Below are 70,400 nucleotides of genomic sequence, written 5' to 3'. Positions count from 1 at the left end.
GCGAGCGTATCTGTCTCTCTCTCCCTCATCGTTTTGTCGCAGACAGCAGTTACGCATAGGAGATAATTTCACTTGGAAACTTCGGCAGTCAACAATTTCGCCTCAAAATTATAAGTCATATGTTTTCAATAAATTGTCCGGTGTTCAGACTATTGTTTTATCCAAGGGGCTTTCCTTGTTTTGATGATTTTCTTGATATTATCGAAAGGGGCTGCAAATTGTGGTTTGGCTGAATATGCTTGCCTTGTAATAGAACTGTATATTACTGTATACAAGAGACTGTAATGCAAGTGTAAAATAGTAATTAAGAATGACCCTAAGCCTAGACATAACTGCTCCCAATACTCAGCCAAGCAGCACTTTTAAAGGGCATTCCAGCCACTTTTCAACCTCACATTCATCATCTCCAGCACCAAACCTGTGAAAATGAGCTTGAAAAGGGGTGGAGTTGCCCTGTAATCTTGCACCTTTTTACTAATGTCTACATGAGGAAAATGCATGGGTCTGCTTGTCTTGGCCAAGACAGGCTGGCTGAAAAGCCAGAAAACAAGCAAATGGCCTGGATCTGTTCCCGTGTTACAGCCTTCATTCGCACCACACTACAAGCAGTATACGGTAGGTTGCTCATAGAAATCAATGATGTATTTGAATGAATCATATGAATATGATATCAGAATATGATATTTACTCACTTGATCAGACATGAAAAGAGAATATTAAATAGAAAACAAAGCAATTTCTCAGAAAACATATATTTTATTGTAAAATAGTGTATCATCACAACAATAAGCACTAAATTAAATCCCTGTCACTTGATATATGTACGTTAGAATAGGATACACAGTGATTCACATATTTTAACACGTTTCATAGGCAAAATGTGTATAATTTCGGGGCATTGTAATATTTCATTTGTAACCCCCTACCTGCCATAACCCCACCCTCTATACCAAAAGTGTAGATAAAGTGCTTTTAGACCAGGTGAAAGTCACTCAGTATACACACTGACTGTACAAAACCTTAGGAACACCTTCCTAATATTGAGTTGCACTCAATTCGTGGGGGTATCGACTCTACAAGGTGTCAAAAGCATTCCACAGGGATGCTGGCCCATGTTGACTCCAATGTTTCCCACAGTTGTGTCAAGATGGCTGGATGTCCTTTGGGTGGTGGACCATTCTTGATACACAAGGAAAACTGTTGAGCGTGAAAAACCCAGCAGCGTTGCAGTTCTTGACAAACTCAAACTGGTGCGCCTGGTACGAACTACCATACCCCTTTCAAAGGCACTTAAATGTTTTGTCTTGCCCATTCACCCTCTGAATGGCATACACAATCCATGTCTCAATTGTCTCAAGGCTTAAAAATCCTTCTTTAACCTGCCTCCTCCCCTTCATCTACACTGATTGAAGTGGATTTAACAAGTAATATCAATAGGGGATCACAGCTTTCACATGGATCAACCTGTCAATCTATGTCATGGAAAGAGAAGGTGTTCCTAAGGTTTTGTATACTCAGTGCACAAAAATATGAATGCAACATGCAACAATTTCAAACATTTTACTGAGTTACAGTTCATAGAAGGAAATCAGTCAATTTAAATAAATTACTTAGGCCCTAATCTATGGATTTCACAGGACTGGGAATAGAGATATGCATCTGTTGGTCACAGATACCTTAAAAGAAAAGTAGGGGCGTGGATCGGACCACAATTTGCCTCATGCAGCGAGACACATCTCCTTCTCATAGAGTTGATCAGCCTGTTGATTGTTGCCTGTTGAATTCTGTCCCACTCCTCTTCAATGGCTGTGCGAAGTTGCTGGATATTGGTGGGAACTGGAACACGCTATTTTACACGTCGTTCCAGAGCATCCCAAACATGCTCAATGGGTGACATGTCTGGTGAGTATGCAGGCCCAGGAAGAACTGGGAAATGTTTAGCTTCCAGAAATTGTGTACAGATCCTTGCGACATGGGGCCGTGCATTATCATGCTGAAACATGAGGTGATGAATGGCACGACAATGGGCCTCAGGATGTAATCACGGTATCTCTGTGCATTCAAATTGCCATCAATAAAATGCAATTGTGTTTGTTGTCATCCGTAGCTTATGCCTGCCCATACCATAACCCTACCGCCACCATATCGCACTCTGTTCACACCGTTGACATCAGCAAACCACTCACCCACACCATGCCATACACGCTGTTTGCCATCTGCCCGGTACAGTTTAAACCGGGATTCATCAGTAAAGATCACACTTCTCCAGCGTGCCAGTTTCCATCGAAGGTGAGCATTTGCCCACTGAAGTCGGTTACGACGCTGAACTGCAGTCAGGTCAAGACCCTGGTGAGGACGACGAGCACGCAGATGAGCTTCCCTGAGACTGTTTCTGACAGTTTGTGCAGAAATTCTTCGGTTGTGCAAACCCATAGTTTCATCCATAGTTTCATCAGCTGTCCAGGTGGCTGGTATCAGAAACCGGATGTGGAGATCCTGGGCTGTCGAGGTTACACGTGGTCTGTGGTTGTGAGGCCGGTTGGACGTACTGCCAAATTCTCTAGAACTATGTTGGAGGTGGCTTATGGTAGAGAAATGAACATTCAATTATCTGGCAACAGCTCTGGTGGACATTCCTGCAGTCAGCATGCTAATTGCACGCTCCCTCAACACTTGAAACATCTGTGGCATTATGTTGTGTGAGCTCAACTGTGAATGGTCCTGGCTCACCAAAATAAAGTGTCAAGTGAAGCCAGTTTGGATTTGGCTTCACTCCAATAACATCACATCGAGAGCAATACGTCATTGACCCTTTCTTAAATTAGCCATGGATGGAGATAGGGATTTGGACTTGTGGTTTTACTTAATTCTTGTACTGGCCAATGATTATAACGGCGATTCTGATCTAACCATAAATTCATACATTGTTGTGCCCGAGGCCTGAGAGGATGGAAGTTCATTTTGTAGCTAGATGTAGAAGGCTAATGTTAACTAGCTAATTTTGCCCATGAAAGGAAGTTAGGCTAGCGAGCAAGCATTATACAGTGTGTACTGTATAACAGTCATAGACCGTTTCGTCAATATGAAAGAGAGGAGGATGGCATTGACATTTCTCTACAAGTAGGTTGAGTCAACATGTTTTTTCTACTTGCATGAACATGCACACACACACACACACACATAAACACATACACACACACACAAAATCGGAATCATGGACAGCCACATCATATTTAGCTTACGTTGATTGGACTAAATCGTTTTTGGTATCTTTTAGTTGAATTAGACGAAGCATAGGTGAATTGATGATGTTGAAATGTTTAAGTTGAAATGGTGCTGGAATAGTGGAGGCAGCAACTGTTTTCTTTGCAAATTGCAATAATTATTGGTGGCTCTAAATCAATAGTTGTTTAGTAGTCTGAAAATTTCGGAAACATTAACTTGCTTGACCATGCTGTAGGTCATGTAACTAACTGTTTGTTACATGCAATATGCTTTGAGGACTTCACTGGACAGAGGTTACTCTCCGGTTTTGTGATGAAAAAAGGGTGTGGTTGAATTTATTCTGAAACTGTCTTCTTATTGTCTCGGCCTTAGGCCTATATATCTCGGTGGCAAGGCATATGAACTAACAGGTTATAGACAAACAATGCAATTATCACGACAGATAGGTTGTAATATGGCTTTTTCTTCTGGCTTGTCTTCCCCGGTGATTTTACCCATGCACCGCTACTGTTTATACAGTCTATGGCTCGAGGTGATCTGAACTATTTGATTGGCCAGTGGTAGGCCTATAGGTGCACTTGATTTGCTCTCTGGGCCTGCGGGGTAGGTGGAGTTCTGTACAAATTACCTCGACTAACCTGTACCCCTACACATTGACTCGGTATTGGTAACCCCTGTATATCGCCTCTTTATTGTTCTTTTATTGTGTTACTTGTTTTTTTTGTTTATTTAGTAAATATTTTCTTAACTCTATTTTCTTAAAACTGCCTTGTTGGTTAAGGGCTTTTTAGTAAGCATTTCACGGTAAGGTCTACACCTTTTGTATTCGGCGCATGTGACAAATAAAATTTGATTGGATTTATAGATCTGTCATTCTCATTGAAAGCAATTCGGTTTCTGCAAATTGCACTTTGAAAGGTGCTACTCATAGAATTATTCTGAATTTTTGCATTGTAATTTCATAATATTTTCATAATATACTGAATAAATATATACACGGAACATGCAACAATTTCAACGATTTTACTGAGTTACAGTTCATATAAGGAAAGCAGTCAATTGAAATAATGCCCTAATCTATGGATTTCACATGACTGGGAAGGGGCGCAGCCATGGGAGGGCATAGGCACACCCACTTAGGAGCCAGAGCCAGTCAATCAGAATGAGTTTTTCCCCACAAAAGGACTTTATTACAGACAGAAATACTCCTCAGTTTCATCCGCTGTCGGGGTGGCTGGTCTCAGACGATCCTGCAGGTGAAGAAGCAGGAGGTGGAAGTCCTGGGCTGGCATTGTTACACGTGGTCTGCAGTTGTGAGGCCGGTTGGACATACTGCCAAGTTCTCTAAAATGACTTCTGGCAACAGCTCTGGTGGACATTCCTGTAGTCAGCATGCCAGTTGCAAGATCCCTCTAAACTTGAGACATCTGTGTCATTGTGTTGTCTGGTGTCTGACAAAACGAAAAAATATATAAATGCAGCAAGTAAAGTGTTGGTCTCATGTTTTATGAGCTGAAATTTTCACAGACATTTTCCATAGGCACAAAAAGCTTATTTATCTCAAATTCTGTGCAAACATTTGTTTACATCCCTGTTAGTGAGCATTTCTTCTTTGCCAAGATAATGCACCCACCTGACAGGTTAGGCATATCAAGAAGCTGATTAAACAGCATGGTCATTACACAGGTGCACCTTGTGCTGGGGACAACAAAAGGCCACTCTAAAATGTGCAGTTTTGTCACGCAACACAATGCCACAGATGTCTCAAGTTTTGAGGGAGCGTGCAGTTGGCATGATGACTGCAGGAATGCCCACCAGAGCTGTTGCCAGAGAATGTTATATTAATTTCTCTATCATAAGCCGTTTTAGAGAATTTGGCCAACTGGCCTCACAACCGCAGACCACGTGTGTGGCGTCCTGTGGGCGAGCGGTTTGCTTATGTCCATTTTGTGAACAGAGTGCCCCATGGTGGCGGTGGGGTTATAGTATGGGAAGGCATAAGCTACGGAGAATGAACACAAATGCATTTTATCGATGGCAATTTGAATGCACAGAGATAACGTGACGAGATCCTGAAGCCCATTGTCATGCCATTCATCCGCAGCCATCACCTCATGTTTCAGCATGATAAATCAAATCAAATCTAATTTTATTTGCTACATGAACCGAACACAACAGGTGTAGACCTTACAGTTAAATTCTTACTTACAACTCAAATCAAATCAAATCAAAATGTTTATGTCACATACACGTGTTTAGCAGATGTTATTGCGGGTGTAGCGAAATGGTTGTGCTTCTAGCTCCGACAGTGCAGTAATATCTAACAAGTAATATCTAACAATTTCACAACATATACCCAATACACACAAATCTAAGTAAGGAATGGAATTTATATACATATATGGACAAGCAATGACAGAGCGGCATGGACTAAGATACAGTAGAATATTATAGAATACAGTACATACATATGAGATGAGTAATGCAAGGTATGTAAACATTATTAAAGTGACTAGTGTTCCATTTCTTAAAGTGGCCAGTGATTTCAATAGGCAGCAGCAGCCTCTAGTGTGCTAGTGATGGCTATTTTACAGTCTGATGGCCTTGAGATAGAAGCTGTTTTTCATTCTCTCTGTCCCAGCTTTGATGCACCTGTACTGACCTCGCCTTCTGGATGATAGCGGGGTGAACAGGCAGTGGCTCGGGTGGTTGATGTCCTTGATGATTTTTTTGGGCCTTCCTGTGACATCAGGTGCTGTAGGTGTCCTGGAGGGTGGGTAGTTTGCCCCGGTAACCGCCCTCTGGAGAGCCCTGCGGTTGCGGGCGGTGCAGTTGCCGTACCAGGCGGTGATACAGCCCGACAGGATACTCTCAATTGTGCACAGGATGCTCTCAATTGTGCAAGCCCTTAACCAACAACGCAGTTTTTAAGAAACGAAAAAAAAGGGTTAAGTAAAAAATAGATAAGTAAAAAATAAAAAATAGCAATTAATTGAAGAGCAGCAGTAAAATAAAATAACAGTAGGGAGGCTATATACAGGAAGTTCCGGTACAGAGTCAATGTGCTTGGGCACCGGTTAGTCGAGGTAATTGAGGTAATATGTACATGTGGGTAGAGTTAAAGTGACTATGCATAAATAATAAACAGAGTAGCAGCAGCGTAAAAGAGGGGGTTGGGGGTGGGGTTGGGGGGCAATGCAAATAGTCTGGGTAGCCATGATTAGCTGTTCAGGAGTCTTATGGCTTGGGGGAATAAGCTGTTAAGAAGCCTTACGGTACCGCTTGCTGTGCGGTAGCAGAGAGAACAGTCTATGACTAGGGTGTTTAGAGTCTTTGACAATTTTATGGCCTTCCTCTGACACCGCCTGGTATAGAGGTCCTGGATGGCAGGAAGCTTGACCCCAGTGATATACTGGGCCGTACGCACTACCCTGTGTAGAGCCTTGCGGTTGGAGGCCGAGCAGTTGCCATACCAGGCGGTGATGCAACCAGTCAGGATGCTCTCGATGGTGCAGCTGTATAGCTTTTTGAGGATCTGATGACCCATGACAAAAGTTTCCTGATGGAGAATATGCTTTGTCGTGCCCTCTTCACGACTGTCTTGGTGTGTTTGGACCATGATAGTTTGTTGGTGATGTGGACACCAAGGAACTTGAAGCTCTCAACCTGTTCCACTACAGCCCCATCGATGAAAATGGGGGCGTGCTCAGTCCTCTTTTTTCCCCTGTAGTCCACAATCATCTCCTTTGTGTTGATCACGTTGCGGGAGAGGTTGTTATCCTGGCACCACACGGCCAGATCTCTGACATCCTCCTCCCTATAGACTGTCTCATCGTTGTCGGTGATCAGGCCTACCACTGTTGTGTCGTAGGCAAACTTAATGATGGTTTTGGAGTCGTGCCTGGCCATGCAGTCATGGGTGAACAGGGAATACAGGAGGGGACTGAGCACTCACCCCTGAGGGGCCCCTGTGTTGAGGATCAGCATGGCAGATGTGTTGTTACCTACCATTACCACCAGTCAGGAAGTCCAGGATCCAGTTGCAGAGGGAGGTGTTTAGTGCCAGCGTCCTTAGCTTAGTGATGAGCTTTGAGGGCACTATGGTTTTGAACGCTGAGCTGCAGTCAATGAATAGTATTCTGATGTAGGTGTTCCTCTTGTCCAGGTGGGAAAGGGCAGTGTGGATCTGTACACAATTCCTGGAAGCTGAAAATTGCCCAGTTCTTCCATGGCCTGCATACTCACTAGACATGTCACCCATTGAGCGTGTTTGGGATGCTCTGGATCGACGTGTACGACCGCGTGTTCCAGTTCCCGCCAATATCCAGCAACTTCACACAGCCATTGAAGAAGAGTGGGACAACATTCAGCAGGCCACAATCAACAGCCTGATCAACTCTGCGAAGGAGATGTGTCACGCTGCATGAGGCAAATGGTGGTCACACCAGATACTGACAGGTTTTCTGATCCATGCCACTAACTTATTTGTTAAGGTATCCATGACCAACCGATGCATATCTATATTCCCAGTCATGTGAAATCCATAGATTAGGGCCTAATACATTTATTCATATCCTTATATGAACTGTAACTCAGTATGTTGCATTTATATTGTTGTTCAGTATAAAAGGCTCAACCGTGAGTCTCTGCCATGTTATGGGGAAATAGGATGCGGGGGAAGGGGAGATTTATTTTGAACTCAGCCTAGTGTTGTTGGAATTCACCTAGCTTCTACATAGGGGAGAAATGCTATATGTGATGCATTTTATCAGGCGAAATACAGCACAGCATGTCAGAATAGCTGGAAACAGAAGTGCTCTTCAAATAGCATTTATTGCTCAGCACATTCAAGCATGATCAAATCACATTATCAACCATTCACATTTTCATTCCTATGCACATTATCATCCATTGGGCAGAAGTAAATAGATACAGCAAAATACAGCTTTTGATTTGTTACATTCAATATTACAGTACATCTCTCTCACAGGAGTTCATTAACTGTCCCTCATAATTGACAGTCACGAACCATGATACTGTACATATTAAGTGTCAGTTAATTTTTTAAGGCGGAGCAGTGCTCATATTGCTTTAAAGGCTTGCACTAACCATGCAGTTTTACAGAAAACCTCTACTGACCTCTAAATCTAGTCATTCTAAAAAGAGGTTAAGTCCCAAGTTTTAGGTTTAGCTTGCATCTCTGCGATTGGCTCAGCATCTTGTCCTGTTGTCTTCTTCAAAGTTGTGTCATCTTTGCTCTCTCCATCACCTCCTGTAAAGCCGTTCTCGTCTATTTTAAATTGCGCCTGTTCTGTTATCTTACCATCAACAGTTTTCTCTTTTAAAACTATGTCTGATACGTCCTGTTCTTTCACTGGAGATGTCTTTGTAATAGATATCTCCACATGTTCAGGTTTTAACTCAGAGGACTTGGTCTTCACGCTCTCTGTCTTTGGGGTTTCATCTTTGGGATCTGTAACCTTCGCAGGCTCTTTGGCCATACTTTCCTCTGGTTTCTCCTGAGTTATCTTGCTCTCTGGCACCTCCCTGTGTGAATCCATGCTCTCTGCAACTGCAGACACTTGTTTCTCTGGTGGTGTGATTGTCTTAGCTTTGTCACCACTGCTGATCGTTTCACTCTCTTCTGTAGGGGTGGTCGTTGATTCTGGGGTGAGGATTGAGTCTGGTTTAGGGGTGGTCGTTGATTCTAGGGTGAGGGTTGAGTCTGGTTTAGGGGTGGTCGTTGATTCTGGGGTGAGAGTTGAGCCTGGTTTATGGGTGGTTGTTGATTCTGGGGTGACAGTAGGGTCTGGTTTAGGGGATGTTTCTTCTTTAGGAGTGACAGTGGGGTCTGGTTTAGGGGATGTTTCTTCTTTAGGGGTGACAGTGGAGTCTCGTTTAGGGGATGTTTCCTCTTTAGTGGTGACAGTGCGGTCTGGTTTAGGGGATGTTTCTTCTTTAGGGGTGACAGTGGGTTCTGGTTTAGGGGATGTCTCCTCTTTAGGGGTGACAGATAGTTCTGGTTTAGGGGATGTTTCTTCCTTAGGGTAGAGAGAGGGGTCTGGTTTAGGGGATGTCTCCTCTTTAGGGGTGACAGATAGTTCTGGTTTAGGGGATGTTTCTTCTTTAGGGGTGACAGTTGGGTCTGGTTTAGGGGATGTCTCCTCTTTACGGGTGACAGTGGGGTCTGGTTTAGGGGATGTCTCCTCTTTAGGGGTGAAAGTGGGGTCTGGTTTATGGGATGTTTCTTCTTTAGGGGTGACAGTGGGGTCTGGTTTAGGGGATGTCTCCACTTTAGGGGTGACAGTGGGGTTTGGTTTAGGGGATGTTTCTTCCTTAGGGTAGACATAGGGGTCTGGTTTAGGGGATGTCTCCTCTTTAGGGGTGACAGTGGGGTCTGGTTTATGGGATGTTTCTTCTTTAGGGGTGACACTGGGGTCTGGTTTTGGGGATGTTTCCTCTTTAGGGGTGACAGTGGGGTCTGGTTTAGGGGATGTTCCTTCTTTAGGGGTGACAGTGGGGTCTGGTTTTGGGGATGTCTCCTTTTTAGGGGGTGACAGTGGGGTCTGGTTTAGGGGATGTCTCCACTTTAGGGGTGACAGTGGGGTCTGGTTTAGGGGATGTTTCTTCTTTAGGGGTGACAGTGGGTTCTGGTTTAGGGGATGTCTCCTCTTTAGGGGTGACAGTGGGGTCTGGTTTAGGGGATGTTCCTTCTTTAGGGGTGAATGTGGGGTCTGGTTTAGCGGATGTTTGTTCTTTAGGTGTGACAGTGGGGTCTTGTTTCGGGGAACTTTCTTCTTCAGGGGTGACAGTGGGGTCTGGTATAGAAGATATTTCATCTTTAGGGGCAACATTGGGGTCTGGTTTAGAGGATATTTCATCTTTAGGGGTGACAGTTGGGTCTGGTTTAGAGGATATTTGTTCTTTAGGGGTGACAGTGGGGTCTGGTTTAGGGGATGTTTGTCCTTTAGGGGTGATAGTGGGGTCTGGTATATGGGATATCTCCTCTTTAGGGGTGACAGTGGGGTCAGGTTTGGGGGATGTTTCTTCTTTAGTGGTGACAGTGGGGTCTGGTTTAGGGGATGTCTCCTCTTTAGGGGTAACAGTGGGGTCTGGTTTAGAGGATATTTCTTCTTTAGGGGTGACAGTGGGGTCTGGTTTTGGGGATGTCTCCTTTTTAGGGGTGAAAGTGGGGTCTGGTTTAGGGGATGTTTCTTCTTTAGGGGTTACAGTGGGGTCTGGTTTAGGGGATGTCTCCTCTTTAGGGGTGACAGTGGGGTCTGGTTTAGAGGATATTTCTTCTTTAGGGGTGACATTGGGGTCTGGTTTAGGGGATGTTTCTTCTTTAGGGGTGACAGTGGGGTCTGGTTTTGGGGATGTCTCCTTTTTAGGGGTGACAGTGGGGTCTGGTTTAGGTGATGTTTCTTCTTTAGGGGTGACAGTGGGGTCTGGTTTAGGGGATGTTTCTTCTTTAGGGGTGAAAGTGGGGTCTGGTTTAGGGGATGTTTCTTCTTTAGGGGTAACAGTGGGGTCTGGATTTGTGGATGTCTCCTTTTTAGGGGTGACAGTGGGGTCTGGTTTAGGGGATGTTTCTTCTTTAGGGTGACAGTGGTGTCTGTTTTAGGGGATGTTTCTTCTTTAGGGGTGACAGTGTTATCTTGTTTAGGGGATGTTTCTTCTTTAGGGGTGAAAGTTGGGTCTGGTTTTGGGGATGTTTCTTCCTTAGGGTAGACAGAGGGGTCTGGTTTAGGGGATGTCTCCTCTTTAGGGGTGACAGTGGGGTCTTGTTTATGGGATGTTTCTTCTTTAGGGGTGACACTGGGGTCTGGTTTTGGGGATGTTTCCTCTTTAGGGGTGACAGTGGGGTCTGGTTTAGGGGATGTTCCTTCTTTAGGGGTGACAGTGGGGTCTGGTTTTGGGGATGTCTCCTTTTTAGGGGTGACAGTGGGGTCTGGTTTAGGGGATGTTTCTTCTTTAGGGGTGACAGTGGGGTCTGGTTTAGGGGATGTCTCCTCTTTAGGGGTGACAGTGGGGTCTGGTTTAGGGGATGTTCCTTCTTTAGGGGTGAATGTGGGGTCTGGTTTAGCGGATGTTTGTTCTTTAGGTGTGACAGTGGGGTCTTGTTTCGGGGAACTTTCTTCTTCAGGGGTGACAGTGGGGTCTGGTATAGAAGATATTTCATCTTTAGGGGCAACACTGGGGTCTGGTTTAGAGGATATTTCATCTTTAGGGGTGACAGTTGGGTCTGGTTTAGAGGATATTTGTTCTTTAGGGGTGACAGTGGGGTCTGGTTTAGGGGATGTTTGTCCTTTAGGGGTGATAGTGGGGTCTGGTTTATGGGATATCTCATCTTTAGGGGTGACAGTGGGGTCAGGTTTGGGGGATGTTTCTTCTTTAGTGGTGACAGTGGGGTCTGGTTTAGGGGATGTCTCCTCTTTAGGGGGTAACAGTGGGGTCTGGTTTAGAGGATATTTCTTCTTTAGGGGTGACAGTGGGGTCTGGTTTTGGGGATGTCTCCTTTTTAGGGGTGAAAGTGGGGTCTGGTTTAGGGGATGTTTCTTCTTTAGGGGTTACAGTGGGGTCTGGTTTAGGGGATGTCTCCTCTTTAGGGGTGACAGTGGGGTCTGGTTTAGAGGATATTTCTTCTTTATGGGTGACATTGGGGTCTGGTTTAGGGGATGTTTCTTCTTTAGGGGTGACAGTGGGGTCTGGTTTTGGGGATGTCTCCTTTTTAGGGGTGACAGTGGGGTCTGGTTTAGGGGATGTTTCTTCTTTAGGGGTGACAGTGGGGTCTGGTTTAGGGGATGTTTCTTCTTTAGGGGTGAAAGTGGGGTCTGGTTTAGGGGATGTTTCTTCTTTAGGGGTGACAGTGGGGTCTGGTTTTGGGGATGTCTCCTTTTTAGGGGTGACAGTGGGGTCTGGTTTAGGGGATGTTTCTTCTTTAGGGGTGACAGTGGTGTCTGTTTTAGGGGATGTTTCTTCTTTAGGGGTGACAGTGTTATCTTGTTTAGGGGATGTTTCTTCTTTAGGGGTGAAAGTGGGGTCTGGTTTTGGGAATGTTTATTCTTTTGGGGTGACGGTTTTGTCTGGTTTAGGGGATGTCTCAGATTTTTTTCACTTTTTCCTCAGCTGTTGAGACATCTTTTGTGAACTTTTCACTGCCATTCGATTCATTCAGCTCAACATTTTTACACTATCATCCTTGTTGCCCACGTTTGGCTCTTTCGGACCCACCTCCTTTTCAGGATTCTTTGGCACAGGCTCTTCCTTACACTCACTTGTTGTGCTGGGAATTCCGTCTGGAATTTTACTTCCTACTGTTGTGTCATCCTGTGTCGTTTTTACACCAGAATCATCTGGTGACTTCACCTGCTCCACTGCCGCTTTGGTTGAACTGCTCTTCAGCTCTGCAGTGATATCAGGGGATTCCATGCCCTTCTCTGTGGTCTCAGGGAGATCCTCTTCTTGTGTTCTCACATCGCACTCTGCCCCTTGTGTTGTCACAGCACTCTCTACCTATTGAGGTTGGTCTGACTCTCTGCGCTCCTTCTGATCACGTTTCTGCTCCAGTGTTGGGGCACTCTGCTCTGTCAGATCTACCTTTTTTCTCTCTTTGATGGAACTTTCTTTTGGGCTATCCTGCTGTTGCTCTGTTGAGGCACTCTCCTCTTTCAGATCTATCTCTTTTTTCTCTTTTAAATGACTTCCTTTTTTTCTCTCCTCTGACACCTTTTTGGATTCTTTGGAGATGTCCTCCATGGGGACCTGTGGTTCACCCTTTATTGAACTTCCTGTTTTGGGTTCTGTTGAGCTGTCACCGTTCATGGGAACCTCTGGTTTGGACTCGTCATGTTTTGGGGCGTCATCTTTTTCGAATGTCTCCTTTTTCTTGGTGTCTAGCTCCTCGGTTGTGTCCAGTTTTTCCTTCTCTCCCTTACGGGTGGCCTCAGCTGATTTGACTTCACTTGGTGTTTTTTCACCTCTGTCAATGTCCTCTGTCTTTTTTACTTCATCTGGCTCATCCCCCTTTTCCACCTCTCTTTCGTCATCTCCTTCCTCTCCATCTTCTCCCTCGCTAGGGTTAACTCCATCTCCATTCATCGCTACCTCTGCTGATGTTTCCATCTGCTGTCTCTTAGACTCTTCCTCCTGTTCACCCTTTTCCTCTGGGGCGTCCACTTCAAGATCCACTTTACTTCCATCTTTCTCTTTCTCTTCATCCTCCTCTTCCCCACTCCTCCTATCAGCTTTGTCACGCTCTTCTCCCTGCTTCTGTCTCAGCTCCTCTCCCTGTCCCCCGACCGTCTCCTCGGAGCCTGTCTCCTCGGAGCCTGTCTCCTCGGAGCCTGTCTCCTCGATCTCGGACATCTCCACCTCTCTGGTGGTCTCAGTTATGATCTCCTCTACAAACTTGTACTGGGGCACAGATCTGCGTGTGGGACCTCCCTGCCGGGCCAGGCAAGGCAGGGTGTAGACGGGGGGCTGGTTGTAGATGCAGGGCATGGAGATGTGGGTGTCAGAGATGGTGTACAGACGGGACTCCTCACCCTCCAGGAGTTTCCTATAGGGAGACAGAAATACCTGTTATTACCGTCATGACTATAATATGGATATGTCCCAATGTGTTAGCCTCGTAAATACCAGACTGATCACCGCTGTGCACATCCATGTGAGCTCGCCAGATCAGGCGGCTTGCGACGCTACCAATGTGTGTGGATGTGTCTGATTATCCATAGTATGATTAAAGTGTCATTCTGTGTTGTGATATGGTCTGTGGTCATTTGAGGTTAAATATGAAATCAAACTATTTCAATAAAATGTCTACTGTTTAATTTGATTGGTCTTTCTTCATTGTTCACTATTTACTGTGTTTTGTAGTAATCCCTCACTAACACTATGACACTTTTGCACAGTTTTGCTCTAACCCAGCACTAAGTTTAATCAGATGTGTTAGTGCTGGGCTAGAATAAAATGCACACCCCTTGGTTATCCTCAGAAAAAGATCCAGGAACACACTATAAAATATATGGTATTTTCCTCAGTCAATGATATTATATATGGGAGAGATGGAGTTGATGTCTCTTACCTGTAAGAGAGAATCTCCACATCCAAAGCCATTTTGACATTCAGCAGGTCCTGGTACTCTCTCAGGTAGCCAGACATGTCTAGTTTAGCATTGGTCAGCTCATTCTCCAGCTGCCTGATAGTGTCCTGGACAGAAAAGCACACAAATAGAGTCAATAATAGTGTCCACCAGCCACTTTGGTTGGTATGACAACAGGGAGAAATTTAGGGGGGGAAATAATGTTCTACCCCTATAGGCCTATATGAGGAAATTATATTCCAATAATGGTATAGTTCACATGGGGCCTATATTTGTGGCCGACACCCACAACATAGGCCTGAATACAAATATGAATCATAAAAATGCGTATGTTTATTTACAATGATTAGAGGTACAAAATAAACCACAGCCTACCTGGTAATGAATCATTTCCACATAGTGACGCTCTTCCAGCTCGTGTAGTTGTTTTTCCAGGGCCTCTCTCGTTCCTTTCCCGCAGTCCAGTTCAATATTTTTTCCCTGCAGGCACCTTCTATTCTCCTGGATCTCCTGCTGGGTCGCCTTCAGCGCCTCTCTGTTGCTCTCTGCCGCTTTGGTTAACTTTGCGAACTGGACACGGAAGCCCTCCTCCGCCTGCTGAATGTCGGAGGCAGCGTGACCTTCTAACTGTGCACGGATGTCCCGGAGAGCCGCAGTGATTTCGGGTTTGCCAAAGTCGTGCGCCTTGACCGTTACCTGAGCCTCTTGGATCTTGGCCACCATCTCCGATACCTCGTCCTCATGGTTCTTCTTCAGGAAGTGGATCTCGTCCACTAGAGACTGCGCTTTCTTGTCCAACTGAAGTTTGGCGAGGTATGCATCGTTGGCGTCCTTTTTCAGCACAAGGATGCCGTTCTCTGCGTCCGAGCGGTCACGCGCCTCCTGCTCGTACTTGTCTCTCAAGGTGAGGAAATCTTCCTCCAGGTTCTGATGCTCTATCTCGATCTGACGCTTCTGAAGGGTGATGTCATTAACTCGTTTCCTCAGATCCATAAGCTCCGGCTCGTGCTCCTGGGCCAGAGACGCAGGGGACTGTGCCTTCTGTTTGATTTCCTCGATTTCCCTCTCGAGCAATTGATTTTGATGCTCCAAATGACGCACCTTCTCTATGAATCCGGCGAAACGGTCGTTCAGCCCATGGAGCAGTTCTTTCTCATTCATTTTCGTCAACACCCCGGTAAATTGGTTTGAGAAATCAAAAAAGCTCTCCGATGATCTCGGAACGGATCCGAATTCGTTCTTCAGCGTCGTCGCATATCCTCTGTTCATAGATGCGGTAGTCGACTCAAAGCCAACGGTCCTGGACGCAGAGGGGGATCCAGTCAGTTTGGGTTGATAGCGGGAATACTCAGATTGAGCTCCCCTATGCGGAGAACCCGAAGGATACTCCATTCTGTGGCTCATATTGTCTCAGTAGACTCAGCCGTGTTGGTGTGCAGGCTAAGCAGCGCGGCTCCTACCTTTTATACCCCCTCAGTCTGCTCGGGCTGCAGAATAGAACTGTCCATAGTGCTGAAAATGTATAGAATCAGCTGTTGGCTTGACTGTCTGCCAACGCGCGCGTCTTAACCTGTCCTCCCTGTCTCTCTCTCTATCTTTCTCTCTCTCCCCCTCATCGTTTTGTCACAGACAGCAGTTACGCATAGGAGATCATTTCACTTTGAAACTTCGGCAGTCAACAATGTCGCCTCAAAATTATAAGTCATATGTTTTCAATAAATTGTCCGGTGTTCAGACTATTGTTTTATCCAAGGGGCTTTCCTTGTTTTGATGATTTTCTTGATATTATCGAAAGGGGCTGCAAATTCTGGTTTGGCTGAATATGCTTGCCTTGTAATAGAACGGTATATTACTGTATACAAGAGACTGTAATGCAAGTGTAAAATAGTAATTAAGAATGACCCTAAGCCTAGACATAACTACTCCCATTTCTCAGTCAAGCAGCACTTTTAAAGGGCATTCCAGCCACTTTTCAACCTCACATTCATCATCTCCAGCACCAAACCTGTGAAAATGAGCTTGAAAAGGGGTGGAGTTGCCCTGTAATCTTGCACCTTTTTACTAATGTCTACATGAGGAAAATGCATGGGTCTGCTTGGCTGAAAAGCCAGAAAACAAGCAAATGGCCTGGATGTGTTCCAGTGTTACAGCCTTCATTCACACCCCACTACAAGCAGTATACGGTAGGTTGCTCACAGAAATCAATGATGTATTTGAATGAATCATATGAATATGATATCAGAATATGAGGACATGAAAACCTCTATGGAGAGAGTATTAAATAGAAAACAAAGCAATGTTTCAGCAAACATATTTTTTATTGTAAAATTGTGTATCATCACAAAAATAAGCACTAAATTAACTCCATGTCACTTGATAGATGTATGTTAGAATAGGATACTCAGTGATTCACATATTTTAACACATTTCATAGGCAACATGTTTATAATTTCGGGGCATGGTAATATTTAACTTGTAGCCCCTAACTGCCATAACCCCCTATACCAAAAAGGTGTAGATAAAGTGCTTTTAGACCAGGTGAAAGTCACTCAGTATATGCACTGACTGTACAAAACATTAGGAACACCTTCCTAATATTGAGTTGCACTCAATTCGTCGGGGTATCGACTATACAAGGTGTCGAAAGCGTTCCACAGGGATGCTGGCCCATGTTGACTCCAATGTTTCCCACAGTTGCGTCAAGATGGCTGGATGTCCTTTGGGTGGTGGACCATTCTTGATACACAAGGGAAACTGTTGAGCGTGAAAAACCCATCAGCGTTGCAGTTCTTGACAAACTCAAACTGGTGCGCCTGATACGAACTACCATACCCCTTTCAAAGGCACTTAAATGTTTTGTCTTGCCCATTCACCCTCTGAATGGCACACATACACAATCCATGTCTCAATTGTCTCAAAGCTTAAAAATCCTTCTTTAACCTGTCTCCTCCCCTTCATCTACACTGTTTGAAGTGGATTTAACAGGTGACATCAATAGGGGATCATAGCTTTCACCTGGATTCACCTGGTCATTCTATGTCATGGAAAGAGAAGGTGTTCTTAATGTTTTGTGCACTCAGTGTATATACACTGAACAAAAATATAAATGCAACATGCAACAATTTCTAACATTTTACTGAGTTACAGTTCATAGAGTCAATTTAAATAAATTACTTAGGCCCTAATCTATGGATTTCACAGGACTGGGAATAGAGATATGCATCTGTTGGTCACAGATACCTTAAAAAGAAAAGTAGGGGCGTGGATCGGACCACCATTTGCCTCATGCAGCGTGACACATCTCCTTCTCATAGAGATGATCAGCCTGTTGATTGTTGCCTGTTGAATTTTGTCCCACTCCTCTTCAATGGTTGTGCGAAGTTATTGGATATTGGTGGGAACTGGAACACGCTTTCGTACACGTCGATCCAGAGCATCCCAACCATGCTCAATGTGTGAGATGTCTGGTGAGGATGCAGGCCATGGAAGAACTGGGAAATGTTCAGCTTCCAGGAATTGTGTACAGATCCTTGCAACATGGGGCCGTGCATTATCATGCTGAAACATGAGGTGATGAATGGCACGACAATGGGCCTCAGGATGTCATCACGGTATCTCTGTGCATTCAAATTGCCATCAATAAAATGCAATTGTGTTTGTTGTCGTCCGTAGCTTATGCCTGCCCATACCATAACCCCACCGCCACCATGGGGCACTTTGTTCACACCGTTGACATCCATGCCCTTAACTTTTTTGATAAGGTATCCATGACCAACAGATGCATATCTGTATTCCCAGTCATGTGAAATCCACAGATTAGGGCCTGATTGTTATGAGAATTATTGAACTAACTATTTCAGTGTCTCTGTGCGTCTCCCAAAAGGTTGTAATGCTTTTGGATCAAGAAATGGACAGAGTACCGGTCTGCATAGTCAGAGATCTTTATTCATTGAGAATTCTGCCACAAAATGGTCATACAATATTCTTATACGCACACATCATGCAAAAATCCCACCCCTATTTAGGCGGGTCGTAGTTTTCCACTTGAAAACTGCTCTCCTGACCATCAGCTCACACACACACACACACATACACATAAACACACATACATACACACACATGTTCTTATCATAGTCTACTCTCTGCATTCCTCAGTTATCGCCGTTCTCACAATATTCTGACTGCCTCATTGTACTTCTAACTAAGCTACACATATGATCAGTTTATAGTCTTAAGATTCTAACACTTTTCACACAGTTTCGGAGTGTAATAATTAGTCACTACTAAGAAAGTACTAATCATACTTAAAACAAGAACATTTCACAACTATATTTAAGGGTGGAACATTTAGTCATTACTTTTAACCTGTATATATTTTAATTTCTATATCACTAATACATTTATTGCTTTCCTTATATGAACTGTAACTCAGTATGTTGCGTTTATATATTTGTTCAGTATAAAAGGCTCAACCGTAAGTCTCTGCCATGTTATGGGGAAATAGGATGCGGAGGAAGGGAGATTTATTTTGAACTCAGCCTAGTGCTTTTGGAATTCACCTTGCTTTCACATAGGGGAGAAATTCTATATGTGATGCATCTCATCAGGCGACATATAGCACAGCATGTCAGAATAGCTGGAAACAGAAGTGCTCTTCAAATAGCATTTATTGCTCAGCACATTCAAGCATGATCAAATCACATTATCAACCATTCACATTATCATTCCTATGCTCATTCTCATCCATTGGGCAGAAGTAAATAGATACAGCAAAATACAGCTTTTGATTTTTACATTCAATATTACAGTACATCTCTTTCACAGGAGTTCATTATCTGTGCCTCATAATTGACAGTCACGAACCATGATACTGTACGTATAAAGCGTCAGAATGATAATGCACGGCCCCATGTCGCAAGGATCTGTACACAATTCCAGGAAGCTGAAAATTGCCCAGTTCTTCCATGGCCTGCATACTCACCATGTCACGATCGTCGACTGATGAAGCGGACCAAGGCGCAGCGTGATAAGCGTACATTCTTTTTTTAGTACACACACGAACCAAAACAACAAACAAAACGATACGTGAAGTCCTAGGTTATACACAAAACCTTACGGAACAAGATCCCACACCCTAACATGCCACAAGGCTGCCTAAGTATTGTCCCCAATCAGAGACAACGAGCTACAGCTGTCTCTGATTGGGAACCACCCTGGCCAACATAGAAACTTAACGATCTAGAACAAAAACCAATGAAAACTAAACATAGAAAATCCACACCCTGGCTCAACAATTAAGAGTCCCCAGAGCCAGGGCGTGACAGTACCCCCAAAGGCGCGGACTGCGACCGCGTCACACCAACACAACAGGGTAGGGGCCGGGTGGGCATTCCGCCTCGGAGGCGGATCCGGCTCCGGGCGTGACCACCACTCTCTCTCTACCCCCCCCCCCGTTGCGCCCCTGGTCTGGTCTGGCCCTGCTGGCCGGAGCTGGACTGGACACCGGTGGAGCGGATTGCTCTGGCTCCGGAGTGGAGCAGCTGACCGGTGCCGGACCAGGCACCGGTGGAACAGGCACGGACCGTGCCGGACTGACGACGCGCACCACTAGCTTGGTGCGGGGAGCAGGACCGGCCGGTCCGGGCTGACGACGCGCACCACTGGCTTGGTGCGGGGAGCAGGAACAGGCCGGACCGGGCTGGCGACGCGCACCACTGGCTTGGTGCGAGGAGCAGGAACAGGCCGGACCGGGCTGGCGACGCGCACCACTGGCTTGGTGCGGGGAACAGGAACAGGCCGGACCGGGCTGGCGACGCGCACTACTGGCTTGGTGCGGGGAGCAGGAACAGGCCGGACCGGGATGGCGACGCACACCACTGGCTTGGTGCGGGGAGCAGGAACAGGCCGGACCGGCTGGCGACGCGCACCACTGGCTTGGTGCGGGGAGCAGGAACAGGCCGGACCGGGCTGGCGACGCGCACCACTGGCTTGGTGCGGGGAGCAGGAACAGGCCGGACCGGGCTGGCGACGCGCACCACTGGCTTGGTGCGGGGAGCAGGAACAGGCCGGACCTGGCTGGCGACGCGCACCACTGGCTTGGTGCGGGAGCAGGAACAGGCTGGACCGGGCTGACGACGCGCACCACGGGCTTGGTGCGGGGAGCAGGAACAGGCCGGACCGGGCTGACGACGCGCACCACAGGCTTGGTGCGGGGAGCAGGAACAGGCCGGACCGGGCTGGCGACGCGCACCACAGGCTTGGTGCGGGGGACAGGAACAGGTCGGGCCGTACTGGGAACACGCACCACTGGCCTAGTGCGGGAATCAGGAACGGGCCGGACCGGACTTGCTTGGTGCGAGGAGCGGGACTGGGTTTCCTCATTAACCTCCGCTCCCTCTGCTGCCTAACCAGTTCCTCTCGCCGTGCCTCTACACTCTCCTTCTCCCTCGTGACCAAAAGCCCCCGTAACCTGGTGGCCTCCTCTCCTAGTCCGCCGATTCGCCCTGTAGCTGCCTCCAGCAGCGCCGTCGTCCACGCCGTGTGCCCCCCCCAAAACATTTCTTGGGGTTGCCTCTCGCGTGTCCGTCGTCGGCACGGTTGGCGCCGTTTCTCCTCTCCTGCCTGGGCATTTACTTTTGCCCATGGCCTTCTGCCCGCGAATATGTCCTCCCATGACCACCATTCGCCCACCTGAGCCATCGCCCTCTTCTCCTCCTGGGCACGCTGCTTGGTCCTCTGGTGGTGGGATCTTCTGTCATGATCGTCGACTGATGAAGCGGACCAAGGCGCAGCGTGATAAGCGTACATTCTTTATTTAGTACACACACGAACCAAAACAACAAATGAAACGATACGTGAAGTCCTAGGTTATACACAAAACCTTACGGAACAAGATCCCACACCCTAACATGCCACAAGGCTGCCTAAGTATGGTCCCCAATCAGAGACAACGAGCTACAGCTGTCTCTGATTGGGAACCACCCTGGCCAACATAGAAACTAAACGATCTAGAACAAAAACCAATGAAAACTAAAGATTGAAAATCCACACCCTGGCTCAACAATTAAGAGTCCCCAGAGCCAGGGCGTGACACACCAGACATGTCACCCATTGAGCGTGTTTGGGATGCTCTGGATCGACGTGTACGACCGCGTGTTCCAGTTCCCGCCAATGTCCAGCAACTTCACACAGCCATTGAAGAGGAGTGGGACAACATTCAGCAGGCCACAATCAACAGCCTGATCAACTCTATGCGAAGGAGATGTGTCACGCTGCATGAGGCAAATGGTGGTCACACCAGATACTGACGGGTTTTCTGATCCATGCCACTAACTTATTTGTTAAGGTATCCATGACCAACCGATGCATATCTATATTCCCAGTCATGTGAAATCCATAGAGTAGGGCCTAATACATTTATTCATATCCTTATATGAACTGTAACTCAGTATGTTGCATTTATATTGTTGTTCAGTATAAAAGGCTCAACCGTGAGTCTCTGCCATGTTATGGGGAAATAGGATGCGGGGGAAGGGGAGATTTATTTATTTTGAACTCAGCCTAGTGCTGTTGGAATTCACCTAGCTTCTACATAGGGGAGACATTCTATATGTGATGCATTTTATCAGGCGAAATACAGCACAGCATGTCAGAATAGCTGGAAACAGAAGTGCTCTTCAAATAGCATTTATTGCTCAGCACATTCAAGCATGATCAAATCACATTATCAACCATTCACATTATCATTCCTATGCACATTATCATCCATTGGGCAGAAGTAAATAGATACAGCAAAATACAGCTTTTGATTTGTTACATTCAATATTACAGTGCATCTCTCTCACAGGAGTTCATTAACTGTCCCTCATAATTGACAGTCACGAACCATGATACTGTACATATTAAGTGTCAGTTAATTTTTTAAGGTGGAGCAGTGCTCATATTGCTTTAAAGGCTTGCACTAACCATGCAGTTTTACAGAAAACCTCTACTGACCTCTAAATCTAGTCATTCTAAAAAGAGGTTAAGTCCCAAGTTTTAGGTTTAGCTTGCATCTCTGCGATTGGCTCAGCATCTTGTCCTGTTGTCTTCTTCAAAGTTTTGTCATCTTTGCTCTCTCCATCAACTCCTGTAAAGTCGTTCTCGTCTATTTTAAATTGCGCCTGTTCTGTTATCTTCCCATCAACTGTTTTCTCTTTCAAACCTATACATCTGATACATCCTGTTCTTTCACTGGAGATGTCTTTGTAATAGATATCTCCACATGTTCAGGTTTTAACTCAGAGGACTTGGTCTCACGTTCTCTGTCTTTGGGGTTTCATCTTTGGGATCTGTAACCTTCTCAGGCTCTTTGGCCATACTTTCCTCTGGTTTCTCCTGAGTTGTGTTGCTCTCTGGCGCCTCCCTGTGTGAATCCATGCTCTCTGCAACTGCAGACACCTGTTTCTCTGGTGGTGTGATTGTCTTAGCTTTGTCACCACTGCTGATCTTTTCACTCTCTTCTGTAGGGGTGGTCGTTGATTCTGGGGTGAGGCTTGAGTCTGGTTTAGGGGTGGTCGTTGATTCTGGGGTGAGGCTTGAGTCTGGTTTAGGGGTGGTTGTTGATTCTGGGGTGAGAGTTGAGTCTGGTTTAGGGGTGGTTGTTGATTCTGGGGTGAGGGTTGAGTCTGGTTTAGGGGAGGTTGTTGATTCTGGGGTGAGGGTTGAGTCTTGTTTAGGGGAGGTTGTTGATTCTGGGGTGAGGGTTGAGTCTGGTTTAGGGGTGGTCGTTGATTCTGGGGTGAGGGTTAAGTCTGGGTTAGGGGTGGTCGTTGAATCTGGGGTGAGAGTTGAGTCTGGTTTATGGGTGGTTGTTGATTCTGGGGTGACAGTGGGGTCTGGTTTAGGGGATGTTCCTTCTTTAGGGGTGACAGTGGGGTCTGGTTTAGGGGATGTTTCTTCTTTAGGGGTGACAGTGGAGTCTGGTTTATGGGATGTTTCTTCTTTAGGGTAGACAGAGGGGTCTGGTTTAGGGTATGTCTCCTCTTTAGGGGTGACAGTGGGGTCTGGTTTAGGGGTTGTTTCTTCTTTAGGGGTGACAGTGGGGTCTGGTTTAGGGGATGCCTCCTCTTTAGGGGTGACAGTGGGGTCTGGTTTATGGGATGTTTCTTCTTTAGGGGTGACAGTGGGGTCTGGTTTAGGGGATGTTTCTTCTTCAGGGGTGACAGTGGGGTCTGGTATAGAAGATATTTCATCTTTAGGGGCAACATTGGGGTCTGGTTTAGAGGATATTTCATCTTTAGGAGTGACAGTTGGGTCTGGTTTAGAGGATATTTGTTCTTTAGGGGTGACAGTGGGGTCTGGTTTAGGGGAAGTCTCCTCTTTAGGGGTGACAGTGGGGTCTGGTTTAGGGGATGTTTGTTCTTTAGGGGTGATAGTGGGGTCTGGTTTATGGGAGATCTCCTCTTTAGGGGTGACAGTGGGGTCAGGTTTAGGGGATGTTTCTTCTTTAGGGGTGACAGTGGGGTCTGGTTTAGGGGATGTCTCCTCTTTAGGGGTGACAGTGGGGTCTGGTTTAGGGGATGTCTCCTCTTTAGGGGTGACAGTGGGGTCTTGTTTAGAGGATATTTCTTCTTTAGGGGTGACAGTGGGGTCTGGTTTTGGGGATGTTTCTTCTTTAGGGGTGACAGTGGGGTCTGGTTTAGGGGATGTTTCCTCTTTAGGGGTGACAGTGGGGTCTGGTTTAGGGGATGTTTCCTCTTTAGGGGTGACAGTGGGGTCTAGTTTCGGGGAAGTTTCTTCTTCAGGGGTGACAGTGGGGTCTGGTATAGAAGATATTTCATATTTAGGGGCAACATTGGGGTCTGGTTTAGAGGATATTTCATCTTTAGGAGTGACAGTGGGGTCTGGTTTAGGGGATGTTTCCTCTTTAGGGGTGACAGTTGGGTCTGGTTTAGGGGAGATCTCCTCTTTAGGGGTGACAGTGGGGTCAGGTTTAGGGGATGTTTCCTCTTTAGGGGTGACAGTTGGGTCTGGTTTAGAGGATATTTGTTCTTTAGGGGTGACAGTAGGGTCTGGTTTAGGGGATATTTGTTCTTTAGGGGTGATAGTGGGGTCTGGTTTATGGGATGTTTCTTCTTTAGGGGTGACAGTGGGGTCAGGTTTAGGGGATGTTTCTTCTTTAGGGGTGACAGTGGGGTCTGGTTTAGAAAATATTTCTTCTTTAGGGGTGACAGTGGGGTCTAGTTTCGGGGAAGTTTCTTCTTCAGTGGTGACAGTGGGGTCTGGTATAGAAGATATTTCATCTTTAGGGGCAACATTGGGGTCTGGTTTAGAGGATATTTCTTCTTTAGGGGTGACAGTGGGGTCTGGTTTTGGGGATGTCTCCTTTTTAGGGGTGAAAGTGGGGTCTGGTTTAGGGGATGTTTCTTCTTTAGGGGTTACAGTGGGGTCTGGTTTAGGGGATGTATCCTTTTTAGGTGTGAAAGTGGGATCTGGTTTAGGGGATGTTTCTTCTTTAGGGGTTACAGTGGGGTCTGGTTTTAGGGATGTCTCCTCTTTAGGGGTGACAGTGGGGTCTGGTTTAGCGGATGTTTGTTCTTTAGGGGTGACAGTGGGGTCTAGTTTCGGGGAAGTTTCTTCTTCAGTGGTGACAGTGGGGTCTGGTATAGAAGATATTTCATCTTTAGGGGCAACATTGGGGTCTGGTTTAGAGGATATTTCTTCTTTAGGGGTGACAGTGGGGTCTGGTTTTGGGGATGTCTCCTTTTTAGGGGTGAAAGTGGGGTCTGGTTTAGGGGATGTTTCTTCTTTAGGGGTTACAGTGGGGTCTGGTTTAGGGGATGTCTCCTCTTTAGGGGTGACAGAGGGGTCTTGTTTAGAGGATATTTCTTCTTTAAGGGTGACAGTGGGGTCTGGTTTTGGGGATGTCTCCTCTTTAGGGGTGACAGTGGGATCTGGTTTAGGGGATGTTTCTTCTTTAGGGGTGACAGTGGGGTCTGGTGTTGGGGATGTCTCCTTGTTAGGGGTTACAGTGGGGTCTGGTTTAGGGGATGTTCCTTCTTTAGGGGTGACAGTGGGGTCTGGTTTAGGGGATGTTTCTTCTTTAGGGGTGACAGTGGCATCTTGTTTAGGGGATGTTTCTTCTTTATGGGTGAAAGTGGGGTCTGGTTTAGGGGATGTTTTTCTTTAGGGGTGACAGTGGGATCTGGTTTAGGGGATGTTTCTTCTTTTGGGGTGACGGTTTTGTCTGGTTTAGGGGATGTCTCAGATTTTTTCACTTTTTCCTCAGCTGTTGAGACATCTTTTGTGAACTTTTCACTGCCATTCGATTCATTCAGCTCAACCTTTTTTACACTATCATCCTTGTTGCCCACGTTTGGCTCTTTCGGACCCACCTCCTTTTCAGGATTCTTTGGCACAGGCTCTTCCTTACACTCACTTGTTGTGCTGGGAATTCCGTCTGGAATTTTACTTCCTACTGTTGTGTCATCCTGTGTCGTTTTTACACCAGAATCATCTGGTGACTTCACCTGCTCCACTGCCGCTTTGGTTGAACTGCTCTTCAGCTCTGCAGCGATATCAGGGATTCCATGCCCTTCTCTGTGGTCTCAGGGAGATCCTCTTCTTGTGTTCTCACATTGCACTCTGCCTCTTGTGTTGTCACAGCACTCTCTACCTCTTGAGGTTGGTCTGACTCTCTGTGCTCCTTCTGATCACGTTTCTGCTCCAGTGTTGGGGCACTCTGCTCTGTCATATCTACCTCTTTTCTCTCTTTGATGGGACTTTCTTTTGGGCTATCCTGCTGTTGCTCTGTTGAGGCACTCTCCTCTTTCAGATCTATCTCTTTTTTCTCTTTTAAATGACTTCCTTTTTTTTCTCCTCTGACACCTTTTTGGATTCTTTGGAGATGTCCTCCATGGGGACCTGTGGTTCACCCTTTATTGAACTTCCTGTTTTGGGTTCTGTTGAGCTGTCACCGTTCATGGGAACCTCTGGTTTGGACTCGTCATGTTTTGGGGCGTCATCTTTTTCTAATGTCTCCTTTTTCTTGGTGTCTAGCTCCTCGGTTGTGTCCAGTTTTTCCTTCTCTCCCTTAAGGGTGGCCTCAGCTGATTTGACTTCACTTGGTGTTTTTTCACCTCTGTCAATGTCCTCTGTCTTTTTTACTTCATCTGGCTCATCCCCCTTTTCCTCCTCTCTTTCGTCATCTCCTTCCTCTCCATCTTCTCCCTCGCTAGGGTTAACTCCATCTCCATTCATCGCTACCTCTGCTGATGTTTCCATCTGCTGTCTCTTAGACTCTTCCTCCTGTTCACCCTTTTCCTCTGGGGCGTCCACTTCAAGATCCACTTTACTTCCATCTTTCTCTTTCTCTTCATCCTCCTCTTCCCCACTCCTCCTATCAGCTTTATCACGCTCTTCTCCCTGCTTCTGTCTCAGCTCCTCTCCCTGTCCCCGACCGTCTCCTCGGAGCCTGTCTCCTCGGAGCCTGTCTCCTCGATCTCTGACATCTCCACCTCTCTGGTGGTCTCAGTTATGATCTCCTCTACAAACTTGTACTGGGGCACAGATCTGCGTGTGGGACCTCCCTTCCGGGCCAGGCAAGGCAGGGTGTAGACGGGGGGCTGGTTGTAGATGCAGGGCATGGAGATGTGGGTGTCAGAGATGGTGTACAGACGGGACTCCTCACCCTCCAGGAGTTTCCTATAGGGAGACAGAAAGACCTGTTATTACCGTCATGACTATAATATGGATATGTCCCAATGTGTTAGCCTCGTAAATACCAGACTTATTACCGCTGTGCACATCCATGTGAGCTTGCCAGATCAGGCGGCTTGCGACGCTACCAATGTGTGTGGATGTGTCTGAATATCCATATTATGATTAAAGTGTCATTCTGTGTTGTGATATGGTCTGTGGTCATTTGAGGTTAAATATGAAATCAAACTATTTCAATAAAATGTCCACTGTTTAATTTGATTGGTCTTTCTTCATTGTTCACTATTTACTGTGTTTTGTAGTAATCCCTCACTTCACTATGACACTTTTGCACAGTTTTGCTCTAACCCAGCACTAAGTTTAATCAGATGTGTTAGTGCTGGGCTAGAATAAAATGCACACCCCTTGGTTATCCTCAGAAAAAGATCTAGGAACACACTATAAAATATATGGTATTTTCCTCAGTCAATGATATTATATATAGGAGAGATGGAGTTGATGTCTCTTACCTGTAAGAGAGAATCTCCACATCTAAAGCCATTTTGACATTCAGCAGGTCCTGGTACTCTCTCAGGTAGCCAGACATGTCTAGTTTAGCATTGGTCAGCTCATTCTCCAGCTGCCTGATAGTGTCCTGGACAGAAAAGCACACAAATAGAGTCAATAATAGTGTCCACCAGCCACTTTGGTTGGTATGACAACAGGGAGAAATTTAGGGGGAATAATGTTCTACCCCTTTAGGCCTATATGAGGAAATTATATTCCAATAATGGTATAGTTCACATGGGGCCTATTTTTGTGGCCGACACCCACAACATAGGCCTGAATACAAATATGAATCATAAAAATGCGTATGTTTATTTACAATGATTAGAGGTACAAAATAAACCACAGCCTACCTGGTAATGAATCATTTCCGCATAGTGACGCTCTTCCAACTCGTGTAGTTGTTTTTCCAGGGCCTCTCTCGTTCCATTCCCGCAGTCCAGTTCAATATTTTTTCCCTGCAGGCACCTTCTATTCTCCTGGATCTCCTGCTGGGTCGCCTTCAGCACCTCTCTGTTGCTCTCTGCCGCTTTGGTTAACTTTGCGAACTGGACACGGAAGCCCTCCTCCGCCTGCTGAATGTCGGAGGCAGCGTGACCTTCTAACTGTGCACGGATGTCCCGGAGAGCCGCAGTGATTTCGGGTTTGCCAAAGTCGTGCGCCTTGACCGTTACCTGAGCCTCTTGGATCTTGGCCACCATCTCCGATACCTCGTCCTCATGGTTCTTCTTCAGGAAGTGGATCTCGTCCACTAGAGACTGCGCTTTCTTGTCCAACTCAAGTTTGGCGAGGTATGCATCGTTGGCGTCCTTTTTCAGCACAAGGATGCCGTTCTCTGCATCCGATCGGTCACGCGCCTCCTGCTCGTACTTGTCTCTCAAGGTGAGGAAATCTTCCTCCAGGTTCTGATGCTCTATCTCGATCTGACGCTTCTGAAGGGTGATGTCATTAACTCGTTTCCTCAGATCCATAAGCTCCGGCTCGTGCTCCTGGGCCAGAGACGCAGGGGACTGTGCCTTCTGTTTGATTTCCTCGATTTCCCTCTCGAGCAATTCATTTTGATGCTCCAAATGACGCACCTTCTCTATGAATCCGGCGAAACGGTCGTTCAGCCCATGGAGCAGTTCTTTCTCATTCATTTTCGTCAACACCCCGGTAAATTGGTTTGAGAAATCAAAAAGCTCTCCGGAACGGATCCGAATTCGTTCTTCAGCGTTGTCGCATATCCTCTGTTCATAGATGCGGTAGTCGACTCAAAGCCAACGGTCCTGGACGCAGAAGGGGATCCAGTCAGTTTGGGTTGATAGCGGGAATACTCAGCTTGAGCTCCCCTATGCGGAGAACCCGAAGGATACTCCATTCTGTGGCTCATATTGTCTCAGTAGACTCAGCCGTGTTGGTGTGCAGGCTAAGCAGCACGGCTCATACCTTTTATACCCCCTCAGTCTGCTCGGGCTGCAGAATAGAACTGTCCATAGTGCTGAAAATGTATAGAATCAGCTGTTGGCTTGACTGTCTGCCAACGCGCACGTCTTAACCTGTCCTCCCTGTCTCTCTCTCTATCTTTCTCTCTCTCTCCCTCATCGTTTTGTCGCAGACAGCAGTTACGCATAGTCACTTTGAAACTTCGGCAGTCAACAATGTCACCTCAAAATTATAAGTCATATGTTTTCAATAAATTGTCCGGTGTTCAGACTATTGTTTTATCCAAGGGGCTTTCCTTGTTTTGATGATTTTCTTGATATTATCGAAAGGGGCTGCAAAATCTGGTTTGGCTGAATGTGCTTGCCTTGTAATAGAACTGTATATTACTGTATACAAGAGACTGTAATGCAAGTGTATAATAGTAATTAAGAATGACCCTAAGCCTAGACATAACTGCTCCCATTTCTCAGTCAAGCAGCACTTTTAAAGGGCATTCCAGCCACTTTTCAACCTCACAGTCATCATCTCCAGCACCAAACCTGTGAAAATGAGCTTGAAAAGGGGTGGAGTTGCCCTGTAATCTTGCACCTTTTACTAATGTCTACATGAGGAAAATGCATGGGTCTGCTTGGCTGAAAAGCCAGAAAACAAGCAAATGGCCTGGATGTGTTCCAGTGTTACAGCCTTCATTCACACCCCACTACAAGCAGTATACGGTAGGTTGCTCACAGAAATCAATGATGTATTTGAATGAATCATATGAATATGATATCAGAATATGATATTTACACTCTTGATCAGACATGAAAACCTCTATGGAGAGAGTATTAAATAGAAAACAAAGCAATGTTTCAGCAAACATATTTTTTATTGTAAAATTGTGTATCATCACAAAAATAAGCACTAAATTAACTCCATGTCACTTGATAGATGTATGTTAGAATAGGATACTCAGTGATTCACATATTTTAACACATTTCATAGGCAACATGTTTATAATTTCGGGGCATTGTAATATTTAACTTGTAGCCCCTAACTGCCATAACCCCCTATACCAAAAAGGTGTAGATAAAGTGCTTTTAGACCAGGTGAAAGTCACTCAGTATATGCACTGACTGTACAAAACATTAGGAACACCTTCCTAATATTGAGTTGCACTCAATTCGTCGGGGTATCGACTATACAAGGTGTCGAAAGCTGCCCACAGGGATGCTGGCCCATGTTGACTCCAATGTTTCCCACAGTTGTGTCAAGATGGCTGGATGTCCTTTGGGTGGTGGACCATTCTTGATACACAAGGGAAACTGTTGAGCGTGAAAAACCCATCAGCGTTGCAGTTCTTGACAAACTCAAACTGGTGCGCCTGATACGAACTACCATACCCCTTTCAAAGGCACTTAAATGTTTTGTCTTGCCCATTCACCCTCTGAATGGCACACATACACAATCCATGTCTCAATTGTCTCAAAGCTTAAAAATCCTTCTTTAACCTGTCTCCTCCCCTTCATCTACACTGTTTGAAGTGGATTTAACAGGTGACATCAATAGGGGATCATAGCTTTCACCTGGATTCACCTGGTCATTCTATGTCATGGAAAGAGAAGGTGTTCTTAATGTTTTGTGCACTCAGTGTATATACACTGAACAAAAATATAAATGCAACATGCAACAATTTCAAACATTTTACTGAGTTACAGTTCATAGAGTCAATTTAAATAAATTACTTAGGCCCTAATCTATGGATTTCACAGGACTGGGAATAGAGATATGCATCTGTTGGTCACAGATACCTTAAAAGAAAAGTAGGGGCGTGGATCGGACCACCATTTGCCTCATGCAGCGTGACACATCTCCTTCTCATAGAGATGATCAGCCTGTTGATTGTTGCCTGTTGAATTTTGTCCCACTCCTCTTCAATGGTTGTGCGAAGTTATTGGATATTGGTGGGAACTGGAACACGCTTTCGTACACGTCGATCCAGAGCATCCCAACCATGCTCAATGTGTGACATGTCTGGTGAGGATGCAGGCCATGGAAGAACTGGGAAATGTTCAGCTTCCAGGAATTGTGTACAGATCCTTGCAACATGGGGCCGTGCATTATCATGCTGAAACATGAGGTGATGAATGGCACGACAATGGGCCTCAGGATGTCATCACGGTATCTCTGTGCATTCAAATTGCCATCAATAAAATGCAATTGTGTTTGTTGTCGTCCGTAGCTTATGCCTGCCCATACCATAACCCCACCGCCACCATGGGGCACTTTGTTCACACCGTTGACATCCATGCCCTTAACTTTTTTGATAAGGTATCCATGACCAACAGATGCATATCTGTATTCCCAGTCATGTGAAATCCACAGATTAGGGCCTGATTGTTATGAGAATTATTGAACTAACTATTTCAGTGTCTCTGTGCGTCTCCCAAAAGGTTGTAATGCTTTTGGATCAAGAAATGGACAGAGTACCGGTCTGCATAGTCAGAGATCTTTATTCATTGAGAATTCTGCCACAAAATGGTCATACAATATTCTTATACGCACACATCATGCAAAAATCCCACCCCTATTTAGGCGGGTCGTAGTTTTCCACTTGAAAACTGCTCTCCTGACCATCAGCTCACACACACACACACACATACACATAAACACACATACATACACACACATGTTCTTATCATAGTCTACTCTCTGCATTCCTCAGTTATCGCCGTTCTCACAATATTCTGACTGCCTCATTGTACTTCTAACTAAGCTACACATATGATCAGTTTATAGTCTTAAGATTCTAACACTTTTCACACAGTTTCGGAGTGTAATAATTAGTAACTACTAAGAAAGTACTAATCATACTTAAAACAAGAACATTTCACAACTATATTTAAGGGTGGAACATTTAGTCATTACTTTTAACCTGTATATATTTTAATTTCTATATCACTAATACATTTATTGCTTTCCTTATATGAACTGTAACTCAGTATGTTGCGTTTATATATTTGTTCAGTATAAAAGGCTCAACCGTAAGTCTCTGCCATGTTATGGGGAAATAGGATGCGGAGGAAGGGAGATTTATTTTGAACTCAGCCTAGTGCTTTTGGAATTCACCTTGCTTTCACATAGGGGAGAAATTCTATATGTGATGCATCTCATCAGGCGACATATAGCACAGCATGTCAGAATAGCTGGAAACAGAAGTGCTCTTCAAATAGCATTTATTGCTCAGCACATTCAAGCATGATCAAATCACATTATCAACCATTCACATTATCATTCCTATGCTCATTCTCATCCATTGGGCAGAAGTAAATAGATACAGCAAAATACAGCTTTTGATTTTTACATTCAATATTACAGTACATCTCTTTCACAGGAGTTCATTATCTGTGCCTCATAATTGACAGTCACGAACCATGATACTGTACGTATAAAGCGTGAGAATGATAATGCACGGCCCCATGTCGCAAGGATCTGTAGACAATTCCAGGAAGCTGAAAATTGCCCAGTTCTTCCATGGCCTGCATACTCACCATGTCACGATCGTCGACTGATGAAGCGGACCAAGGCGCAGCGTGATAAGCGTACATTCTTTTTTTAGTACACACACGAACCAAAACAACAAACAAAACGATACGTGAAGTCCTAGGTTATACACAAAACCTTACGGAACAAGATCCCACACCCTAACATGCCACAAGGCTGCCTAAGTATTGTCCCCAATCAGAGACAACGAGCTACAGCTGTCTCTGATTGGGAACCACCCTGGCCAACATAGAAACTTAACGATCTAGAACAAAAACCAATGAAAACTAAACATAGAAAATCCACACCCTGGCTCAACAATTAAGAGTCCCCAGAGCCAGGGCGTGACAGTACCCCCCCCCAAAGGCGCGGACTGCGACCGGGTCACACCAACACAACAGGGTAGGGGCCGGGTGGGCATTCCGCCTCGGAGGCGGATCCGGCTCCGGGCGTGACCACCACTCTCTCTCTACCCCCCCCCCCGTTGCGCCCCTGGTCTGGTCTGGCCCTGCTGGCCGGAGCTGGACTGGACACCGGTGGAGCGGATTGCTCTGGCTCCGGAGTGGAGCAGCTGACCGGTGCCGGACCAGGCACCGGTGGAACAGGCACGGACCGTGCCGGACTGACGACGCGCACCACTAGCTTGGTGCGGGGAGCAGGACCGGCCGGTCCGGGCTGACGACGGGCTTGGTGCGGGGAGCAGGAACAGGCCGGACCGGGCTGGTGACGCGCACCACTGGCTTGGTGCGGGGAGCAGGAACAGGCCGGACCGGGCTGGCGACGCGCACCACAGGCTTGGTGCGGGGAGCAGGAACAGGCCGGACCGGGCTGGCGACGCGCACCACTGGCTTGGTGCGGGAGCAGGAACAGGCCGGACCTGGCTGGCGACGCGCACCACTGGCTTGGTGCGGGAGCAGGAACAGGCCGGACCGGGTGACGACGCGCACCACGGGCTTGGTGCGGGGAGCAGGAACAGGCCGGACCGGGCTGACGACGCGCACCACAGGCTTGGTGCGGGGAGCAGGAACAGGCTTGACCGGGCTGGCGACGCGCACCACAGGCTTGGTGCGGGGGACAGGAACAGGTCGGGCCGTACTGGGAACACGCACCACTGGCTTAGTGCGGGAATCAGGAACGGGCCGGACCGGACTTGCTTGGTGCGAGGAGCGGGACTGGGTTTCCTCATAAACCTCCGCTCCCTCTGCTGCCTAACCAGTTCCTCTCGCCGTGCCTCTACACTCTCCTTCTCCCTCGTGACCAAAAGCCCCCGTAACCTGGTGGCCTCCTCTCCTAGTCCGCCGATTCGCTCTGTAGCTGCCTCCAGCAGCGCCGTCGTCCACGCCGTGTGCCCCCCCCAAAACATTTCTTGGGGTTGCCTCTCGCGTGTCCGTCGTCGGCACGGTTGGCGCCGTTTCTCCTCTCCTGCCTGGGCATTTACTTTTGCCCATGGCCTTCTGCCCGCGAATATGTCCTCCCATGACCACCATTCGCCCACCTGAGCCATCGCCCTCTTCTCCTCCTGGGCACGCTGCTTGGTCCTCTGGTGGTGGGATCTTCTGTCATGATCGCCGACTGATGAAGCGGACCAAGGCGCAGCGTGATAAGCGTACATTCTTTATTTAGTACACACACGAACCAAAACAACAAATGAAACGATACGTGAAGTCCTAGGTTATACACAAAACCTTACGGAACAAGATCCCACACCCTAACATGCCACAAGGCTGCCTAAGTATGGTCCCCAATCAGAGACAACGAGCTACAGCTGTCTCTGATTGGGAACCACCCTGGCCAACATAGAAACTAAACGATCTAGAACAAAAACCAATGAAAACTAAAGATTGAAAATCCACACCCTGGCTCAACAATTAAGAGTCCCCAGAGCCAGGGCGTGACACACCAGACATGTCACCCATTGAGCGTGTTTGGGATGCTCTGGATCGACGTGTACGACCGCGTGTTCCAGTTCCCCGCCAATGTCCAGCAACTTCACACAGCCATTGAAGAGGAGTGGGACAACATTCAGCAGGCCACAATCAACAGCCTGATCAACTCTATGCGAAGGAGATGTGTCACGCTGCATGAGGCAAATGGTGGTCACACCAGATACTGACGGGTTTTCTGATCCATGCCACTAACTTATTTGTTAAGGTATCCATGACCAACCGATGCATATCTATATTCCCAGTCATGTGAAATCCATAGAGTAGGGCCTAATACATTTATTCATATCCTTATATGAACTGTAACTCAGTATGTTGCATTTATATTGTTGTTCAGTATAAAAGGCTCAACCGTGAGTCTCTGCCATGTTATGGGGAAATAGGATGCGGGGGAAGGGGAGATTTATTTATTTTGAACTCAGCCTAGTGCTGTTGGAATTCACCTAGCTTCTACATAGGGGAGAAATTCTATATGTGATGCATTTTATCAGGCGAAATACAGCACAGCATGTCAGAATAGCTGGAAACAGAAGTGCTCTTCAAATAGCATTTATTGCTCAGCACATTCAAGCATGATCAAATCACATTATCAACCATTCACATTTTCATTCCTATGCACATTATCATCCATTGGGCAGAAGTAAATAGATACAGCAAAATACAGCTTTTGATTTGTTACATTCAATATTACAGTGCATCTCTCTCACAGGAGTTCATTAACTGTCCCTCATAATTGACAGTCACCAACCATGATACTGTACATATTAAGTGTCAGTTAATTTTTTAAGGTGGAGCAGTGCTCATATTGCTTTAAAGGCTTGCACTAACCATGCAGTTTTACAGAAAACCTCTACTGACCTCTAAATCTAGTCATTCTAAAAAGAGGTTAAGTCCCAAGTTTTAGGTTTAGCTTGCATCTCTGCGATTGGCTCAGCATCTTGTCCTGTTGTCTTCTTCAAAGTTTTGTCATCTTTGCTCTCTCCATCAACTCCTGTAAAGTCGTTCTCGTCTATTTTAAATTGCGCCTGTTCTGTTATCTTCCCATCAACTGTTTTCTCTTTCAAACCTACGTCTGATACATCCTGTTCTTTCACTGGAGATGTCTTTGAAATAGATATCTCCACATGTTCAGGTTTTAACTCAGAGGACTTGGTCTTCACGCTCTCTGTCTTTGGGGTTTCATCTTTGGGATCTGTAACCTTCTCAGGCTCTTTGGCCATACTTTCCTCTGGTTTCTCCTGAGTTGTGTTGCTCTCTGGCGCCTCCCTGTGTGAATCCATGCTCTCTGCAACTGCAGACACCTGTTTCTCTGGTGGTGTGATTGTCTTAGCTTTGTCACCGCTGTTGATCGTTTCACTCTCTTCTGTAGGGGTGGTCGTTGATTCTGGGGTGAGGATGGAGTCTGGTTTAGGGGTGGTTGTTGATTCTGGGGTGAGGATTGAGTATGGTTTAGGGGTGGTTGTTGATTCTGGGGTGAGGGTTGAGTCTGGTTTAGGGGTGGTCGTTGATTCTGGGGTGAGGTTTGAGTCTGGTTTAGGGGTGGTCGTTGATTCTGGGGTGAGGCTTGAGTCTGGTTTAGGGGTGGTTGTTGATTCTGGGGTGAGGGTTGAGTCTGGTTTAGGGGAGGTTTTTGATTCTGGGGTGAGGGTTGAGTCTGGTTTAGGGGTGGTCGTTGATTCTGGGGTGAGGGTTGAGTCTGGTTTAGGGGTGGTCGTTGATTCTGGGGTGAGGGTTGAGTCTTGTTTAGGGGAGGTTGTTGATTCTGGGGTGAGGGTTGAGTCTGGTTTAGGGGTGGTCGTTGATTCTGGGGTGAGTGTTGAGTCTGGTTTAGGGGTGGTCGTTGATTCTGGGGTGAGAGTTGAGTCTGGTTTATGGGTGGTTGTTGATTCTGGGGTGACAGTGGGGTCTGGTTTAGGGGATGTTTCTTCTTTAGGGGTGACAGTGGGGTCTGGTTTAGGGGATGTTTCTTCTTTAGGGGTGACAGTGGAGTCTGGTTTAGGGGATGTTTCCTCTTTAGGGGTGACAGTGCGGTCTGGTTTAGGGGATGTTTCTTCTTTAGGGGTGACAGTGGGGTCTGGTTTAGGGGATGCTTCTTCTTTAGGGGTGAAAGTGGGGTCTGGTTTAGGGGATGTCTCCTCTTTAGGGGTGACATATAGTTCTGGTTTAGGGGATGTTTCTTCTTTAGGGGTGACAGTGGGGTCTGGTTTAGGGGATGTCTCCTCTTTAGGGGTGACATATAGTTCTGGTTTAGGGGATGTTTCTTCTTTAGGGGTGACAGTGGGGTCTGGTTTAGGGGATGTCTCCTTTTTAGGGGTGACAGTGGGGTCTGGTTTAGGGGATGTCTCCTCTATAGGGGTGACAGTGGGGTCTGGTTTATGGGATGTTTCTTCTTTAGGGGTGACAGTGGGGTCTGGTTTAGGGGATGTTCCTTCTTTAGGGGTGACAGTGGGGTCTGGTTTAGGGGATGTCTCCACTTTAGGGGTGACAGTGGGGTCTGGTTTAGGGGATGTTCCTTCTTTAGGGGTGACAGTGGGGTCTGGTTTAGGGGATGTTCCTTCTTTAGGGGTGACAGTAGGGTCTGGTTTAGGGGATGTTTGTTCTTTAGGGGTGACAGTGGGGTCTAGTTTCGGGGAAGTTTCTTCTTCAGGGGTGACAGTGGGGTCTGGTATAGAAGATATTTCATCTTTAGGGGCAACATTGGGGTCTGGTTTAGATGATATTTCATCTTTAGGAGTGACAGTGGGGTCTGGTTTAGGGGATGTTTCCTCTTTAGGGGTGACAGTTGGGTCTGGTTTAGAGGATATTTGTTCTTTAGGGGTGACAGTGGGGTCTGGTTTAGGGGATGTTTCTTCTTTAGGGGTGACAGTGGGGTCTGGTTTAGGGGATGTTTCCTCTTTAGGGGTTACAGTTGGGTCTGGTTTAGAGGATATTTGTTCTTTAGGGGTGACAGTGGGGTCTGGTTTAGGGGATGTTTGTTCTTTAGGGGTGATAGTGGGGTCTGGTTTATGGGATATCTCCTCTTTAGGGGTGACAGTGGGGTCTGGTTTAGGGGATGTCTCCTCTTTAGGGGTGACAGTGGGGTCTGGTTTAGAGGATATTTCTTCTTTAGGGGTGACAGTGGGGTCTGGTTTTGGGGATGTATCCTCTTTAGGGGTGACAGTGGGGTCTGGTTTAGGGGATGTTTCTTCTTTAGGGGTGACAGTGGGGTCTGGTTTTGGGGATGTCTCCTTTTTAGGGGTGACAGTGGGGTCTGGTTTAGGGGATGTTTCTTCTTTAGGGGTGACAGTAGGGTCTGGTTTAGGGGATGTTTCTTCTTTAGGGGTGACAGTGGCATCTTGTTTAGGGGATGTTTCTTCTTTAGGGGTGACAGTGGGGTCTGGTTTAGGGGATGTTTCTTCTTTAGGGGTGACAGTGGGATCTGGTTTAGGGGATGTTTCTTCTTTTGGGGTGACGGTTTTGTCTGGTTTAGGGGATGTCTCAGATTTTTTCACTTTTTCCTCAGCTGTTGAGACATCTTTTGTGAACTTTTCACTGCCATTCGATTCATTCAGCTCAACCTTTTTTACACTATCATCCTTGTTGCCCACGTTTGGCTCTTTCGGACCCACCTCCTTTTCAGGATTCTTTGGCACAGGCTCTTCCTTACACTCACTTGTTGTGCTGGGAATTCCGTCTGGAATTTTACTTCCTACTGTTGTGTCATCCTGTGTCGTTTTTACACCAGAATCATCTGGTGACTTCACCTGCTCCACTGCCGCTTTGGTTGAACTGCTCTTCAGCTCTGCAGTGATATCAGGGGATTCCATGCCCTTCTCTGTGGTCTCAGGGAGATCCTCTTCTTGTGTTCTCACATTGCACTCTGCCTCTTGTGTTGTCACAGCACTCTCTACCTCTTGAGGTTGGTCTGACTCTCTGTGCTCCTTCTGATCACGTTTCTGCTCCAGTGTTGGGGCACTCTCCTCTTTCAGATCTATCTCTTTTTTCTCTTTTAAATGACTTCCTTTTTTTCTCTCCTCTGACACCTTTTTGGATTCTTTGGAGATGTCCTCCATGGGGACCTGTGGTTCACCCTTTATTGAACTTCCTGTTTTGGGTTCTGTTGAGCTGTCACCGTTCATGGGAACCTCTGGTTTGGACTCGTCATGTTTTGGGGCGTCATCTTTTTCTAATGTCTCCTTTTTCTTGGTGTCTAGCTCCTCGGTTGTGTCCAGTTTTTCCTTCTCTCCCTTACGGGTGGCCTCAGCTGATTTGACTTCACTTGGTGTTTTTTCACCTCTGTCAATGTCCTCTGTCTTTTTTACTTCATCTGGCTCATCCCCCTTTTCCTCCTCTCTTTCGTCATCTCCTTCCTCTCCATCTTCTCCCTCGCTAGGGTTAACTCCATCTCCATTCATCGCTACCTCTGCTGATGTTTCCATCTGCTGTCTCTTAGACTCTTCCTCCTGTTCACCCTTTTCCTCTGGGGCGTCCACTTCAAGATCCACTTTACTTCCATCTTTCTCTTTCTCTTCATCCTCCTCTTCCCCACTCCTCCTATCAGCTTTGTCACGCTCTTCTCCCTGCTTCTGTCTCAGCTCCTCTCCCTGTCCCCCGACCGTCTCCTCGGAGCCTGTCTCCTCGGAGCCTGTCTCCTCGGAGCCTGTCTCCTCGATCTCGGACATCTCCACCTCTCTGGTGGTCTCAGTTATGATCTCCTCTACAAACTTGTACTGGGGCACAGATCTGCGTGTGGGACCTCCCCTGCCGGGCCAGGCAAGGCAGGGTGTAGACGGGGGCTGGTTGTAGATGCAGGGCATGGAGATGTGGGTGTCAGAGATGGTGTACAGACGGGACTCCTCACCCTCCAGGAGTTTCCTATAGGGAGACAGAAATACCTGTTATTACCGTCATGACTATAATATGGATATGTCCCAATGTGTTAGCCTCGTAAATACCAGACTGATCACCACTGTGCACATCCATGTGAGCTCGCCAGATCAGGCGGCTTGCGACGCTACCAATGTGTGTGGATGTGTCTGATTATCCATAGTATGATTAAAGTGTCATTCTGTGTTTTGATATGGTCTGTGGTCATTTGAGGTTAAATATGAAATCAAACTATTTCATTAAAATGTCTACTGTTTAATTTGATTGGTCTTTCTTCATTGTTCACTATTTACTGTGTTTTGTAGTAATCCCTCACTAACACTATGACACTTTTGCACAGTTTTGCTCTAACCCAGCACTAAGTTTAATCAGATGTGTTAGTGCTGGGCTAGAATAAAATGCACACCCCTTGGTTATCCTCAGAAAAAGATCCAGGAACACACTATAAAATATATGGTATTTTCCTCAGTCAATGATATTATATATGGGAGAGATGGAGTTGATGTCTCTTACCTGTAAGAGAGAATCTCCACATCCAAAGCCATTTTGACATTCAGCAGGTCCTGGTACTCTCTCAGGTAGCCAGACATGTCTAGTTTAGCATTGGTCAGCTCATTCTCCAGCTGCCTGATAGTGTCCTGGACAGAAAAGCACACAAATAGAGTCAATAATAGTGTCCACCAGCCACTTTGGTTGGTATGACAACAGGGAGAAATTTAGGGTGGGGGGGGAATAATGTTCTACCCCTATAGGCCTATATGAGGAAATTATATTCCAATAATGGTATAGTTCACATGGGGCCTATATTTGTGGCCGACACCCACAACATAGGCCTGAATACAAATATGAATCATAAAAATGCGTATGTTTATTTACAATGATTAGAGGTACAAAATAAACCACAGCCTACCTGGTAATGAATCATTTCCACATAGTGACGCTCTTCCAGCTCGTGTAGTTGTTTTTCCAGGGCCTCTCTCGTTCCTTTCCCGCAGTCCAGTTCAATATTTTTTCCCTGCAGGCACCTTCTATTCTCCTTGATCTCCTGCTGGGTCGCCTTCAGCGCCTCTCTGTTGCTCTCTGCCGCTTTGGTTAACTTTGCGAACTGGACACGGAAGCCCTCCTCCGCCTGCTGAATGTCGGAGGCAGCGTGACCTTCTAACTGTGCACGGATGTCCCGGAGAGCCGCAGTGATTTCGGGTTTGCCAAAGTCGTGCGCCTTGACCGTTACCTGAGCCTCTTGGATCTTGGCCACCATCTCCGATACCTCGTTCTCATGGTTCTTCTTCAGGAAGTGGATCTCGTCCACTAGAGACTGCGCTTTCTTGTCCAACTGAAGTTTGGCGAGGTATGCATCGTTGGCGTCCTTTTTCAGCACAAGGATGCCGTTCTCTGCGTCCGAGCGGTCACGCGCCTCCTGCTCGTACTTGTCTCTCAAGGTGAGGAAATCTTCCTCCAGGTTCTGATGCTCTATCTCGATCTGACGCTTCTGAAGGGTGATGTCATTAACTCGTTTCCTCAGATCCATAAGCTCCGGCTCGTGCTCATGGGCCAGAGACGCAGGGGACTGTGCCTTCTGTTTGATTTCCTCGATTTCCCTCTCGAGCAATTCATTTTGATGCTCCAAATGACGCACCTTCTCTATGAATCCGGCGAAACGGTCGTTCAGCCCATGGAGCAGTTCTTTCTCATTCATTTTCGTCAACACCCCGGTAAATTGGTTTGAGAAATCAAAAAAGCTCTCCGATGATCTCGGAACGGATCCGAATTCGTTCTTCAGCGTCGTCGCATATCCTCTGTTCATAGATGCGGTAGTCGACTCAAAGCCAACGGTCCTGGACGCAGAGGGGGATCCAGTCAGTTTGGGTTGATAGCGGGAATACTCAGATTGAGCTCCCCTATGCGGAGAACCCGAAGGATACTCCATTCTGTGGCTCATATTGTCTCAGTAGACTCAGCCGTGTTGGTGTGCAGGCTAAGCAGCGCGGCTCCTACCTTTTATACCCCCTCAGTCTGCTCGGGCTGCAGAATAGAACTGTCCATAGTGCTGAAAATGTATAGAATCAGCTGTTGGCTTGACTGTCTGCCAACGCGCGCGTCTTAACCTGTCCTCCCTGTCTCTCTCTCTATCTTTCTCTCTCTCTCCCTCATCGTTTTGTCGCAGACAGCAGTTACGCATAGGAGGTCATTTCACTTTGAAACTTCGGCAGTCAACAATGTCGCCTCAAAATTATAAGTCATATGTTTTCAATAAATTGTCCGGTGTTCAGACTATTGTTTTATCCAAGGGGCTTTCCTTGTTTTGATGATTTTCTTGATATTATCGAAAGGGGCTGCAAATTCTGGTTTGGCTGAATATGCTTGCCTTGTAATAGAACTGTATATTACTGTATACAAGAGACTGTAATGCAAGTGTAAAATAGTAATTAAGAATGACCCTAAGCCTAGACATAACTACTCCCATTTCTCAGTCAAGCAGCACTTTTAAAGGGCATTCCAGCCACTTTTCAACCTCACATTCATCATCTCCAGCACCAAACCTGTGAAAATGAGCTTGAAAAGGGGTGGAGTTGCCCTGTAATCTTGCACCTTTTACTAATGTCTACATGAGGAAAATGCATGGGTCTGCTTGGCTGAAAAGCCAGAAAAACAAGCAAAAGGCCTGGATGTGTTCCAGTGTTACAGCCTTCATTCACACCCCACTACAAGCAGTATACGGTAGGTTGCTCACAGAAATCAATGATGTATTTGAATGAATCATATGAATATGATATCAGAATATGATATTTACACTCTTGATCAGACATGAAAACCTCTATGGAGAGAGTATTAAATAGAAAACAAAGCAATGTTTCAGCAAACATATTTTTTATTGTAAAATTGTGTATCATCACAAAAATAAGCACTAAATTAACTCCATGTCACTTGATAGATGTATGTTAGAATAGGATACTCAGTGATTCACATATTTTAACACATTTCATAGGCAACATGTTTATAATTTCGGGGCATTGTAATATTTAACTTGTAGCCCCTAACTGCCATAACCCCCTATACCAAAAAGGTGTAGATAAAGTGCTTTTAGACCAGGTGAAAGTCACTCAGTATATGCACTGACTGTACAAAACATTAGGAACACCTTCCTAATATTGAGTTGCACTCAATTCGTCGGGGTATCAACTATACAAGGTGTCGAAAGCGTTCCACAGGGATGCTGGCCCATGTTCACTCCAATGTTTCCCACAGTTGCGTCAAGATGGCTGGATGTCCTTTGGGTGGTGGACCATTCTTGATACACAAGGGAAACTGTTGAGCGTGAAAAACCCATCAGCGTTGCAGTTCTTGACAAACTCAAACTGGTGCGCCTGATACGAACTACCATACCCCTTTCAAAGGCACTTAAATGTTTTGTCTTGCCCATTCACCCTCTGAATGGCACACATACACAATCCATGTCTCAATTGTCTCAAAGCTTAAAAATCCTTCTTTAACCTGTCTCCTCCCCTTCATTTACACTGTTTGAAGTGGATTTAACAGGTGACATCAATAGGGGATCATAGCTTTCACCTGGATTCACCTGGTCATTCTATGTCATGGAAAGAGAAGGTGTTCTTAATGTTTTGTGCACTCAGTGTATATACACTGAACAAAAATATAAATGCAACATGCAACAATTTCTAACATTTTACTGAGTTACAGTTCATAGAGTCAATTTAAATAAATTACTTAGGCCCTAATCTATGGATTTCACAGGACTGGGAATAGAGATATGCATCTGTTGGTCACAGATACCTTAAAAGAAAAGTAGGGGCGTGGATCGGACCACCATTTGCCTCATGCAGCGTGACACATCTCCTTCTCATAGAGATGATCAGCCTGTTGATTGTTGCCTGTTGAATTTTGTCCCACTCCTCTTCAATGGTTGTGCGAAGTTATTGGATATTGGTGGGAACTGGAACACGCTTTCGACACGTCGATCCAGAGCATCCCAACCATGCTCAATGTGTGAGATGTCTGGTGAGGATGCAGGCCATGGAAGAACTGGGAAATGTTCAGCTTCCAGGAATTGTGTACAGATCCTTGCAACATGGGGCCGTGCATTATCATGCTGAAACATGAGGTGATGAATGGCACGACAATGGGCCTCAGGATGTCATCACGGTATCTCTGTGCATTCAAATTGCCATCAATAAAATGCAATTGTGTTTGTTGTCGTCCGTAGCTTATGCCTGCCCATACCATAACCCCACCGCCACCATGGGGCACTTTGTTCACACCGTTGACATCCATGCCCTTAACTTTTTTGATAAGGTATCCATGACCAACAGATGCATATCTGTATTCCCAGTCATGTGAAATCCACAGATTAGGGCCTGATTGTTATGAGAATTATTGAACTAACTATTTCAGTGTCTCTGTGCGTCTCCCAAAAGGTTGTAATGCTTTTGGATCAAGAAATGGACAGAGTACCGGTCTGCATAGTCAGAGATCTTTATTCATTGAGAATTCTGCCACAAAATGGTCATACAATATTCTTATACGCACACATCATGCAAAAATCCCACCCCTATTTAGGCGGGTCGTAGTTTTCCACTTGAAAACTGCTCTCCTGACCATCAGCTCACACACACACACACACATACACATAAACACACATACATACACACACATGTTCTTATCATAGTCTACTCTCTGCATTCCTCAGTTATCGCCGTTCTCACAATATTCTGACTGCCTCATTGTACTTCTAACTAAGCTACACATATGATCAGTTTATAGTCTTAAGATTCTAACACTTTTCACACAGTTTCGGAGTGTAATAATTAGTCACTACTAAGAAAGTACTAATCATACTTAAAACAAGAACATTTCACAACTATATTTAAGGGTGGAACATTTAGTCATTACTTTTAACCTGTATATATTTTAATTTCTATATCACTAATACATTTATTGCTTTCCTTATATGAACTGTAACTCAGTATGTTGCGTTTATATATTTGTTCAGTATAAAAGGCTCAACCGTAAGTCTCTGCCATGTTATGGGGAAATAGGATGCGGAGGAAGGGAGATTTATTTTGAACTCAGCCTAGTGCTTTTGGAATTCACCTTGCTTTCACATAGGGGAGAAATTCTATATGTGATGCATCTCATCAGGCGACATATAGCACAGCATGTCAGAATAGCTGGAAACAGAAGTGCTCTTCAAATAGCATTTATTGCTCAGCACATTCAAGCATGATCAAATCACATTATCAACCATTCACATTATCATTCCTATGCTCATTCTCATCCATTGGGCAGAAGTAAATAGATACAGCAAAATACAGCTTTTGATTTTTACATTCAATATTACAGTACATCTCTTTCACAGGAGTTCATTATCTGTGCCTCATAATTGACAGTCACGAACCATGATACTGTACGTATAAAGCGTCAGAATGATAATGCACGGCCCCATGTCGCAAGGATCTGTACACAATTCCAGGAAGCTGAAAATTGCCCAGTTCTTCCATGGCCTGCATACTCACCATGTCACGATCAGTCGACTGATGAAGCGGACCAAGGCGCAGCGTGATAAGCGTACATTCTTTTTTTTAGTACACACACGAACCAAAACAACAAACAAAACGATACGTGAAGTCCTAGGTTATACACAAAACCTTACGGAACAAGATCCCACACCCTAACATGCCACAAGGCTGCCTAGTATTGTCCCCAATCAGAGACAACGAGCTACAGCTGTCTCTGATTGGGAACCACCCTGGCCAACATAGAAACTTAACGATCTAGAACAAAAACCAATGAAAACTAAACATAGAAAATCCACACCCTGGCTCAACAATTAAGAGTCCCCAGAGCCAGGGCGTGACAGTACCCCCCCCCAAAGGCGCGGACTGCGACCGCGTCACACCAACACAACAGGGTAGGGGCCGGGTGGGCATTCCGCCTCGGAGGCGGATCCGGCTCCGGGCGTGACCACCACTCTCTCTCTACCCCCCGTTGCGCCCCTGGTCTGGTCTGGCCCTGCTGGCCGGAGCTGGACTGGACACCGGTGGAGCGGATTGCTCTGGCTCCGGAGTGGAGCAGCTGACCGGTGCCGGACCAGGCACCGGTGGAACAGGCACGGACCGTGCCGACTGACGACGCGCACCACTAGCTTGGTGCGGGAGCAGGACCGGCCGGTCCGGGCTGACGACGCGCACCACTGGCTTGGTGCGGGGAGCAGGAACAGGCCGGACCGGGCTGGCGACGCGCACCACTGGCTTGGTGCGAGGAGCAGGAACAGGCCGGACCGGGCTGGCGACGCGCACCACTGGCTTGGTGCGGGGAACAGGAACAGGCCGGACCGGGCTGGCGACGCGCACTACTGGCTTGGTGCGGGGAGCAGGAACAGGCCGGACCGGGATGGCGACGCACACCACTGGCTTGGTGCGGGGAGCAGGAACAGGCCGGACCGGGCTGGCGACGCGCACCACTGGCTTGGTGCGGGGAGCAGGAACAGGCCGGACCGGGCTGGCGACGCGCACCACTGGCTTGGTGCGGGGAGCAGGAACAGGCCGGACCGGGCTGGCGACGCCGCACTACTGGCTTGGTGCGGGAGCAGGAACAGGCCGGACCTGGCTGGCGACGCCGCACCACTGGCTTGGTGCGGGAGCAGGAACAGGCTGGACCGGGCTGACGACGCGCACCACGGGCTTGGTGCGGGGAGCAGGAACAGGCCGGACCGGGCTGACGACGCCGCACCACAGGCTTGGTGCGGGGAGCAGGAACAGGCCGGACCGGGCTGGCGACGCGCACCACAGGCTTGGTGCGGGGGACAGGAACAGGTCGGGCCGTACTGGGAACACGCACCACTGGCCTAGTGCGGGAATCAGGAACGGGCCGGACCGGACTTGCTTGGTGCGAGGAGCGGGACTGGGTTTCCTCATTAACCTCCGCTCCCTCTGCTGCCTAACCAGTTCCTCTCGCCGTGCCTCTACACTCTCCTTCTCCCTCGTGACCAAAAGCCCCCGTAACCTGGTGGCCTCCTCTCCTAGTCCGCCGATTCGCCCTGTAGCTGCCTCCAGCAGCGCCGTCGTCCACGCCGTGTGCCCCCCCCAAAACATTTCTTGGGGTTGCCTCTCGCGTGTCCGTCGTCGGCACGGTTGGCGCCGTTCTCCTCTCCTGCCTGGGCATTTACTTTTGCCCATGGCCTTCTGCCCGCGAATATGTCCTCCCATGACCACCATTCGCCCACCTGAGCCATCGCCCTCTTCTCCTCCTGGGCACGCTGCTTGGTCCTCTGGTGGTGGGATCTTCTGTCATGATCGTCGACTGATGAAGCGGACCAAGGCGCAGCGTGATAAGCGTACATTCTTTATTTAGTACACACACGAACCAAAACAACAAATGAAACGATACGTGAAGTCCTAGGTTATACACAAAACCTTACGGAACAAGATCCCACACCCTAACATGCCACAAGGCTGCCTAAGTATGGTCCCCAATCAGAGACAACGAGCTACAGCTGTCTCTGATTGGGAACCACCCTGGCCAACATAGAAACTAAACGATCTAGAACAAAAACCAATGAAAACTAAAGATTGAAAATCCACACCCTGGCTCAACAATTAAGAGTCCCCAGAGCCAGGGCGTGACACACCAGACATGTCACCCATTGAGCGTGTTTGGGATGCTCTGGATCGACGTGTACGACCGCGTGTTCCAGTTCCCGCCAATGTCCAGCAACTTCACACAGCCATTGAAGAGGAGTGGGACAACATTCAGCAGGCCACAATCAACAGCCTGATCAACTCTATGCGAAGGAGATGTGTCACGCTGCATGAGGCAAATGGTGGTCACACCAGATACTGACGGGTTTTCTGATCCATGCCACTAACTTATTTGTTAAGGTATCCATGACCAACCGATGCATATCTATATTCCCAGTCATGTGAAATCCATAGAGTAGGGCCTAATACATTTATTCATATCCTTATATGAACTGTAACTCAGTATGTTGCATTTATATTGTTGTTCAGTATAAAAGGCTCAACCGTGAGTCTCTGCCATGTTATGGGGAAATAGGATGCGGGGGAAGGGGAGATTTATTTATTTTGAACTCAGCCTAGTGCTGTTGGAATTCACCTAGCTTCTACATAGGGGAGACATTCTATATGTGATGCATTTTATCAGGCGAAATACAGCACAGCATGTCAGAATAGCTGGAAACAGAAGTGCTCTTCAAATAGCATTTATTGCTCAGCACATTCAAGCATGATCAAATCACATTATCAACCATTCACATTATCATTCCTATGCACATTATCATCCATTGGGCAGAAGTAAATAGATACAGCAAAATACAGCTTTTGATTTGTTACATTCAATATTACAGTGCATCTCTCTCACAGGAGTTCATTAACTGTCCCTCATAATTGACAGTCACGAACCATGATACTGTACATATTAAGTGTCAGTTAATTTTTTAAGGTGGAGCAGTGCTCATATTGCTTTAAAGGCTTGCACTAACCATGCAGTTTTACAGAAAACCTCTACTGACCTCTAAATCTAGTCATTCTAAAAAGAGGTTAAGTCCCAAGTTTTAGGTTTAGCTTGCATCTCTGCGATTGGCTCAGCATCTTGTCCTGTTGTCTTCTTCAAAGTTTTGTCATCTTTGCTCTCTCCATCAACTCCTGTAAAGTCGTTCTCGTCTATTTTAAATTGCGCCTGTTCTGTTATCTTCCCATCAACTGTTTTCTCTTTCAAACCTATACATCTGATACATCCTGTTCTTTCACTGGAGATGTCTTTGTAATAGATATCTCCACATGTTCAGGTTTTAACTCAGAGGACTTGGTCTCACGTTCTCTGTCTTTGGGGTTTCATCTTTGGGATCTGTAACCTTCTCAGGCTCTTTGGCCATACTTTCCTCTGGTTTCTCCTGAGTTGTGTTGCTCTCTGGCGCCTCCCCTGTGTGAATCCATGCTCTCTGCAACTGCAGACACCTGTTTCTCTGGTGGTGTGATTGTCTTAGCTTTGTCACCACTGCTGATCTTTTCACTCTCTTCTGTAGGGGTGGTCGTTGATTCTGGGGTGAGGCTTGAGTCTGGTTTAGGGGTGGTCGTTGATTCTGGGGTGAGGCTTGAGTCTGGTTTAGGGGTGGTTGTTGATTCTGGGGTGAGAGTTGAGTCTGGTTTAGGGGTGGTTGTTGATTCTGGGGTGAGGGTTGAGTCTGGTTTAGGGGAGGTTGTTGATTCTGGGGTGAGGGTTGAGTCTTGTTTAGGGGAGGTTGTTGATTCTGGGGTGAGGGTTGAGTCTGGTTTAGGGGTGGTCGTTGATTCTGGGGTGAGGGTTAAGTCTGGGTTAGGGGTGGTCGTTGAATCTGGGGTGAGAGTTGAGTCTGGTTTATGGGTGGTTGTTGATTCTGGGGTGACAGTGGGGTCTGGTTTAGGGGATGTTCCTTCTTTAGGGGTGACAGTGGGGTCTGGTTTAGGGGATGTTTCTTCTTTAGGGGTGACAGTGGAGTCTGGTTTATGGGATGTTTCTTCTTTAGGGTAGACAGAGGGGTCTGGTTTAGGGTATGTCTCCTCTTTAGGGGTGACAGTGGGGGTCTGGTTTAGGGGTTGTTTCTTCTTTAGGGGTGACAGTGGGGTCTGGTTTAGGGGATGCCTCCTCTTTAGGGGTGACAGTGGGGTCTGGTTTATGGGATGTTTCTTCTTTAGGGGTGACAGTGGGGTCTGGTTTAGGGGATGTTTCTTCTTCAGGGGTGACAGTGGGGTCTGGTATAGAAGATATTTCATCTTTAGGGGCAACATTGGGGTCTGGTTTAGAGGATATTTCATCTTTAGGAGTGACAGTTGGGTCTGGTTTAGAGGATATTTGTTCTTTAGGGGTGACAGTGGGGTCTGGTTTAGGGGAAGTCTCCTCTTTAGGGGTGACAGTGGGGTCTGGTTTAGGGGATGTTTGTTCTTTAGGGGTGATAGTGGGGTCTGGTTTATGGGAGATCTCCTCTTTAGGGGTGACAGTGGGGTCAGGTTTAGGGGATGTTTCTTCTTTAGGGGTGACAGTGGGGTCTGGTTTAGGGGATGTCTCCTCTTTAGGGGTGACAGTGGGGTCTGGTTTAGGGGATGTCTCCTCTTTAGGGGTGACAGTGGGGTCTTGTTTAGAGGATATTTCTTCTTTAGGGGTGACAGTGGGGTCTGGTTTTGGGGATGTTTCTTCTTTAGGGGTGACAGTGGGGTCTGGTTTAGGGGATGTTTCCTCTTTAGGGGTGACAGTGGGGTCTGGTTTAGGGGATGTTTCCTCTTTAGGGGTGACAGTGGGGTCTAGTTTCGGGGAAGTTTCTTCTTCAGGGGTGACAGTGGGGTCTGGTATAGAAGATATTTCATCTTTAGGGGCAACATTGGGGTCTGGTTTAGAGGATATTTCATCTTTAGGAGTGACAGTGGGGTCTGGTTTAGGGGATGTTTCCTCTTTAGGGGTGACAGTTGGGTCTGGTTTAGGGGAGATCTCCTCTTTAGGGGTGACAGTGGGGTCAGGTTTAGGGGACGTTTCCTCTTTAGGGGTGACAGTTGGGTCTGGTTTAGAGGATATTTGTTCTTTAGGGGTGACAGTAGGGTCTGGTTTAGGGGATATTTGTTCTTTAGGGGTGATAGTGGGGTCTGGTTTATGGGATGTTTCTTCTTTAGGGGTGACAGTGGGGTCAGGTTTAGGGGATGTTTCTTCTTTAGGGGTGACAGTGGGGTCTGGTTTAGAAAATATTTCTTCTTTAGGGGTGACAGTGGGGTCTAGTTTCGGGGGAAGTTTCTTCTTCAGTGGTGACAGTGGGGTCTGGTATAGAAGATATTTCATCTTTAGGGGCAACATTGGGGTCTGGTTTAGAGGATATTTCTTCTTTAGGGGTGACAGTGGGGTCTGGTTTTGGGGATGTCTCCTTTTTAGGGGTGAAAGTGGGGTCTGGTTTAGGGGATGTTTCTTCTTTAGGGGTTACAGTGGGGTCTGGTTTAGGGGATGTATCCTTTTTAGGTGTGAAAGTGGGATCTGGTTTAGGGGATGTTTCTTCTTTAGGGGTTACAGTGGGGTCTGGTTTTAGGGATGTCTCCTCTTTAGGGGTGACAGTGGGGTCTGGTTTAGCGGATGTTTGTTCTTTAGGGGTGACAGTGGGGTCTAGTTTCGGGGAAGTTTCTTCTTCAGTGGTGACAGTGGGGTCTGGTATAGAAGATATTTCATCTTTAGGGGCAACATTGGGGTCTGGTTTAGAGGATATTTCTTCTTTAGGGGTGACAGTGGGGTCTGGTTTTGGGGATGTCTCCTTTTTAGGGGTGAAAGTGGGGTCTGGTTTAGGGGATGTTTCTTCTTTAGGGGTTACAGTGGGGTCTGGTTTAGGGGATGTCTCCTCTTTAGGGGTGACAGAGGGGTCTTGTTTAGAGGATATTTCTTCTTTAAGGGTGACAGTGGGGTCTGGTTTTGGGGATGTCTCCTCTTTAGGGGTGACAGTGGGATCTGGTTTAGGGGATGTTTCTTCTTTAGGGGTGACAGTGGGGTCTGGTGTTGGGGATGTCTCCTTGTTAGGGGTTACAGTGGGGTCTGGTTTAGGGGATGTTCCTTCTTTAGGGGTGACAGTGGGGTCTGGTTTAGGGGATGTTTCTTCTTTAGGGGTGACAGTGGCATCTTGTTTAGGGGATGTTTCTTCTTTATGGGTGAAAGTGGGGTCTGGTTTAGGGGATGTTTTTTCTTTAGGGGTGACAGTGGGATCTGGTTTAGGGGATGTTTCTTCTTTTGGGGTGACGGTTTTGTCTGGTTTAGGGGATGTCTCAGATTTTTTCACTTTTTCCTCAGCTGTTGAGACATCTTTTGTGAACTTTTCACTGCCATTCGATTCATTCAGCTCAACCTTTTTTACACTATCATCCTTGTTGCCCACGTTTGGCTCTTTCGGACCCACCTCCTTTTCAGGATTCTTTGGCACAGGCTCTTCCTTACACTCACTTGTTGTGCTGGGAATTCCGTCTGGAATTTTACTTCCTACTGTTGTGTCATCCTGTGTCGTTTTTACACCAGAATCATCTGGTGACTTCACCTGCTCCACTGCCGCTTTGGTTGAACTGCTCTTCAGCTCTGCAGCGATATCAGGGGATTCCATGCCCTTCTCTGTGGTCTCAGGGAGATCCTCTTCTTGTGTTCTCACATCGCACTCTGCCTCTTGTGTTGTCACAGCACTCTCTACCTCTTGAGGTTGGTCTGACTCTCTGTGCTCCTTCTGATCACGTTTCTGCTCCAGTGTTGGGGCACTCTGCTCTGTCATATCTACCTCTTTTCTCTCTTTGATGGGACTTTCTTTTGGGCTATCCTGCTGTTGCTCTGTTGAGGCACTCTCCTCTTTCAGATCTATCTCTTTTTTCTCTTTTAAATGACTTCCTTTTTTTCTCTCCTCTGACACCTTTTTGGATTCTTTGGAGATGTCCTCCATGGGGACCTGTGGTTCACCCTTTATTGAACTTCCTGTTTTGGGTTCTGTTGAGCTGTCACCGTTCATGGGAACCTCTGGTTTGGACTCGTCATGTTTTGGGGCGTCATCTTTTTCTAATGTCTCCTTTTTCTTGGTGTCTAGCTCCTCGGTTGTGTCCAGTTTTTCCTTCTCTCCCTTAAGGGTGGCCTCAGCTGATTTGACTTCACTTGGTGTTTTTTCACCTCTGTCAATGTCCTCTGTCTTTTTACTTCATCTGGCTCATCCCCCTTTTCCTCCTCTCTTTCGTCATCTCCTTCCTCTCCATCTTCTCCCTCGCTAGGGTTAACTCCATCTCCATTCATCGCTACCTCTGCTGATGTTTCCATCTGCTGTCTCTTAGACTCTTCCTCCTGTTCACCCCTTTTCCTCTGGGGCGTCCACTTCAAGATCCACTTTACTTCCATCTTTCTCTTTCTCTTCATCCTCCTCTTCCCCACTCCTCCTATCAGCTTTATCACGCTCTTCTCCCTGCTTCTGTCTCAGCTCCTCTCCCTGTCCCCGACCGTCTCCTCGGAGCCTGTCTCCTCGGAGCCTGTCTCCTCGATCTCTGACATCTCCACCTCTCTGGTGGTCTCAGTTATGATCTCCTCTACAAACTTGTACTGGGGCACAGATCTGCGTGTGGGACCTCCCTTCCGGGCCAGGCAAGGCAGGGTGTAGACGGGGGGCTGGTTGTAGATGCAGGGCATGGAGATGTGGGTGTCAGAGATGGTGTACAGACGGGACTCCTCACCCTCCAGGAGTTTCCTATAGGGAGACAGAAAGACCTGTTATTACCGTCATGACTATAATATGGATATGTCCCAATGTGTTAGCCTCGTAAATACCAGACTTATTACCGCTGTGCATATCCATGTGAGCTTGCCAGATCAGGCGGCTTGCGACGCTACCAATGTGTGTGGATGTGTCTGAATATCCATATTATGATTAAAGTGTCATTCTGTGTTGTGATATGGTCTGTGGTCATTTGAGGTTAAATATGAAATCAAACTATTTCAATAAAATGTCCACTGTTTAATTTGATTGGTCTTTCTTCATTGTTCACTATTTACTGTGTTTTGTAGTAATCCCTCACTTCACTATGACACTTTTGCACAGTTTTGCTCTAACCCAGCACTAAGTTTAATCAGATGTGTTAGTGCTGGGCTAGAATAAAATGCACACCCCTTGGTTATCCTCAGAAAAATATCTAGGAACACACTATAAAATATATGGTATTTTCCTCAGTCAATGATATTATATATAGGAGAGATGGAGTTGATGTCTCTTACCTGTAAGAGAGAATCTCCACATCTAAAGCCATTTTGACATTCAGCAGGTCCTGGTACTCTCTCAGGTAGCCAGACATGTCTAGTTTAGCATTGGTCAGCTCATTCTCCAGCTGCCTGATAGTGTCCTGGACAGAAAAGCACACAAATAGAGTCAATAATAGTGTCCACCAGCCACTTTGGTTGGTATGACAACAGGGAGAAATTTAGGGGGGGGGGGGGGGAATAATGTTCTACCCCTTTAGGCCTATATGAGGAAATTATATTCCAATAATGGTATAGTTCACATGGGGCCTATTTTTGTGGCCGACACCCACAACATAGGCCTGAATACAAATATGAATCATAAAAATGCGTATGTTTATTTACAATGATTAGAGGTACAAAATAAACCACAGCCTACCTGGTAATGAATCATTTCCGCATAGTGACGCTCTTCCAACTCGTGTAGTTGTTTTTCCAGGGCCTCTCTCGTTCCATTCCCGCAGTCCAGTTCAATATTTTTTCCCTGCAGGCACCTTCTATTCTCCTGGATCTCCTGCTGGGTCGCCTTCAGCACCTCTCTGTTGCTCTCTGCCGCTTTGGTTAACTTTGCGAACTGGACACGGAAGCCCTCCTCCGCCTGCTGAATGTCGGAGGCAGCGTGACCTTCTAACTGTGCACGGATGTCCCGGAGAGCCGCAGTGATTTCGGGTTTGCCAAAGTCGTGCGCCTTGACCGTTACCTGAGCCTCTTGGATCTTGGCCACCATCTCCGATACCTCGTCCTCATGGTTCTTCTTCAGGAAGTGGATCTCGTCCACTAGAGACTGCGCTTTCTTGTCCAACTCAAGTTTGGCGAGGTATGCATCGTTGGCGTCCTTTTTTCAGCACAAGGATGCCGTTCTCTGCATCCGATCGGTCACGCGCCTCCTGCTCGTACTTGTCTCTCAAGGTGAGGAAATCTTCCTCCAGGTTCTGATGCTCTATCTCGATCTGACGCTTCTGAAGGGTAATGTCATTAACTCGTTTCCTCAGATCCATAAGCTCCGGCTCGTGCTCCTGGGCCAGAGACGCAGGGGACTGTGCCTTCTGTTTGATTTCCTCGATTTCCCTCTCGAGCAATTCATTTTGATGCTCCAAATGACGCACCTTCTCTATGAATCCGGCGAAACGGTCGTTCAGCCCATGGAGCAGTTCTTTCTCATTCATTTTCGTCAACACCCCGGTAAATTGGTTTGAGAAATCAAAAAGCTCTCCGGAACGGATCCGAATTCGTTCTTCAGCGTTGTCGCATATCCTCTGTTCATAGATGCGGTAGTCGACTCAAAGCCAACGGTCCTGGACGCAGAAGGGGATCCAGTCAGTTTGGGTTGATAGCGGGAATACTCAGCTTGAGCTCCCCTATGCGGAGAACCCGAAGGATACTCCATTCTGTGGCTCATATTGTCTCAGTAGACTCAGCCGTGTTGGTGTGCAGGCTAAGCAGCACGGCTCATACCTTTTATACCCCCTCAGTCTGCTCGGGCTGCAGAATAGAACTGTCCATAGTGCTGAAAATGTATAGAATCAGCTGTTGGCTTGACTGTCTGCCAACGCGCACGTCTTAACCTGTCCTCCCTGTCTCTCTCTCTATCTTTCTCTCTCTCTCCCTCATCGTTTTGTCGCAGACAGCAGTTACGCATAGTCACTTTGAAACTTCGGCAGTCAACAATGTCACCTCAAAATTATAAGTCATATGTTTTCAATAAATTGTCCGGTGTTCAGACTATTGTTTTATCCAAGGGGCTTTCCTTGTTTTGATGATTTTCTTGATATTATCGAAAGGGGCTGCAAAATCTGGTTTGGCTGAATGTGCTTGCCTTGTAATAGAACTGTATATTACTGTATACAAGAGACTGTAATGCAAGTGTATAATAGTAATTAAGAATGACCCTAAGCCTAGACATAACTGCTCCCATTTCTCAGTCAAGCAGCACTTTTAAAGGGCATTCCAGCCACTTTTCAACCTCACAGTCATCATCTCCAGCACCAAACCTGTGAAAATGAGCTTGAAAAGGGGTGGAGTTGCCCTGTAATCTTGCACCTTTTTACTAATGTCTACATGAGGAAAATGCATGGGTCTGCTTGGCTGAAAAGCCAGAAAACAAGCAAATGGCCTGGATGTGTTCCAGTGTTACAGCCTTCATTCACACCCCACTACAAGCAGTATACGGTAGGTTGCTCACAGAAATCAATGATGTATTTGAATGAATCATATGAATATGATATCAGAATATGATATTTACACTCTTGATCAGACATGAAAACCTCTATGGAGAGAGTATTAAATAGAAAACAAAGCAATGTTTCAGCAAACATATTTTTTTATTGTAAAATTGTGTATCATCACAAAAATAAGCACTAAATTAACTCCATGTCACTTGATAGATGTATGTTAGAATAGGATACTCAGTGATTCACATATTTTAACACATTTCATAGGCAACATGTTTATAATTTCGGGGCATTGTAATATTTAACTTGTAGCCCCTAACTGCCATAACCCCCTATACCAAAAAGGTGTAGATAAAGTGCTTTTAGACCAGGTGAAAGTCACTCAGTATATGCACTGACTGTACAAAACATTAGGAACACCTTCCTAATATTGAGTTGCACTCAATTCGTCGGGGTATCGACTATACAAGGTGTCGAAAGCGTTCCACAGGGATGCTGGCCCATGTTGACTCCAATGTTTCCCACAGTTGTGTCAAGATGGCTGGATGTCCTTTGGGTGGTGGACCATTCTTGATACACAAGGGAAACTGTTGAGCGTGAAAAACCCATCAGCGTTGCAGTTCTTGACAAACTCAAACTGGTGCGCCTGATACGAACTACCATACCCCTTTCAAAGGCACTTAAATGTTTTGTCTTGCCCATTCACCCTCTGAATGGCACACATACACAATCCATGTCTCAATTGTCTCAAAGCTTAAAAATCCTTCTTTAACCTGTCTCCTCCCCTTCATTTACACTGTTTGAAGTGGATTTAACAAGTGACATCAATAGGGGATCATATCTTTCACCTGGATTCACCTGGTCATTCTATGTCATGGAAAGAGAAGGTGTTCTTAATGTTTTGTGCACTCAGTGTATATACACTGAACAAAAATATAAATGCAACATGCAACAATTTCTAACATTTTACTGAGTTACAGTTCATAGAGTCAATTTAAATAAATTACTTAGGCCCTAATCTATGGATTTCACAGGACTGGGAATAGAGATATGCATCTGTTGGTCACAGATACCTTAAAAGAAAAGTAGGGGCGTGGATCGGACCACCATTTGCCTCATGCAGCGTGACACATCTCCTTCTCAAAGAGTTGATCAGCCTGTTGATTGTTGCCTGTTGAATTTTGTCCCACTCCTCTTCAATGGTTGTGCGACGTTAATGGATATTGGTGGGAACAGGAACACGCTTTCGTACACGTCGATCCAGAGCATCCCAACCATGCTCAATGTGTGACATGTCTGGTGAGTATGCAGGCCATGGAACAACTGGGAAATGTTCAGCTTCCAGGAATTGTGTACAGATCCTTGCAACATGGGGCCGTGCATTATCATGCTGAAACATGAGGTGATGAATGGCACGACAATGGGCCTCAGGATGTCATCACGGTATCTCTGTGCATTCAAATTGCCATCAATAAAATGCAATTGTGTTTGTTGTCGTCCGTAGCTTATGCCTGCCCATACCATAACCCCACCGCCACCATGGGGCACTTTGTTCACACCGTTGACATCAGCAAACCACTCGCCCACACAACACCATAAACGCTGTTTGCCATCTGCGTGGTACAGTTGAAACCGGGATTCATCAGTGAAGAGCACACTTCTCTAGCGTGCCAGTGGCCATCGAAGGTGAGCATTTGCCCACTGAAGTCAGTTACGACGCCGAACTGCAGTCAGGTCAAGACCCTGGTGAGGACGACAAGCATGCAGATGAGCTTCCCTGAGACTCTTTCTGACAGTTTGTGCAGAAATTATTAGGTTGTGGAAACCCACAGTTTGGGTGGCTGGTCTCCGAAACCGGATGTGGAGGTCCTGGGCTGGCGTGTTTACATGTGGTCTGCGGTTGTGAGGCCGGTTGGACGTACTGCCAAATTCTCTAAAACGATGTTGGAGGCAGCTTATGGTAGAGAAATGAACATTAAATTATCTGGCAACAGCTCTGGTGGACATTCCTGCAGTCAGCATGCCAATTGCACGCTCCCTCAAAAGTTGATACATATGTGGCATTGTATTGTGTGAGCTCAACTGTGAATGGTCCTCGCTCACCAAAAGAAAGTGTCAAGTGAAGCCAGTTTGGATTTGGCTTCACTCCAATCACATCACATCGAGAGCAATACGTAATTGACAGAAACAACTTGAATTATTTCATCTCTGTTGTGTTATTGTGGCTGACTTGCTTGCTTGCTAGCTAAAATTGACACTTTCCTAAATTAGTCATGAATGGAGATAGGGATTTGGATTTGTGGTTTTACTTAATTCTTGTGCTGGCCAATGATTATAACGGCGATTCTGATCTAACCATAAAATCATACATTGTTGTGCCCGAGGCCTGAGAGGATGGAAGTTCATTTTGTAGCTAGATGTAGAAGGTTAATGTTAACTAGCTAATTTTGCCCATGAAAGGAAGTTAGGCTAGCGAGCAAGCATTTTAGCCAGGTAGACATTTCTCTACAAGTAGGTTGAGTCAACATGTTTTTTCTACTTGCATGAACACATGCACACACACACACACACACACACACACACACACACACACACACACACACACACACACACAAACACATACACACACGCACAAACTCGGAATCATGGACAGCCACATCATATTTAGCTAACGTTGATTGGACTAAATAGTTTTTGTTATCTTTTTGTTGTATTAGACTAAGCATAGGTGAATTGATGATGTTGAAATGTTTATGTTGAAATGGTGCTGGAATAGTGGAGGAAGCAACTGTTTTCTTTGCAACTTGCGATAAATCTCAGTGGCTCTAAATCAATAGTTGTTTAGTAGTCCGAAAATGTCGGAAACATTAACTTGCTGGACCATGCTGTAGGTCATGTAACTAACTGTTTGTTACATGCAATATGCTTTGAGGACTTCACTGGACAGAGGTTGCTCTCCGGTTTTGTGATGAAACAAAGGTGTTGTTGAATTTATTCTGCCACTGTCTTCTTATTGTCTCGGCCTTAGGCCTATATATCACGGTGGCAAGGCATATTAACTAACAGGTTATAGAGCAAACAATGCAATTATCACGACAGATAGGTTGTAATATGGCTTTTTTTTCTGGCTTGGCTTCCCCGGTGATTTTACCCATGCACCGCTACTGTTTATACAGTCTATGGCTCGAGGTGATTTGAACTATTTGATTGGCCAGTGGTAGGCCTATAGGTGCACTTGATTTGCTCTCTGGGCCTGCCGGGTAGGTGGAGTTCTACCTTCAGACACATGAAACGGTTAAAAAATGGGAACACTTTGTCTTACCGGCGCTAGGGCTGCTGAATCAAGTGCACCTAACGCCAACAGCAAAAAAAAATCGTTGGGTTTTTTACAGACATGTTTGGTGATGTTTGCTGCTTCTTTTGTCTTCCTCTGTCTTCCTCCGTCTTCCTCAGTCTTCCTCCGTCTCCCACTGCCTTCGTCTGCCATCCTCGGTCTTCCTCCGTCTTCATCTGTCTTCCTCTGTCATTCTCTACTTTCCTCTGTTTTCCTATCTCACTAGTCAGCATAGCAGGTTTTAATGTTACCTCATCAGCATAGCAGGTATTTATATGGTAGTGCTTATAATGTTACCTCGTCAGGATAGCGTCACGTCTCTCTTCCTCTTTACCATTAGCAAGCGGGCAGAATGTCATTCACCTATTAACTTCAGCCAATGAGCATGGCACACTAAGGCATTTCCACCATGCTTGCTGATTAACCTATGGGTTCACTCGTGCAATAATCCCTTCCCTTTCTGTCAACCAATGGGCATAAATCTAGGAGAGTATTTACAGTGCCAGTCAACAGTTTGGACACACCTACTCATTCTGGGGTTTTTCTTTATTGTATCTCATGAGGACTGCCATAGGAAAGGAAGACCCAGAGTTACCTCTGCTGCAGAGGATATGTTCATTAGAGTTAACTGCACCTCAGATTGCAGCCCAAATAAATGCTTCACAGAGTTCAAGTAACAGACACATCTCAACATCAACTGTTCAGAGGAGACTGCATGAATCAGGCCTTCATGGGCGAATTGCTGCAAAGAAACCACTACTAAAGGACACCAATAAGAAGAAGAAGATACTTGCTTGGGCCAAGAAACACGAGCAATGGACATTAGACCGGTGGAAATCTGTCCTTTGGTCTGATGAGTCCAAATTTGAGATCTTTGGTTCCAACCGCCGTGTCTTTGTGAGACGCAGAGTAGGTGAATGGATGATTTCTGCATGTGTGATTCCCACCGGGAAGTATGGAGGAGGAGGTGTGATGGTGTGGGAGTGCTTTGCTTGTGACACTGTCAGTGATTAATTTAGAATTCAAGACACACTTAACCAGTATGGCTACCACAGCATTCTGCAGCGATACGCTATCCCATCTGTTTTGCGCTTAGTGGGACTATAATTTGTTTTTCAACAGGACAATGACCCAAAACACACCTCCAGGCTGTGTAAGGGCTATTTGATCAAGAAGGAGAGTGATGGAGTGCTGCATCAGATGACCTGGCCTCCACAATCACACAACCTAAACCCAATTGAGATGGTTTGGTATGAGTAAAAGTAGCCAACAAGTGCTCAGCATATGTGGGAACTCCTTCAAGACTGTTGGAAAAGCATTCCTCATGAAGCTGGTTGAGAGAATGCCAAGTGTGTGCAAAGCTGTCATCAAGGCACTACTTTGAAGAATCTCAAATATAAAATATATTTTGATTTGTTCAACACTTTTGGTTACTACATGATTCCATATGTGTTATATCATAGTTTTGATGTCTTCACTATCATTGTACAATGTAGAAAATAGTAAAAATAAAGAAAAACCCTTGAATGAGTAGGTGTGTCCAAACTTTTGATTGATACTATATATGTCAACTCACCCCTTGTGTCTCACTTCATGTTTTGCAGCAAAAGTCTTCCAAAGACCTTCCACCTCCCCACCAGCATGTAACCTGAACACTCGTCATCGGATCCCTCTTCTCCAAGCTGGGGGGGTTTCGATAGGGCAACCTGTCATCAGCATCTGGCTCTGACGAGCATTCCTCTGAGACGAGGCCTACACCAAACTATTCAATAAAATTCCATATGGTATTCTGCGTCTGTTGTCATTCAGTTAAGCCTGTACTCAATTTAAATCTAATAACAATTATTTTTGTCCCACCCTGAATCAAATAAAATCTCTGGGGGTAAAAGGTAGTGATTTAGCTCTTACTGAGATAGAGGCTGACATGCTTTCGAATTTCAAGTAAAAAGTGAATCTCACTCATACAGTAAATACAATTTATTTATTCCAGCCCTTCATGTTTACCACATCTCCAATAAATCTCAAATAAATCACAATGGGTTTGGAGTAAGCATGGGTTAAGCATGAGTCATCATGGGTTAGCATGAGTTAGCATGGGTTGTCGTTAACGTTTGATGGCCAGGGTGAGTCCATCGCCCACAGTGAGCATGCTCAGATCGATCCTCTGGTCTGTGTGGAGTTTCTTGTTGAGCTTGTCCAGAGCCTGGGAGATCAGGTCATCAGGAGCAGGGTTCACCACTTTACCACTCCACAGTACCTGGGGGGAGAAGGTGGGGGGGGTTCAGATAGACAGGTCAAGGAAGGGTAATCAGATAGACAGATTAGAGGAGTGAGGTGAAGGGGGGAGACAGGTGAGGAGAGAGGCTCAGACTGAGGTGATAGGTTGCCATCTTTCTCTGTGTTTTCTATTTAAGCCTATCTTTTCATGCATCTTTACCTCAGTTAGCTAAGTAGATCAAATCGATTGCATGCTGGCATTATTCAAATCATATTCAAAATCACAATTCCTCGCTTGTAGGAATTAAAGTTTGGGCATAGGCTACTCACATTATCGATGGCAATGATGCCCCCTTGTCTCACAAGCTCAAGAGACTTCTCGTAATATCTGTCATAGTTCCGTTTATCCGCATCGATGAACACAAAGTCATAGGTGCCAGCTTCCCCAGCAGCTATCAACTCATCTAGGACAAAAGAAAGATCACATTGAAAATGATTGACCCATTTCACAATGGAATCGTGTTTGGGTTCTTTAAAGTCAGTCACCTACCCAGTGTTTTTATACACATTTGAAGACGGACATTAATTTTATCCTCGACTCCGGCCTAGAAAAGAGAAAGGATGACAAGGGTGGTTAGTTGCATGTCTTTCATTGTCTAGGCATCTTTACTGTTATGTCCATTGAGATGTTTCTTTAAATTACATTTTGATTTGATTTCGAGTTTAGATGGTTTGAAGCAGACGATACCAAGCATTTTCTGTCACAATGGTTGACCTGTGTTGTGTACAGTAGTATTTCTACTGTTGGGGTTTGGAGGGGGGTATTAAGTTCATTGTAGGGATTCTCTGCTGCTTGGCTTTGCACCTTTAGTAGACATTTTATTCTGAGCAGACGGCCTCACTACTCCACCCACAGCACTTTGTGAAGTCTGACTGACAGATGTTAGATACTGAATATGCTGTATGGAAGCTTTTGGGAAGACAATCAATGTTTCTGAATTCCAAGGGGTTGAATGGGTTGAGATGTTGTATTGGGGTTGAATACTGGATGAACAGATCTAATTCCTGTCTAGAGGAATGCTGGAGGAAGTAAACTAGCTGAATGGCAAGCGGAATGTTGATCTGACCTCTTTAAAGAAAGGTTTAGCGATGTCCACGTATTCGTTGTCTATTTCACACGCTACCACTTGACCATTCTCTGGTACAACCAAGGCCATGTTCAGGGTGTTGTACCCCGTGTACATCCCTGGAGAGAGGAAAATATGAACATTAGTCTCTTCTCACAGACGCTGAGGGCCATGAGTGTAGCAGGCACGTCTACACTGATATTATAATGAGGGCAGTTCATTCAGAATTAGTGAATGTTGAAAAGATTGGCACAATGAAATATCTTCCAATTAATATAGTAACATTAAATGTTTTCAGGATTAAGCTTGTTTTATCATTACATACCAATTTCAATGGTTTTGCTGGCATTGATCAGTTTGGCCAGATTTGCCATCAGTTGTGCTTGTTCACTAGCAACCAGCATGATGCTCCATGGGTCCTCAAGGGTTTTCTGCAACATTAACATTTTTTTTTTTTTTACATAATCTAATCAAACTATGTCCATACACCATATTGCTGACTGCAGCTTCTCATCACAGTGTATGTATGCTACTGTGCTGACCTCTAGTGGTTATAGTAGCCTATTTAACTCTCAAGATTCTGTAGTAAACCAGTATCTCTCTGTATCTATCTGGTTTGTATGTACAGTACATTCCTGCTTTTCATCCCATAAACACCCTGGTTCTCCCCAGTCTTACCAGTCCAACCCTAACCCTGGCTCTAACCCAGTCCAGTCTTACCAGTCCAACCCTAGCCCTAGTTTCATGTCCTCATCCCGGTTCAACCCTAACCCTAGCCTCAACCACAACCACAACCACAACCCTAACCCTGGCTCTAACCCAGTCCATCCTTACCAGTCTGAGTTTGGTCATGACAGGATGTTCTCTCAATGAGTTGTTCACGACATACTGCAACACTGGGTCGTTCTTCCCTCCACTGTGGCTCTTACCTGGCAGGGCAGATCCTAATCCTGTGCCTGACCAACAAAACTTCAGTTACAAATATAGTTTAGCATGGTAACCCATCTAAAGGTCATTTTGATTGTTTCCCCCAAAGCCATGTTCGGAACCACGGCAAATATTGATTACAGCGGGTTCGTGATTTAGCAAGTTAACCTTTGTCTAGAATTCTTTACTGTTAACATCAGGATAAGAAATTGCAGTGTTTAAGGATGTTAAAAAGGAACATTTTCTCTGAGTCTGTGCCCTTGCTTGGCCTGTAATGAAAAAATTACTTGTCAAAAACAGCTGATTTTGCCAGTTCAGCCAATGAGATGTGCATGCACTTGGATATTCAAATTATCTACCAACTCAGAGTTGATGCAGGCTTGCCTTTGCAGCTTGTAAACCAAGTTGTGTAGAGGCTCAGCTTTGACATGCGTTCTTGTTGGCTAGCCGTCTATCTAAGTTAGCTGCTATTGCTAGCATGCTGGCTAACTGCTTCTTAACAGCCAACTCTTACAAACCACATCATTTGAAAAAGTGACTGGTGAGATAGTTGTTGTACTCCTGGGGCCTCATTTATAAAATTCACACTAAATATCTGCATGCTCATTTCTGAAAAGACTGCGCACATACAAAAATATTGAAATGTATAAACTTGGTGCATGTTTCCCGTTACAAATCAGACCCGTCCTGAAACTGTGTGCGCATTAACAAGCATTAAAACTCCGCATGAAAATGCCCACGACCGTCTGTTCCACCGTTAATAAACTGTGCTCTGGATCTGCGCTCTGGATCGGATGGATTAGAGCAAAATACTTGAAATAGCTTGTCTATTTACTACTGTGAAGTGGGTGCAATTAAACAAGAGATGGGGCAAATGGTATCCGTGTTGTAGGACTATATGCTAGCTACCTGGTGAGTATGAAACCATCACAGAAAAGGTGAGGAATTTATTATGCAATGATCATGGAAATGAAATAAATAATAGCCTAGGAAATAGATGCCTATTTCTAATTATTTTAAAATGCAAAGATAAACTAAATAGATTTTCTCTCTTCTCACTAACAGCAAATGATTGCATCTTGTTATTAACCTGTTTAATGTTATGAACAAGCGTGTCCAGTATATCCCCCATTTGCACAAAATACTAACCTACTTGCCTGTGCATAAGTGTGGTCTAATGTTTGCTGGAAGGTGAGCATATTTTCAAGTCAAGTTCAGTTTTTATAAATCCCAATTTTTGTGTGAAAACTGGTGCACGCATATTTTGGGGTATGTATGCACAGTTTTAAGTGAGGCCCTGAGCCTTAGTCTCCCCTAGTCTCCAGCTTTAAGTGAGGCCCTGAGCCTTAGTCTCCCCTAGTCTCCAGTTTTAAGTGAGGCCCTGAGCCTTAGTCTCCCCTAGTCTCCTGTTTTAATTGAGACCCTGAGCCTAAGTCTCCCCTAGTCTCCAGTTTTAAGTGAGGCCCTGAGCCTTAGTCTCCCCTAGTCTCCAGCTTTAAGTGAGGCCCTGAGCCTTAGTCTCCCCTAGTCTCCAGTTTTAAGTGAGGCCCTGAGCCTAAGTCTCCCCTAGTCTCCTTCTCTCTGACGAAAAATTGATGAGAAAATAAAGCTTCTGGTCATTTGCATAATATGGTCTTTAACAAATCACAGAAAGGCCTGTCTCGGCCAAACAATGTGAGGTCACATCACAAGAAAATCGCTAAAACATTTCTGTTTCAAAAACAAGTTTGAGATAGGGTTTTACTGAGTGGTTTTATGAGTCAACAACATTATTGGGCACGTTAATTTGAGCTTTTAAAATTAGATTTTCATTGGACAGTTACTTTAGAATATGATTACAACATGACAAGCTATTCTACTACCAACAGATCAAATATTATTGCATCTCATATGCACATTGCGTATGTTAGATAATTTGTGACAGCTATAAAACAAAAGTTTACAGTACTTCTAAACAATCAATTATAGTATCAGTTTGGTATGAACCACATCATTCTACAACAAGATATTTACCTGTTAGTGCAAGAACAAGCCATACGCAGAAATACATCTTGATATCTGGAGCCATTTTGGAAGTGTGTCTATTCAGCTATATAGAGAGAACACCAAAGAGAGTGTATTGAGTGAATGTGGGTCTACTATTTATACAGTGGATGGGAAAGTCCACTGGCCTCCTTGTGTGTTTTGAACTACCATGTTAGAGTGAGGGACAATATATCGACCACTCTGTATGCCCATGTTTCACAAGAACACTTTCCTCACAATGTGTTTTCCAGACATTAACCCATGATCCCCATGATGTAACAGTGGAGTTTTCAAGGTGTCAGCCATGGGAACCTGTGTTTGAAACTCACTGTATGCAGTACAGAGGGTCAAATAATAAACACAAATACTAGACCTGCCATGCATTGCCCCCCGGTTGCATAAAATTGGGGTTGAGTATGAGCAACACTGTTCAATCAAACTGCTGTTAAAGAGTTAATTAAAGGGTAAATTCACCCTAAGATAAAAGTTTCTCAGATTATTTAATATCTAAAATCAGCCTTAGTTGAGCTGAATCTATATTACACAATATATATTTTCTGTATACAGTGGGGGAAAAAAGTATTTAGTCAGCCACAAATTGTGCAAGTTCTCCCACTTAAAAAGATGAGAGAGGCCTGTAATTTTCATCATAGTTACACGTCAACTATGACAGACAAATTGAGGAAAAAAAATCCAGAAAATCACATTGTCGGATTTTTTATGAATTTATTTGCAAATTATGGTGGAAAATAAGTATGTGGTCACCTACAAACAAGCAAGATTTTTGAGTCTCACAGACCTGTAACTTCTTCTTTAAGAGGCTCCTCTGTCCTCCACTCGTTACCTGTATTAATGGCACCTGTTTGGACTTGTTATCAGTATAAAAGACACCTGTCCACAACCTCAAACAGTCACACTCCAAACTCCACTATGGCCAAGACCAAAGAGCTGTCAAAGGACACCAGAAACAAAATTGTAGACCTGCACCAGGCTGGGAAGACTGAATCTGCAATAGGTAAGCAGCTTGGTTTGAAGAAATCAACTGTGGGAGCAATTATTAGGAAATGGAAGACATACAAGACCACTGATAATCTCCCTCGATCTGGGGCTCCACGCAAGATCTCACCCCGTGGGGTCAAAATGATCACAAGAACAGTGAGCAAAAATCCCAGAACCACACGGGGGACCTAGTCAATGACCTGCAGAGAGCTGGGACCAAAGTAACAAAGCCTACCATCAGTAACACACTACGCCGCCAGGGACTCAAATCCTGCAGTGCCAGACGTGTCCCCCTGCTTAAGCCAGTACATGTCCAGGCCCGTCTGAAGTTTGCTAGAGTGCATTTGGATGATCCAGAAGAGGATTGGGAGAATGTCATATGGTCAGATGAAACCAAAATAGAACTTTTTGGTAAAAACTCAACTCGTCGTGTTTGGAGGACAAGAATGCTGAGTTGCATCCAAAGAACACCATACCTACTGTGAAGCATGGGGGTGGAAACATCATGCTTTGGGGCTGTGTTTCTGCAAAGGGACCAGGACGACTGATCTGTGTAAAGGAAAGAATGAATGGGGCCATGTATCGTGAGATTTTGAGTGAACCTCCTTCCATCAGCAAGGGCATTGAAGATGAAACGTGGCTGGGTCTTTCAGCATGACAATGATCCCAAACACACCGCCCGGGCAACGAAGGAGTGGCTTCGTAAGAAGCATTTCAAGGTCCTGGAGTGGCCTAGCCAGTCTCCAGATCTCAACCCCATAGAAAATCTTTGGAGGGGAGTTGAAAGTCCGTGTTGCCCAGCGACAGCCCCAAAACATCACTGCTCTAGAGGAGATCTGCATGGAGGAATGGGCCAAAATACCAGCAACAGTGTGTGAAAACCTTGTGAAGACTTACAGAAAACGTTTGACCTGTGTCATTGCCAACAAAGGGCATATAACAAAGTATTGAGAAACTTTTGTTATTGACCAAATACTTATTTTCCACCATAATTTGCAAATAAATTCATTAAAATCCTACAATGTGATTTTCTGGAAAAAAATCTCATTTTGTCTGTCATAGTTGACGTGTACCTATGATGAAAATTACAGGCCTCTCTCATCTTTTTAAGTGGGAGAACTTGCACAATTGGTGGCTGACTAAATACTTTTTTTCCCCACTGTATCTCATTTAGTTTTTAGGCCTCAATCCTAAGTGAATGGGAAAGATTGGCACCATCACATTATAGCTAACGTTACAGCATACTTTACTTTGTTTTCTATTTGGCCGGGTTAAGTGACACCAGACCAATGCAGTATAGTTTTGGTAGGCAAGTTAGTCACACAGTTTTGCTGCTGCCTGCCTGTGTGTTTCCCTTTAACTGGCTCACAACCTGCTGTGTCGTGAAGCAACAACACTAGTTCTAGTGGGGTTTTGCTGCTTCTTTTGTCTTCCTCTGTCTTCCTCCGTCTTCCTCAGTCTTCCTCCGTCTCCCACTGCCTTCGTCTGCCATCCTCGGTCTTCCTCCGTCTTCATCTGTCTTCCTCTGTCATTCTCTACTTTCCTCTGTTTTCCTATCTCACTAGTCAGCATAGCAGGTTTTAATGTTACCTCATCAGCATAGCAGGTATTTATATGGTAGTGCTTATAATGTTACCTCGTCAGGATAGCGTCACGTCTCTCTTCCTCTTTACCATTAGCAAGCGGGCAGAATGTCATTCACCTATTAACTTCAGCCAATGAGCATGGCACACTAAGGCATTTCCACCATGCTTGCTGATTAACCTATGGGTTCACTCGTGCAATAATCCCTTCCCTTTCTGTCAACCAATGGGCATAAATCTAGGAGAGTATTTACAGTGCCAGTCAACAGTTTGGACACACCTACTCATTCCGGGGTTTTTCTTTATTGTATCTCATGAGGACTGCCATAGGAAAGGAAGACCCAGAGTTACCTCTGCTGCAGAGGGTATGTTCATTAGAGTTAACTGCACCTCAGATTGCAGCCCAAATAAATGCTTCACAGAGTTCAAGTAACAGACACATCTCAACATCAACTGTTCAGAGGAGACTGCGTGAATCAGGCCTTCATGGGCGAATTGCTGCAAAGAAACCACTACTAAAGGACACCAATAAGAAGAAGAAGATACTTGCTTGGGCCAAGAAACACGAGCAATGGACATTAGACCGGTGGAAATCTGTCCTTTGGTCTGATGAGTCCAAATTTGAGATCTTTGGTTCCAACCGCCGTGTCTTTGTGAGACGCAGAGTAGGTGAATGGATGATTTCTGCATGTGTGGTTCCCACCGGGAAGTATGGAGGAGGAGGTGTGATGGTGTGGGAGTGCTTTGCTTGTGACACTGTCAGTGATTAATTTAGAATTCAAGACACACTTAACCAGTATGGCTACCACAGCATTCTGCAGCGATACGCCATCCCATCTGTTTTGCGCTTAGTGGGACTATAATTCGTTTTTCAACAGGACAATGACCCAAAACACACCTCCAGGCTGTGTAAGGGCTATTTGATCAAAAAGGAGAGTGATGGAGTGCTGCATCAGATAACCTGGCCTCCACAATCACCCAACCTAAACCCAATTGAGATGGTTTGGTATGAGTAAAAGTAGCCAACAAGTGCTCAGCATATGTGGGAACTCCTTCAAGACTGTTGGAAAAGCATTCCTCATGAAGCTGGTTGAGAGAATGCCAAGTGTGTGCAAAGCTGTCATCAAGGCAAAAGGTGGCTACTTTGAAGAATCTCAAATATAAAATATATTTTGATTTGTTTAACACTTTTGGTTACTACATGATTCCATATGTGTTATATCATAGTTTTGATGTCTTCACTATCATTGTACAATGTAGAAAATAGTAAAAATAAAGAAAAACCCTTGAATGAGTAGGTGTGTCCAAACTTTTGACTGATACTGTATATGTCAACTCACCCCTTGTGTCTCACTTCATGTTTTGCAGCAAAAGTCTTCCAAAGACCTTCCACCTCCCCACCAGCATGTAACCTGAACACTCGTCATCGGATCCCTCTTCTCCAAGCTGGGGGGGTTTCGATAGGGCAACCTGTCATCAGCATCTGGCTCTGACGAGCATTCCTCTGTGTCAGTGTAGCTGTAGGTGGGTGTGGTGGTGGAATCAGGCGCAGGACGCACAAAGTAAGTCCAAAAGACTTTAGTTGGTTGCAAACACAACACAGCACGAAAACAAATGCCCTGAGGCGAGAAACTCCGCACGCAGGCGAAATAAAGCGGGCGCACAAAATACGCGCGACAAAATACTCCAATACACAGAAATGGAGCGCAGCTCAACCGAGCAAACTGTATATATAATAGCTAAACGCACGACAGTGAAAAACAATCACACACAACACTAGACAAACACAACGAGAACTTATAGGACACTAATTACACTAAACGATAACAGGTGTAACAACAATCAGACAAAAGCAAACGAACATAGAAACATGCAACGGTGGCAGCTAGTATTCCGGAGACGACGAACGCCGAAGCCTGCCCGAGCAAGGAAGAGAGGCAGCCTCGGCCGAAACCGTGACAGTACCCCCCTTGACGCGGCTCCAGACGTGCGCCGACTCCGGCCTCGGGACGACCAGGAGGACGCGGAGCAGGGTGCGTCGGGTGCCCACGATGGAATTCCGTCAGGAGAGACGGGTCCAAAATGTCTCTCCTCGGCACCCAGCACCGTTCCTCCGGGCCGTACCCCTCCCACTCCACTAGATATTGGAGACCCCCCATCCGACGTCTCGAATCCAAGATGGACCGCACGGAGTACGCCGGTGCCCCCTCGATGTCCAATGGGGGCGGAGGAGTCTCCCTGATTTCACTTTCTTGGAGTGGGCCAGCTACCACCGGCCTGAGAAGAGACACATGGAACGAGGGGTTAATACTCTTATACTCAACAGGTAGTTGTAATTTGTAACACACCTCGTTCAACCTTCTCAGGACTTTAAATGGCCCTACAAACCGCCGACCCAGTTTCCGACAGGGCAGGCGGAGGGGCAGGTTTCTGGTAGAGAGCCAGACTCGATCACCAGGTGCGTACACCGGTCCCTCACTGCGGTGGAGATCGGCGCTCGTCTTATGACGTCGGAGGGCCCGCTGCAGGTGGACGTGTGCAGCGTTCCATGTCTCCTCCGAGCGCCGCGCCCACTCATCCACCGCAGGAGCCTCGATCTGGCTCTGCTGCCAAGGTGCCAGAACCGGCTGGTAACCTAACACACATTGAAAAGGGGTTAGGTTAGTGGAGGAATGGCGTAGGGAATTCTGGGCCATCTCGGCCCAGGGAACGTACCTTGCCCACTCCTCCGGCCGGTCCTGGCAGTATGTTCTAAGAAACCTACCCACATCCTGGTTCACGCGTTCCACCTGCCCATTACTCTCTGGGTGGTAACCCGAGGTGAGGCTCACCGAGACCCCCAACCGCTCCATAAAAGCTCTCCATACTCTGGAGGTAAATTGGGGACCTCGATCAGACACAA

General features: G+C 46.0%; 4 protein-coding genes and 1 pseudogene across 4 annotated transcripts; all 5 read right to left on the bottom strand.

Moving 5' to 3' along the window:
• Nucleotides 1–12,440: 12,440 nt before the first annotated feature.
• On the bottom strand, nt 12,441–15,706 carry LOC123482734 (neurofilament medium polypeptide-like). The gene is made up of 3 exons (XM_045211436.1): nt 14,705–15,706; nt 14,312–14,436; nt 12,441–13,786 (listed from the first exon to the last, which is right to left on the bottom strand). Exons 1-3 carry the CDS (start codon nt 15,596–15,598, stop codon nt 12,742–12,744), a joined length of 2,064 nt encoding a protein of 687 aa, XP_045067371.1. The 5' UTR covers nt 15,599–15,706; the 3' UTR covers nt 12,441–12,741.
• An 11,039-nt stretch (nt 15,707–26,745) lies between these two features.
• Nucleotides 26,746–31,288, bottom strand: LOC121553241 (neurofilament medium polypeptide-like). Its single transcript, XM_041866267.2, has 4 exons — nt 31,276–31,288; nt 27,928–28,826; nt 27,538–27,662; nt 26,746–27,013 (listed from the first exon to the last, which is right to left on the bottom strand). The coding sequence occupies exons 1-4, from the start codon at nt 31,286–31,288 to the stop codon at nt 26,746–26,748; spliced, it is 1,305 nt and encodes a 434-aa protein (XP_041722201.2).
• Nucleotides 31,289–35,339: 4,051 nt separating this feature from the next.
• Nucleotides 35,340–41,242, bottom strand: LOC121553240 (neurofilament medium polypeptide-like). The gene is made up of 4 exons (XM_045211469.1): nt 40,241–41,242; nt 39,844–39,968; nt 38,117–39,318; nt 35,340–36,310 (listed from the first exon to the last, which is right to left on the bottom strand). Exons 1-4 carry the CDS (start codon nt 41,132–41,134, stop codon nt 35,340–35,342), a joined length of 3,192 nt encoding a protein of 1,063 aa, XP_045067404.1. The 5' UTR covers nt 41,135–41,242.
• Nucleotides 41,243–52,302: 11,060 nt separating this feature from the next.
• Nucleotides 52,303–58,773, bottom strand: LOC121553238 (annotated as a pseudogene).
• Nucleotides 58,774–60,582: 1,809 nt separating this feature from the next.
• LOC121553199 (catechol O-methyltransferase domain-containing protein 1) lies at nt 60,583–65,018 on the bottom strand. Its single transcript, XM_041866201.2, has 7 exons — nt 64,905–65,018; nt 62,799–62,920; nt 62,290–62,395; nt 61,965–62,083; nt 61,388–61,442; nt 61,168–61,301; nt 60,583–60,877 (listed from the first exon to the last, which is right to left on the bottom strand). The coding sequence occupies exons 1-7, from the start codon at nt 64,957–64,959 to the stop codon at nt 60,725–60,727; spliced, it is 744 nt and encodes a 247-aa protein (XP_041722135.1). The 5' UTR covers nt 64,960–65,018; the 3' UTR covers nt 60,583–60,724.
• Between the last annotated feature and the right edge of the window lie 5,382 nt (nt 65,019–70,400).

The sequence above is a fragment of the Coregonus clupeaformis genome, chromosome 37, assembly GCF_020615455.1.
Source record: "Coregonus clupeaformis isolate EN_2021a chromosome 37, ASM2061545v1, whole genome shotgun sequence".
NCBI classification, from domain to species: Eukaryota; Metazoa; Chordata; class Actinopteri; order Salmoniformes; family Salmonidae; genus Coregonus; species Coregonus clupeaformis.
The sequence above is the reverse complement of the archived record's forward strand: the minus strand, read 5'-3'. Positions and strand labels throughout refer to the sequence as shown.

Excerpts from the sequence above, each read along its gene's own strand:
- LOC123482734 (XM_045211436.1), bottom strand. The coding sequence starts at position 15,598 with ATGAACAGAGGATATGCGACGACGCTGAAGAACGAATTCGGATCCGTT. Across the intron at positions 14,437-14,704 it reads TGGAAATGATTCATTACCAG|GACACTATCAGGCAGCTGGA; the intron begins GTAGGCTGTGGT and ends TTTTCTGTCCAG. Across the intron at positions 13,787-14,311 it reads GTGGAGATTCTCTCTTACAG|GAAACTCCTGGAGGGTGAGG; the intron begins GTAAGAGACATC and ends GTCTCCCTATAG.
- LOC121553241 (XM_041866267.2), bottom strand. Across the intron at positions 27,663-27,927 it reads CGGAAATGATTCATTACCAG|GACACTATCAGGCAGCTGGA; the intron begins GTAGGCTGTGGT and ends TTTTCTGTCCAG. Across the intron at positions 27,014-27,537 it reads GTGGAGATTCTCTCTTACAG|GAAACTCCTGGAGGGTGAGG; the intron begins GTAAGAGACATC and ends GTCTCCCTATAG.
- LOC121553240 (XM_045211469.1), bottom strand. The coding sequence starts at position 41,134 with ATGAACAGAGGATATGCGACGACGCTGAAGAACGAATTCGGATCCGTT. Across the intron at positions 39,969-40,240 it reads TGGAAATGATTCATTACCAG|GACACTATCAGGCAGCTGGA; the intron begins GTAGGCTGTGGT and ends TTTTCTGTCCAG. Across the intron at positions 36,311-38,116 it reads CGGAATTCCCAGCACAACAA|AATCAACGACCACCCCTAAA; the intron begins GTGAGTGTAAGG and ends CTCTCACCCCAG.
- LOC121553199 (XM_041866201.2), bottom strand. The coding sequence starts at position 64,959 with ATGGCTCCAGATATCAAGATGTATTTCTGCGTATGGCTTGTTCTTGCA. Across the intron at positions 62,921-64,904 it reads GCTTGTTCTTGCACTAACAG|GCACAGGATTAGGATCTGCC; the intron begins GTAAATATCTTG and ends TTTGTTGGTCAG. Across the intron at positions 61,302-61,387 it reads AATGTGTATAAAAACACTGG|ATGAGTTGATAGCTGCTGGG; the intron begins GTAGGTGACTGA and ends CTTTTGTCCTAG.